The 71,543-nt window shown below is 45.0% G+C and overlaps 1 protein-coding gene across 1 annotated transcript; it reads left to right on the forward strand.

Annotated features, from left to right (window-relative positions):
* The first annotated feature begins 24,532 nt into the window (after positions 1-24,532).
* Positions 24,533-42,512, forward strand: CXCL12 (C-X-C motif chemokine ligand 12). The gene is made up of 5 exons (XM_054637593.2): positions 24,533-24,771; positions 29,641-29,758; positions 33,124-33,210; positions 36,631-36,728; positions 38,522-42,512. The coding sequence occupies exons 1-5, from the start codon at positions 24,711-24,713 to the stop codon at positions 38,551-38,553; spliced, it is 396 nt and encodes a 131-aa protein (XP_054493568.1). The 5' UTR covers positions 24,533-24,710; the 3' UTR covers positions 38,554-42,512.
* Positions 42,513-71,543: the final 29,031 nt, after the last annotated feature.

Here is a 71,543-nt window from a genome sequence, read left to right on the forward strand (position 1 = left end):
TTTATCTGGTTTAGTTTTATGTGTTTGAAGCAGGGAGATTATTCCTCTGAGTAATATCAGCAAATTCCTTCTGACAGCCATGATGTCTTATTAATTTCCTTTCTTTATCCTTTCTTATTCATTTTTCTGGCACCTCAGTGAATTTGCCTGTCCTCCATGGTACTTGCACAAGGGCATTCAATATCTGCAAATGGCTCCACACCTTCCTGAGATCACTTTGTCAAGCTAAGCAGCTGCAGCCTCAATCAATCTTGCAGCTCCACCACAACCACCCCTGAAGGATTACAAGATGAGTGGCTTTACTAGTTAACATCTTTTACTTCCTACAGTTCTGAATTGCTTTTAATGAAGTTTGGGTCCATCCTTGAGAGGAAAGCATTGGTCAAGTGTGCTGAGCTGTGTGTGGCCATGCACTGTCCCTGCTCCACAGCTGTGGACAGCCTGCACACACAGAGGCTTTAGGGAGCTGTGCTCAGCTCTGGGCTGGCAGGGTGAGGGTGTGTGCTGCGTCTCCAGATGATACAGCCCACGTCTCCCATCCTTGGCAAGAGTGCAAGACAGTGACTTTAAACCACATTTGTGCCTTCCCAGCCTCAGACTGTTCCAGGAGCTGGAGAAGACTGTGCTACAGCCCAGGCCAAAGGCGAGGCAGCCTGGCTGAACACATCTTCCAGACTTGCACGTAGCTCAGAATCATCTCGGCATTGTACACAGAAGTTGCACGCCAGAATTTATCTGTCATCCCCAGCCTGAAACCCTCTGTGGCAGATCCTGGGGGCAGCAGGTGCCCTGGGACCACAGGACTCCCCCACTGGGATGGTTATTGGCCCAGTCATACTGCTGGGATCCTCTGTAGGGTGTGGAGGTCCTCACAGGAAGAAAGATCTCAGAGTTATTCCTGCTTTGGGTAGATACTCTAAAATATCAGTATAAAACTCACCATACTGTAACCTGGCTAAACTGGTATTAATTAATATGATCTTCCCTAATATTCCCTCTCCCCCAGTAGCAGGCTTGCTGCTTTATTCCACTGAACTCCCCTTAGACCTTTTGATTAGGACAAAAGGCTACAAACATTGTAAAGCCATGGCTGGCCGAGGACATTTAAGGAGATATTGCTGCCCAGCACGCATTTCTAATATCACCAAACTCATCTGAGAAGTCTGTTGCAGGAGCAAGGAGTTTTGGGGCTTAGCCTGATTGTATAAGCAAGAACACAGTAGAAATGTGTGTCTGTTTGGACTTTCTGGGTTAGAAAGAGGCTGTTTTCTTGGGACCAGCTGAGGGGACAGTAATGCAGCCCATAAAGCAGAGGATGTGGGAAGCTGTAAGAATTTGAGCATGTTTTATGCTTTCTTTTCCCTCAGCAAGCAAAGGCAGGGGATCAGTAGGATGAAGGGTGAGGAGTTCCCTCAGCTGTTAATTTGTGAACAGAATGAAGACATTTGGTGGTAAATTGATAGGTAAAAGCACCCTCATATTTTTGGTAGGTTTGAGGAATGGACTAATCAGGAAAGAAATTCCTAATTAACAAACAAAATCCTGCATGTATGGGCAGTTTCAGCCAGTGGAACTGGTAAACTGTAATTTTATGTCTTGGCATGTTTTTCAGCTTTTGACTGAGACAGCCACACATTTACATATTGATTAATGTTCTCTGCCTATGGACTGAGTGCCTGGTGGCTCTTCCCCATCAGTTCAGAAGCCAGTAAACTGCCTGTGCCTGTGATCTAACATCAGAAATAAAATGGTATCACATTCTCACTGCACATTTGCAGGAAAGAAACTGGCTACATTACATGGACCTGTGGGATCAGACTCCTTGGAATATGAGATGTGTGTGGGTGAACTTGGCCAGTGAGGCAGCCAAGAAGACAATTTACTAGCCCACCCCTGAAGAACATGATGGGACTCCAGAGGATGGAATCAGGGGCCCATACATATACTTAGAGAAGTTATTAACTTTTTGGGGGTATTTTGGTGCTAGAATTTTAAGCCTCATATCAATTATCCTTCAGCAAAGAGCATTTTACTGTGGAAAAACAATTACATGCATAGTGGGAGCTCTCCTGACTCTAAACTGAGGCAGCAAGAGTGTTAAAATTTTAATGAAGACCTTTGTTTCATGCAGGGTTTCTCAGGTGTTGAGTTAAACCTCTACTAATAAAAAGCAAACAAAACCAAACACAAAGTAAAACTGCATGCCAAAACCTAAGTCCACCCTAATTTCAGAAAGAGACTGACAGGGCCAAGAGACAATCTAAGTCAAGTGACTTTGAGTCTATTTGTTTTCAGTGGAGTTTAGGAAGTGTTGGCTGTCCACAATACCTCAGTACCACTGAGGGCCTAGGACTGTAGCATTTACCAAAGTGTGTGTTAGGCCTTACAGGGTCTAGTGGAGACTTTAAACCTCTGGGCTGGTGTGCTCTGCTTGCCTGATCTTGAAATTCTTGTCCAAAATTCATATTTCTGGTGTACCATCCCAGTAATTTTGTAGAAAAGAGGTATTTTCCCTTTGGCTCCAGTGAAGTGTATATGACATTCCTTACACAGAAACAAAGTGGAGAAATAACTCTAAGTCAAAAAATATTTCAGGTCTATTGTATCCATAATAAGGAACAGGGAAAAAATAGTTATTATATAGTTAATTTGTTTGTTTGTTTTTCCTCAGTAATTTGTAAGCAACAGGCTTCATTAGCATGCTATAAAACATTAGCTGCTTCTGATAAGAGTCTGAAGAAAAGATTCAGAACTCTGAAAGCTGGGGCACTTTTGTCATATACTCTGGGTCATTGGTTCATTGAAGTGCCAAGGGAAAGAGCAGTGATTTTAAAGGGTAATGCAGAAATAACTCATGGAAATAAGTGCTGAACTCACTTCACTGGGATTCAGACATTTCCATTTCCATTTCCGTTTCCTCCCTAATCCTAAATGATGATTCATGTAAAAGTGAGTCTAGAGCTGATGGTGGTATTTGTCAAACATATCTCTGCAGTCTCTCCAGCCACTGTGGGCTCAATATTTTTAAGTTTTGCCATATCCAAAGAGGATTGGGCAATTAAATTAATTACACACCTCTGGGAAGTAATCTATACCTTGAGGCTTTTGAGGAAGGGAAAATTCCACAGTTGCACCTGGTCAAATGGTTACACATGAAGGAAATGACCCCTTGACCCTTTTAGGTGCTCTGAACATAAAACTTGTTTAACCCTCTCTTACCTGCAGAGCTATAAACAGTATTACTGCTCACAAATCTATGCAGACCCACTCCCCCCAAAAAGGGCAGCATTTGACTGACCTTAAGCAGCAGGGACTCTTCTGGGTGGCATGAGAAAGAGCTGCAGAAATTAAAATTGACCTTATCTTGGCTGTACTGTAAAGTTAGAAAGTGCTTACTCTGTTTGTGGGTACAGGACTTAGCAGGACCATTTTGGAAGTATTTGGGGTGAATACAATGCAACCAGTGCAGAATCTGCAATGCTCCAGCCATGCCCTTTGTCATGAGGAGAGGGGCTGTCTTACTACTTTTTTCCTGTATGTTGTTGCATAATTGTCAGGGTTTTTTATCTTTATGTGACTGAAGGCAGCAAACCAAATGATTGTTCCATTCTGAACAATTTCATCAATAGTTTATGGCAGCACTATCACTATCTCAAAGCATTTGCATGAAAAAGCATTGTCACACTTTGTTTATTGAGAAGATTTGCAATGGTAAAGGAAGGTCCCAGAGGGAGCTCAGATTTGTGTGTGTCACACCTTCCTTCTGGTACCTGATTGTGTATGACATGGGAGAGGGTTCCTCTGCACTCTTCCATCATTACTTCCACTTTGATTCCTTTGTATTACCTCTGAATTTAATCTGAATTATCTGTGAAGTTAAGGGTAAGAGTGGTATCATTCATGGCTCAGTGTAATTCATCACCTGAGTGTGAGAGAAGTAGGGAGTAAAACTAAAAAATAAGTGAAGCATGCAAAAGATACCTGTCAGAGACAAGTTTTCTATCTGAAATAATGCTTTGCTTTGCTCTAGATATATAATGAGTGGTTTCCATATGTGCCTAGGGCTGTAGATCGGTGATAAGAAAATCATAAGGAGTCAGTCTTATACTAGTTTGTACATCAGTCTTTGAATTTGTCCTACAGGAGGCATAGGAACTCTAATTACTGATTACTAAAAAGAAAAAAAAAAGTAAATAAAAAGCCCATGTTCTCCCAGCCAGCCCAAACATATACCTCAGAATAAATATGACTAATGAGGTATGAAAGGGCAGCAGTCAGGAGAGAAGCTGTGTCAGCCCATCCCAGCCCGTCCGCAGGCTGGGCACTCGCACATCGGGGTTACAGGGCTGCAGTTTCCCGTGGGATGTGCCCTGCTCTCAGGCTGCAGGGGAACAGCCTGCCCTCTGGCACCAGCAGTCTTGCATGCTAGATGAAGGCCCTGTCACTTTTTCCATTATTTCTATTTCAGGGCACATTCTGTCTGCTGAGATGACTTGTCCAGGCACAGGCGATCTTGAGCCAAAGGCAAAACGTCCTGTCCGGGGGAATCTTTCATGGAACAGATTTTTTTAAAAATCAGTATCCATTCCCACTGCAAGGCTTTCCCCCTATAACCTGCAGTGACATCAGCTGCAGCACCTGAGAAGAGCACTGGATTATAGGAAGTGCATCAAAGGTGAGGGGGAGCAAAGTGGCCTTTTTTGTACATGGCAAGGCTTGCAGAGCAGATGGGACCTGCTGGGAGCTTCAGGCTTTAGCAGATAATTACCAAATCTCCCTGGTGCTCTCTTCTAGCTGGGTATGAGATTACTGGCTGAATTTGGAGTGGTCACTGTGTAATGGGCATGATGAGCAAAGCTGGAGCTGAGCACCAGGCCAGTGTGACTGGGCTGATCCTTACCAAGTACAGAGTTCCCAATGCTCCAAAGATGTATAGCCACTTCTTCCCTGGACAGCCTGTTCCAATGCTTTACAGCCCCTTTGGTGAAGAAAATGTCTCATATCCAGTCCAAACCTCCCTGGCATAACTGGAAACCATATCTTTTTGGGGATGATACACCTTGATCATAATCAAAGATGATTTTGTTATAGAGCGTTATAAAGTTATAGCTTGTTTCATACATACCTTTCAACTGCATCAGAGACATGAACTTGAGGGAAGATGTGAAGATTGTGAAAGGGGTAGAGATTGTTGCATCTCAGGTGAGAACCAGCCATTTTACCTGTCTCAAGACTGAACAGTGTCAAATCGTTTTACAAATCCTTGTGTGCCTTAGCACATCCACATTGTATGAGAGTGGGAATGAATACAAGCAATTAGCCAGAGAAATCAAGAGCTATGCAAAGAAATGAGCACCTTTATGGGATGGGAACATCTTGGGTGCCTTCATGGATCTCCTGTTGGACAAACATCCCTCCTTCATTCCTAGGGTCAGCTGGGGTCACTGCCAGTCCTGCTTCAGCTGATGTGCACTGTCAGGCAGCAGAGAAATGATGTGAATTAAATGGCTTGTCATCTAGTAACAGAGTGGAGAAAATGGGCTTTGCACAGCTCTCATTTGTTCAGCATTTCTATAGTCCAATATTGCAGACTTGGAGGGGTTTGGAAAGGTTTGAGAGGTGCTTTCCCAGAATTAATTCCTCACTCAGTGGGAGGGAGGAAGATTGAACTCTATCTTGTGTTTGCTATTATTAAACATCTCTTTCCTTTGATATGCAGTTTCAGTTCAGAGGTGATGAGGGGGTATCTTTTGTGTGATAACAAAAAAGGGCCCAAAAGAGAGAGAAGAAAAAAATCTGAAGACTGGCATTTTCTGCTTAAGTGAGCCCAAAGCATCTCAGCTTCCATAATCCCCTCTCTTAGTGCAAGGGGAAAAAAAAACAAGCAGCAGAATATTACATACCTGAAACCTATGCCAGGTTCTGCTGTCACAAAAGCAAAATTTAAAAGTGAACACTCACATTTCCACCAGGAGACACTAGCTGTGGCAGAGACAGGCAGCCAGGCTTCTTCACAGCCCCAGTTCCAGTATCATGTTATTTTGCTGAGCAGGGATCTTTCCCAGCTTGGAGCACAGACAGGCCAGCTGGCTGGGCTACCACTGTGAGTGAATGCATTTGGAAATGGCTGTGCTATCTCAACGCCTTACGGACACATCAAAGTGTGCTACGAGCACAGCTGGGGTTTGTCTCCCTGCCTGCTGCCAGGAGAAGTTCCAGCTTCTTCTCCTCACTCTCTTCATCCATATATTCTCAGTCCTTCCTCCACCCTTCAAAAACAAGCTAAATGGTGTATTATTAATGATCTTTGGTTTAATAGCCATGCTATTACAGAAAATCTGAAAAGGGATAATTCCACATGCCAATAATCTGTCCACTGATTCTTCTCTTTTAGTGTCAGATAAGCATGCAAACTATTACTATTCTGGTTAAATTCAGTTCTCAGGCAAATAAGAGGCCCTGACTAGAGCTGAGGGATTGTGCTGGCAAGCAAAATGAGAAAGGACGAGGCATTTCAATCCCAAACTTCATACTTAGCAAGTGATATCACCTTGGGCTGCTGGCTGTGTTAAGATTGGTTCAGCAGCCAGGCCTGGGGAGGAACAGGGTAGCTGAGCATCGGGGGATTCTGCTCTGGAGCAGGCATGGAAATTTCCAGGTCCCCTGTAAAATCTGTTAGCACTACATTGCAGAAGATTTCCTGTAATCTTTGTGACACAGTTTGTGCTTCAGGCTCTGGAGAATCTTTTTGTCCAAAATGCTTCCCTTGGTGGATTTCCAGTGATGCAGCTGGGAGGCAAACCTGGTCCATCTCACTGGTAACAAAGATAATTGCAGTCTCTGTTAATTCATGTTTCCTGTGTTAATGATTTCTTTCCGACAAAGTGCTCTGAGAATTTTTTCTTGTAGCATAAAGAGAGAAAAAAATCACTCCCCCCACTGCCTGGAATCTGTTGCCAGTTTCTGCTGAGACAGAGTGAAGATGGAAGCAGAAGGTTTTTGTCATTCTGAATTTCTTGGACAGTGTTTTTTTAGTTTTGTTTTGCTGTTCTCAGTATTGTTGTAGGATACCTTTTACCCATTTGGAATTCAAGTATCCCTGTTTCCTATGCTGGTGATCCTGCTGCCTCCAGCTGGGATTCTGCAACACAAACTATTTACAGAATTAAATACTGGAACCAGGAGTCTTTAATTGCCTGCAGATGCATCTTCACCCTCTCAGCAGCACTAGACAGATGCCTGAGCTATGGAAGCTGGTGCAAACTCTAAATTGATCTTAAGTGCCTACACAGACCTCCCTGACACTGATTTTGTCTGGTTCTAAAGTAGTGAGAATGGTTCTCTGCCCTCAGACACTGCCTGTCTGACCAGTCATGGAGAGCTGTGCAGACAAGCCCTGGAACAGAGCACGTGTCTTGGGAATTGGAGGGGGAACATCTCCAACCCCCAGCACACACAGCTGTTTGACACTCATGAGGAGCTTTTGCCATCCATGACCATGGACCATTCTGACCCAAATCAGGTTGTCAGTTTGATTATAATCACAGCCATTAAGGGAAGTGTTCATAAATTTCCTATTCTTGTAACCAAGGCTGGCACTGATGTACAAGCCCCAGAGCTTTGAAGTCAGGGCTGCCTTCAGAGCACTCTGAGAGTAGATAAAGAGATGTCAGCACTGGATATGCTGTAGTAACATTGCTTTGGGTTGCTCAGAAACATCATAAAGTTCATATTCCACAATCATTAGCCTCAGCAGTGCCCATCTGTTAAGCACTGGTAACAATTGAAGTGTTTCATAGCAGATGTTCTCCCTGAACAAGTGCCTGCACAGACTTTGCTGATTTCCTGGATCACAACTGTTTATCCCAAATAATTCTGCAAATAATTGTCAGAGGTCAGTTCATAGTGAATGTCCTGTTTTCTGGGTTTACACTGGTAAGAGCAGTGCAGAACTGCACCAACTGCACTTTAGCCCTGCTCTCAAATATTGGGACAAATCAAGAAGGGAATCAGTGGAGTGTAAAACAGATGGAAGTGAGATCAAAATAAATCCTTCCACTTTTACCTCATAACACTTCAAATCACAGATGGGAGCACTGAGATGCAGACAAAATATGACAGGAGGTTACTTGAACATCTGGAGTCTAAACAAATGATTCTTTATACAAAATAACATTTAGCAAAAAATGCCTAGAAAATGTGAAAACTGGACCCAATCCTGGTCCCATGGAAGCCCCTGCCAACACTCTTGTTCACGTCAGCAATTCTGCTCTGATGACATTACAGATGTCATGTCTGAGTTACATCCGATGGCAAATGGAATTTTAAAAGCTTTCCCCAAACCTTTCTGGTAGAATTGTCTTTGCCAAAAAAAACTTTGCAAGGATATTTAAGGCAGGAGCCAAATGTCCAGTATTTGGATTCTCTCTTCAAAGCCACAAATATCTATGTGGTGTTCAACTTGCCATGAGAGCCACTTAGAAACAGGCGCTTAATTCTGCTTTGTACCTTTGGAAATGTCCTATCTGATTTAGGTTTTGACATAACTGTAAAAGGGCCATAGCAGTTTAAGGTAACACTGTTGTCCAAGCATTTGTCATTGAATCTCTTTCAGTGAGGAGGGTTTCTCTCACAATTATCCAGCTGTGAAACAGAGCTGGATGAGCACTTACCATGACTGAGCTGCAACACCAAGCTGCTGCTCAGGCAGGGCATAAGCTGATCTGGTAGGCTTATGCACTGGAGTTGATGAATAGCATTGCATGAGCTGTTTGAGACTCAAATAAAGGAGAATGTCACAGAATCAAGGCTTCTGAATGTTCTGAATGTTAGAATCTCTGCATGTGACATTTCTATTCTTACCCAGATAAGAACATCTACATTGAGAACCAGCTTTCTTTGGGAAGCTGGTCTATTCAGTTTAGTTGGGAAAAGATGAGAATAGGATGAGAACAGAAGTTGGTTTGTATAAATTTTTAGGAAAGGATGTTGTAATAAAAAAATACTTGGATAACACAGGAGGAATCTGGAATTCTTGATAGATGATTAGAGCGGACAAGCTCTGGGTATACCAGTGTGTGTTTATGGTTTGTGTAATGAAGGACAAATAGGCAGCCCTGCCTCTATCCAACTGGAAATCTGTGTGTGATTAAGGAAGGGAGATGTGCTCCCTTCACTACCATTAAGTAGAGTTCTCCCTTATATCACTGTCATGGGCCAGGATCTGATTTAAACCACGTGCTGCAGCCAGTAACCTCAGATAAATCAGCACTTTGTGTCTTTCTAAGGTATTGTCTGTCATTGCAAGGACATTTAACAAACTGCCTGTGTGGGAATTGCTTGTTTAATCTAAAGCAGAAATACAGACATCTTTGGGGTGGGAAGGCAGGAGTGAGACCAACAGGACTCATAACAAATATGTGAAAAGTATTAGAGTAGCCAAGACCTTCCACTGCAGGTGATGGTCTGCATGCACATGTAGGGGAGAAGCCCTCTGTGTGAATGTCTGATGTACAGTGCAGGTGTACACGGCCAGACCACATCAGCTGGGCTCAGTGCTTTCTGCAGGGTGAGGGTGACAGAGCTTCCTAAAGGTTTACACCACCGTGTGGCACCTTGCTGACCCAGCTGGAAACTGGAGCCTAACCAGAGCTACCTCAGCTCTGGGGATGGCCACACTGCTCTTTTGGGTGCTCCTGGTATTTTAGTAAGACTGTGCTGATCTTGTAGATCTTTCAGGCTTGGGTGGTTGTTTGGTCTTTTGGTGGGATTGGCTGGGGGATTATATACTTAAAATTCACAGATGTCTTCTTCATTTTGCTGCAGATTTAGATAAGAAATTTTATGAGATACAGATTTCAGACAACTTTAGATGAACATTATTCCAAGCTGCGATCTCAGTCAACTCCTGAGAAGGGCAGGGATGGAGCATCATGGGATGTTAGAATGATTTTGTTTGAAAGGGACCTTTAAAGGTCCTAGTCCAAACTCCCTGAAATAAGCAGGGACACCTTCAATTAGATCAGGTTGCTCGGAATCCTATCCAACCTGACCCTGAATGTTTCCATCAAGGGAGGGGTCATCTACCACTTCTCAGTAGAGTGAGAGTGTATCTATGTATGTATAGAAGATTAGTGTAGAGTGAGAGTGTATATATGTATGTATAGAAGATTAGTGTGGACAGCCGGGATTTTTTTTTGTCTATTGCCTCTTCAAATGTAAAATCCTCAGCTGTGATCCAAGGGGAGTAGGTGCTTTGTGTTCAGGTGCAGACACGTGCCTGCTCCTTAGACAGCTCCTTGGTTATTCATTCAGATACAACTGTGTCTGTATTTTGCATTTTGGCTGCTGAATATTTTAAGCAAGCAAACTGAAGCGTGCCAAAGCCAGAGAGGGCGTCACTGGAACAGACATGTGATGTGCAGCGTGTGTCTCTTGTTAAATGCTGTTAATTGCCTTGGCTGGGCAGCCTGCTGTTCCCTGGTAGGTCTCTGCTGGGATCCCAGCCTTTGCTCCTCTTCGGCAATGGAAACATTTCTCCCTTATTTATTTTTGCGTGAGAAAACATGTTTCCATTCTGAGCCTCTGGATACCACTGGAGTGCCCCCCTGACCTCTCCTCGTGGGCCCAGCCCCTGTAAATGACCAGACGAAGGAATGTGGATGAAGGAAGTGCTATAAAGTAGAAATATTGCTGGCTCGTAAATTCCCTCCAGCACAGCAAGTTTTCAAAATAAACAGAGCTACAGTCGCATAGGACAGCATAACTCAGTGGTGCAAAATTCATCACTGGCTTTTGCAAAGGAGGGCAGCCTGACACCAAAATTAAACTCCTCCAAGAGTGCTCTCTGCCCTGGCAACAGACTGCATTACATTTCCATACAGACTTCACCTGGCTTTGTTCTCCACGTTATTCCCCTCTTCAAAACTTGTACCAGGCTGAATCCAGGGTGGGAAGCTGAACTACAGTTCTTACTCTGGTCCCTGGGATTTGGTGGCCTTCATATCCTCTGGGTGGCTTTTATAAAAAATCTCAAGTTTTGGTATTCCTGTGCTCCTCCAGCAGCATGGATGTATCCACATCTGCAGGGGCTGTGAGCCCAGCCATGAGCAGTGCCTGCTCAGGATTGCCGAGGTGTGCTTGGTGCCTCCCTGCTGCTGGGTCTGCCCAGCTGCAGGTCACTCTTGCTTCTGCTCCAGTGACACTTCTGTGGCTGGCTGTGAGGGCTCAAGACCCCTTACTCCTGAAAACAAATGGTCCAGGTGATTTCCAGGTGTTTGGAGAAGCAGCTTATGCACTGCACAGATTGTGCACATTAAGTGCAATATTCTGGTGTTTGCTATGCCATGAAAAGGAAGGTTTCTCCTCAGGCTGGGAGATTTTTGAAGAGAAAGGAGCTTTCTCCTAACCCACTCTGAGAAATAGTGCACAAATGGCCATCTGACAGCTTCCCAGAACCCATACCATGTCAAGAAGTGGGGTCAAACTCAAAATTCCTCAAAACAAAATGTTAATTTTGGAACATAAGTAGGAGCACATATCTCAGCTTCAGACACCAATCCACTCAGAAGCCCATCTTAGGGTTCAAAGCAGTGGAGTCAACATGACTGGCAAGCAGAGACAGACTTACTTTTCAACAATTTTTTGGCTTGACATTGGAGATTTTCAGAAGTTGAATTTAAGGGACTTTTGGTGAGCTTGTACTGTTTGTTGAAATATATTCCATTTTGACACAAAACATACTGCCTTTTCACTGAGACCCAGTATCCTCCTGCTCTTCTCCCCTGACTCTGCTCTTCTTATCTAAAAGAATTTGGTTTGTTTATTTAGTGAAAAATTGAATGTTTCCAAGGACACCGAGACTTTTTTCTCTTCACCAAGAGCTCAAATATCTACTGAAAAAGCTTTGATGAGAAATTTTCAATCAGATTCAATGAAAAAAGAGATGGAGGAGGAAATGATGACTTTTTTTTTTTCCTTTTAAAGCGCACAAGAGAGTTCCTTAAGTTCAGTTGTGGGAATAAAGAAGAAAGTGACTGCCTTTGATCTGAAGGGAATCCTATAGTTTTCCTGAATTTTGCCAGCTGCTCCAATTCTGCTCTTCCACTCAGACAAAACCCTACATTATGATTGAGCCTGAAACCAGTGTAAACAATTGTCTGCCCTTTTACCCCTGCTGTTAGAAGATGGAGTACCAGTGGAGCTGAGAATTTACTCAATACATCTAAATGAAGTGTAACCTTCCAGAGTTAGATGGCACCAGCTAGATAACCCTGTTCAAGTGGAAATAGATGAAGGATGACATTGAAGATTGCATGATGGGGCTGTAGCTGATAGTCCTGCTTGAGACTTCTGTGCTAACTGCACTGGACATGTAAACACCAAAGGTTTGTCATCACCAGATCTAGAAAAACTCCCCAAAACACTACCTAAAAGTTTTGTGTGTAAGTGAGGGAGAAGGGATTCATCATGCCATAGACTGTATCATGCAAGAACAAGTTATTGAGAAATGGATGAAGAATAAATTGAGGCTGCAATTAAGAGAAAGTCCTCAATATTTCAAATATTTTCAATATTTGAAAGAATCTGTCAGCAGACTAGATTAAAGGAGTGTGGAATAAGAGGGTTATTTGTGTGATTATGGGATCTGGACTCAGACCAGATCTTTCCTTGGAGTCCACAAACCTTGATGTACTTTTGACCTACACAGTTTTACACCTTTTAGAAATTAAATGTTTTCTATGAAAGTGAGAGAGAGGACCTAGTATTGGCCACACAGGAATGCTGGAAGAGCAGTCTGATACATCCCATGGAGTAAAGCACACAGACAGCAGATATTTCTAAGCCCTCCTTCCTGAGGATGAGATGTCTTGGGCAGTATCTTTAAAAGGTGCACATGCCCAAGGACAGTGCTAGTGCTTACACATCTCTAAGGGCTGTGTGGGACCCAGGTACTTCCAGGGAAGTGGAGCATATGGGAAGAGAGGGATGAGAAAAAGGAGAGGCAAAGCAGGACAATGATGAGGGAAAAGAAAGGGAGAAGTAGGGAGCTGGAGGAAAAAAAATTAGAAAAATGTGGAAATGAACTAAGAGTAAATGTGTAAGGTGAGCAAAGGGAAGGATGAAAGGGTGGCAGAAATAAAAAAATAGGGAGATTAGATGGGCCAGCTGCAGAGCATGCCATAGGCAACCTCTGGGCTTGCAGACAGTGGAAATTATGGAAGCTGGCTCCTCTGACTCAGGTTCTAGTGCAAGTACCAGGTAGCTCTTGCTCACCTGTCTGTGCCTATGCCTCACAGCAGTGTTCTGGGTGCTCTGGGTTATTGTCCCTGGTGAGCATGATCGTCTCTCTTCCAGCCTCATGGCCCTAGCAGAGTAAATGTTTGGGAAATTCCTATTCCTCTTGTTTTGTAGCATCTGGAGTTAGGGCTGAATAAAGCCCTTCAGGCTGGGAGGTTTTGGAAGGAAGCCCCACGCTCCCTGGGCCCTTTGCCAGTGAGTTAATCCTTTCTGTATTGACCCTTCTAGAAGCAGCAGTCCCAGGCCACCAAGGATCTGATAGCCTTGAGCTCCCCATGCCTGGAACCACGCTCGCTGCTTTTTAGTGCTGATCTCTTCCCAGCAACTTTCCCCCAAGGACCCAGGAGGCAAAGCAGGGGCAGTACAGATCAGCCCCATCAGTCCTCATTCTCTCAGTCCGTGCTGTGGTGCAGCTGTCCCTGTGTCAGTCAGACAGAAATGCTGTGCCACGTGCTTCAGCCACGTTTGCTTCAGCTGCCACTGCCTTGCACGGACGTGCCAGGAGCTCCACGCTTCCCTACAGATACACCAGGATCTCTCCCAGGGCCCTTGGCTGTAAGCTGCATGGTCACTGCAGTATCCCTGACCCCTTTCTCCATGTGTGGGACTGGATCAGGCTGGGTTTGGGCCGAGCTGAAGGCACAGAGCAGTAAATGGTGCTGAGAGCAGTAAGTGGTGCTGCCTGAGCTCATGTTCAGGGGGTGTGTTCATGGGGTTACAGGCAGAACCAGCCTGCCAGGGCAAATCACTCCAGTGTGCAAGAGCTGAGCTGTGTGGATGTTTGTCTTGTGTCCCATGAGGGACTTGGGGTCAGTTCCATGGCTTGGATAGGTAAATGATCAATTATCTCTGGCAACATCTGAAAATCTCTCAGCTTTCACAAGGAGCCATTGCAGCTGAGGATCACTGCAGCTATGGCAGTAATCTGCACCTCTTGAGAGCCTGGGCTTAGCCTTGCCTTTAGTACAGTCTTCTGAGTAATCCCAAATTCCATAAATAGCTCTTAATGCCATAGTGTTCCTTGAGCAGCTGTTTTCCAAAGGCTGGATATTCACACCAGCCAGCAGGACCTGGCAGCACTCATCTGCAGCAGGAAAGATTTGGCCTTCCAGACACTGCTGCACCCCGAATGAAAGGACACTCTTGCAGTCAATATTCAGAATAACACTCTGCCTTGGTTCTTCCATTCTTAAAATAGGAATAAAACACCATTATAGATGGAATCCTCTGTGTTGGATTTGGATACCTAGATGTAGGCTTCTGATGCTGTTTGGAACAGCTCACATGTGCAGTGTGCCTGTCAGGTGATAAGATGCTTGAGACCCAGGTATTTCTGAGATGGCAGCTGGAGGCCAGGAGGGACCCCACAGACCCACAATGAACATTGCACAGCAATGTCTACACAGAGATGTATTTCATACAGCCACCCAGCTGCTTTCTCCTTCACCTGTGTTACAGACAGCTCTCAGGCAGGCTCACTCTCCTGGCACGTGTTGGGAGGAGTGCAGAGCAGCGTCTGCCACCTGGGTTTTTCTTCCACAAATAAAAGCTAAGCCCAAGGGTTTTTATGACCTTTAAACAACTTACACTTGCTCCTGCATCACAGCTGCAGGCAGTCCACCTGGTCAGGGTGTTTGCTTGGGAGGAAAAAGCCACGTTCTGTGGGAGATCTGAAAAGCTTTTGTTTCCACATCAGATCTCCTGTTTGAGAGTGCATGCAGCACCTCCAAGAAATGTAAAAGGGAAAACTACAGCCCCCACGGAACCAATGAGGCTGTAAATCCAGAGAAAATCTTCTTGTGTCACTTACGAGCCAGCACATCAGATACTGGCCTCTTGTGCAGAGTGGCTTGGTCCAGGCACATTCCTTCTCCTCATTTCCTCAGTTACCAGAGAAGGGGATGTTTGCTGTGGTGTTGTTCTGGGAAAAGGGATTGCAAAAAAACAGGATTTATATCCTTAGATGGGCACACTGCACAAATTAATTTTGTTCTTTTTCACAAGAAAAGCTAGTTGCCTATAATTTGCTAACTGGACATGGGGAGAAAGACCATTGTAACCTCACAGATGTAGCATTCTAGGACTGATCTTTCAAGCCTAAAGTCTCTCTTTGTTCTGAGTTCCCTTTCTGGTGCCTGCTGCCTTAGTAGCTCTACCATTTGGGCTTTTCCAATGAGGTTATTGATAGGTACTTTATTGCACAGGGATATTGCCATGAGCTCCTGCTGGGCAAGGAAGGACAGTACTATTCTTGTTTCCAGGTGTTCTTGACTTTATCTTCAGGGCAGACATTTATAATTCTATAAATTCCAACTGCAGTTTTTCAGATATTGCAGGAGCTAAAAAAGCTGTTTATAATCAGGATGGGGTCGGGGAGGAAGTTGGATTTTGTTTTTTCAGGGAGAACAGTGCAAAATTTTTCAAAAACCAGAGTCAATATCCACAGCTCTTTCTTTCTACTGAAGTTTCTGATTCCCTGCTAAAATCAAATGATGCGAAACCTGCTTGAAACTGCTGAAATCAGTGGGATGTTAGGAGCTCCACATCCTCCTTGGAGCTGAGCCCAGGCTCCGGGCCATGTGCTGGGAGGGCTTGCTGCAGGGAGCTTCAGCCATGCTTGCCCTCCACTCCTGAGCATCTGCTCTTGAGCATGGCTGGAGAGAGGATTCTGAGCTACACAGACCTTTGATCTGAAATAATGTGGCCTTTGTAGTGCTCTCATGCATCTTCCTCTGCATCTGCAACTGGCCCTGGGGCTGGCAGCTGGGTGTGCTCTGTCAGTGAGGTCTCCCTGCTCTGTAACACACCCAGCCCAGGTCCCACACCAGGCTCAGGTCTCACACCAGAGCTGCCCCAGTGAGGTCTCCCTGCTCCTGTTACCCACCCAGCCCAGGTCCCACACCAGTCCTGCCCAGTGAGGTCTCTCTGCTCCTGTTACCCACCCAGCTCAGGTCCCACAGCAGTCCCCAAACACCACTGAAGGAGCTGCAGCAGGGCAGGGTGATAGCACCAGGCAGATTTGAGTTGGGCACTTGACTGCACGTGGGGAATGTCCAGCTGTGAAGCTCTAACAGATGTTGACACCTCTGTGCTGTGTTTGCTCTACAAAATGGGAGTGGGGCCAAGGATCAGTCCCTCCACCTGGGATACACTGTCAGAGCTTTGTGTACATGCTAAATTAACACACACCAAAAAAAGTTGTAGTAAACTGTGCTGGGGAATTGATTGTATGCATGTGTGAAGGGGGTGACTATGCCAAGTTTAAACACCTACTTTATTCCCTTGTGGGAGCCTGACTTTCTTAGAGCTTAGCTTAATGTGTATGTCATGTTCTTAGGGCTTAGCTTAATGGACATGTCACAAAACAAGAAGGTGGTGCAGGAGTTTAAATACACATACACACGTTTTGAGTAGTTCTTTTTCCTGAAAATGTGAGCAGTCACTGCAGATTAGAAGAAACGCAAAACTGTCTAACAAATTTTCTTCTAAACTGCCTGGTTTAGATCTCAGTATTTTTTATGGAATGAAGCAAATCCTGAAGAACCAATTCCTGCAGCCATATAGTTATGAATGTACTGATTTTTCTGAGGTGAGTAATTTTGAGCAACTCCTAAAAATGAGATTACAAACCCTACACAGATGCTTTTTTCAAATGTTTGCTGTTTGCACATTTGTGTTCCAGTCTGGTCAATTAAAATCATGGCTAAACTTGTTGACATGAAATTCAGTCTGTATGAATCCCTTACCTATATGGTCTTTGCCAGGTTGAAAATGGCATGTAAACTGCCTTTAGTGAGCTAACAAAGCCACAAAGGCTTAAAAGTATAAAACCACCTACACAGCAGCAGTGTCTAGGTGGTTTTATACTTTAAATCTCAGTGCCTTTTTTATACTATAAATCTCAGTGAACTGAGATACAACAAGAGCAACATTTTTAGGACTCATGATATAGGACAATGAAATAAGAGGGACATTTATAATTTGTTGTGTGGGTCAAAGAGGAAATGGAAACCATCTCCAGAGAGGAATATTCTAAAGTAGTAAATTAGCATAAACAGATTTTTTATGCTCCAGAAGGGAGGATTTAAAAGTAGAGACATTAGGAAGGAAAGACTTCTGATGGAAAGTCATATTGGACTATAGAAAGACCTCCTGAGGGAAGAAATAGAAGCTGAATCTCTAAAAACTTTTAAGCACCAATTGAACACAATGGCCATAAATCTTCAATCAGAAACAACCCTGCACTGTGAGAAAAGAGGGTTAGATGGCTTTACTGTACTTCTCCATGTCTGGTAACTGAACAGCTCTGATGCTCTTTGAGGAAGGTTGAAGTTTTATAAGCAGCCTGGGATCCATTATGTTGAATGATACTCTAGGAGTACCAACTGGTCTTACTCCCTCTGTGTTTTGGTATGAATGGTGATAATCTCCTGAAACATGAATTCAAACCCAAAATGCTGAAGCAGAAAGAGGAAGAGTAGCTACAGCCACAAGACCAGAGCTGCTCAAAGGAGGAGAAATGACCAGCTGATATTTCTGCTAACATGCTGGGGGAGTCATGGCAGGTCACAGGTGTGTCCTTCAGGGCCTCATCTCTGGCCGAGTGTTTCCCTCTAAGTGAGCAAAGGTTTAGGAGCTGGCTTTGAAAACCTCAGTCATGCAGTCAGCTATTGGTTGTAAGTTCCAGGACAGTTCTGAGTAAAACACCACTCCAGCAAGTGAGCAAATCATTGCATTTGCTGTGTCCCAATCTCCACACCCCAGTTAGGCCTGGACCTGTAAGACACATGTTCTTGTCATGAGAGTGACATGTATCTTAAGTGATGTTAATGATTGTTTATTGCAAATGAAACATTTTTGCCATCTGGCAACTTTGCACGATGAATGTCAGAACAGTTCCAGCCAATGAAATGTTTCCACCACCATAAACAATCCCTTTGCTGGATCTTGCTTCAATGTGAGAATAATAAAGCTGCCCATAGCCCGGAAACAAATCTCTAAACCAGATTTATCTGCCTCATCAGCAGGCAGGTATTTCCTGAATATGCTGCCCAGCCCCTAATGCCTGGCTCTGGGCACACAGCACACTATGGGCACATAGCACATAGCCTTTCCCTCACTCATCCTTTTCTCCTTGCTCATTTTTTATCCTACCTATTACTCTGGGCTTTTATGTGATGTGGCTCTGTGGTTATTCTTATATTTTATGTGATGTAACTCTGTGGTTCCTCTTTCCCAAGATGACTATATTCAGAGTTTTAATTGCCTCTAGGACTTTTGCAAAGCAACACTAAAATAATGGATTTTTTTTTAGTTATAAAAAGGCATGTATAAAAATTCCAATTTTCTGATTTTTCCTGAATATTTGCAGAAAGGAAGACGTTAAGAAAAAGGGGGGAAAGAGGGGGAAAGAAGAAAACTGGAAAGAAAAAGAAGGGGGAAAAAATAAGAATAATAAAAATATAAAGAAAAAGAAAGGGAACAAGAAGCAGACTTTTAAAAGCAGCGGAGGCGCGGTGGATGAGAGGCTTGGCCCGAGCGCTCTCCAGCACTAGAGGGCTCCCCAGGACACCCAACGGGAGCCGGCGGCGCTGCCCGGCTGCGCACCCGGCGGGGCTCGCGCCTCCGCAGCGCTGTAACCGGGATCTGCTTTTCTTCCTGAAGCCCTATCTCTGTCTGATTTCCATGGCAGAGTTGTCTCTGAATGTGTGAAGGAGATTGTTTTAGGATAAAAAAAAAAATCATAAAATTAACTCCAGAAGGGCACATAATCCTCTTGCCAAATAGCAATTTAGTTCTTAGGGCAAGACTACAGCTAGACTAAAAAAAACCCTTAAAATGAAATAAAATGACTGCTTTGCTCCGTAGATCTGTTCTTATTCTCACCTCACAAGTTGTTAATATAGACAAAACCCTGGTCTTTGTTGAGGAAGAATGCAGCTGGGAAGTTTGTTTCAGAGTCTGAAAATCCCCAAAGTCTATAGGTATTTGGTTTATGGTGTTTTGTTCATGCCTATCTTAGATTAAAAGCAAATAATAACAGAAGGAAAAAAAAATCCCAAGAGGCATGTGACTCATATTCGATTAGTCAAATGAAAGCCTGAAAGAAATGAGATGGGTGTTGTAAGGACCCCTGACCATTCTGACCTGGACACTGGGCTAAATCTTTTCCCTGCAGACTCTTAAACCGTTTCACTTCCAATGCTCTGCTTGTCTGTGCATCACTTTCCCATGGAGAGAGAATAAAGGCAGAGCTGAGCTCGGCCCTGGCCAGACCTCCCAGGTACCTCCTCTGGCTGGGAATAGAGGGCCTTTACTGCTGGGGTCCAGGTTCCTTGCAGTGGCCTGCAAGCTCAGTGAACCTGAACAGTCCAAGCGAAACCCAAGCAAAGCCACACAGTTTGAAACACTCCTGGAATAAAAGCCCCTCCGTGGTGTCAGCTTGGTGCTCAGAGGGAGAGGCAGAGCACGGCAAACTTGGCTCTGCTTTACCCCAAGCTTCAGGAAACTCCTTGCAGCGAGGCCAAGAGCTATGTTCATAACAAAACTTAAACCCAAGCAAAATTTATCACGTTTTGAGTTTCTTCGTGAAAGGTTAGACCAAGTTGGGATGCACTCTGCTGGGATAAAAGAAGAGATGGAGTCTGCCCTTAAGGGCTGATTTCATATCCACTGAAATCACATGCAAAACTCCCAGGGAAGCAAGCTTAAACTTTTAAATACTGCTACAAAAGCAGCTACCACAGTTCTCTGTCGTTCTAGTTAACCATCTATAAACAGTTACTCACTTGACCTCTATTTGATCTCTCCCTCTGCCCTCCAAGGAATCTTTCAGGGCCAACATACATTATGGATATGTCTGTGTACATGAATGTTGGAGGCTATTTTACTACTATGAGAACAGATCTCTTGCAATTCTATCTGAAATCTGGTTGTTTGGGGAAATTGTTTTTTCTTTCTACAGACAAATCCAGCAAATGACTTCTCTTGGTTTATACTGGTCTGCTGAAAATACTTAATTGCTATAAGTCCTGTTTGCCACAGGACCTTTGTAAAGGATGATTTTGGAATCCTGCCATGGTAATAAGAAAGGAAAATAATTGTAGCACTTGAAATGGGAAGGTCAAAGACAGGAGTCAAGAAAGATCTTCAAGCCACACTAGAGCTGTCCTTTTCTAGCTGCTGCTTGAATGTGCAGCAAGATGACAAAGTCTTCAAGCTTTCACCTGATTAATAGTCTTGGGGGAAAAACATTCTCTAGGAACGCTGCAAGAGTAAGACTGCTATTTAAAAAAAAGAATTCTCAAGCAAAACAAAAATGACAGTAAGATGGAAGTAAGTTAAGGTCATGTAGTAACTAGAGGAAGAATTTTATATGGATGCATTTAGTTTGGTTGGGTTGGGTTTTTTTCTTTTATTTTTTTTTTAATATGATAAAGAATTTCAGAGTTAAGTTATGAAGTAGTATAGATACATAAAAATATTGAAGCACTTAAAGTCTCCAAGTATTCTTAACTGTGCACACTAAGGATAGAATGCAGTAGCTAATATAAATTTTAACATTTTAACATCTTTCATTTCCTTCCTGTCACAGTATCATACAATAAGGAAATAAGATGTATAAGCATGCTTTTAAAAATATAATCTTAAAAAAACCAAATCTGCATCTAGAGATGATACTAAACTGCTGTAGTCATTATTGTGTGGGCTAGTAGATGCCCAAACAAAGAGATAAGGTTGATTTTGTATCTTTATTGTGCAATCCAACAACCTAATTAAATACTGATTTCTAAATGTAATTTCCCTTAACTCTAGAACCCAAGGTAATGTATTGTAATGTATTTTACTTGAAATTGTTGAGATGCACTGTTTACTTTAATTCCACTTAAATATAGATCCTATGGCCATCCAAAAAAATCAGTGCATTTAGTTACAGATAATAAGTCCAGGAAACTTTAAGGAGGATCTCAGTGAAATTGCATTAGTGAGAACAAGGTGAAAACAAGGTTACTGTTTTCCAACCTGAGGACATTCAATTTAATTCTTGACTCACACAAAATTTTCTTAGTTGTGCTGGCCAGAAATGGCTTGTTCTAGACATAATCTATGGGAGTTTAAAACAGCTTCAGATAATAATGATTTCATTGCTGTGTTATGCCATTCTAAAATTCTAAGTAACAGAAATGTTGCCATCTCCTCATTTAAGAGGAAATGTAATTTGATACAAACACACTAAAAATTTGGAATATTTTATTATTAAAAAAGGCTGTTTCAAGCTGTGTTGAAGTCAACAGTAGGTCTATTTAAGGTTTCTGAATTCATCCTTTCTTTGTTGGCATTCAGATAAAAGATTGAATTTACTGGCTATTAAGGAGTTCTGGCTGCAGCTGTTTGGGGGGAGAAGGGGGAGAGGGAGATATTCAGCCACCCAGATCATCAAGGGGTGTACGCTGGATTTTTTGAGCATTCAGATAAACACTGGTCAATTCTGTGGGAGTTAACATTAAGTTGAAACGAACTTTTCAAGGAATTTAATACTTGGCAAGTCATTTGATTTTCCTTTTAAATGTTTAATTCGTTCAGATCTTCCTGAGTTCCTAGTTCTAGTTTGGGGCGGGGGTGAACCACGAGACCCCCATTGAGAGGGAGTTTTGATGTTTTGTTTTGTTACTTTATGCTGTTTAAACCTTAAGCTCATAAGTTCTTGTATCGTAGGCAGCACTTTCTGCTTGACGAGGAGAAAAACCAAAAATCGTCGCTCATGAAAACCGCTCGGAGTTCATTCAGAAGAGCTCGATTGTTGCCTGGAGACCTCTTCTTCACCCAGGAGGAGCGGGGTGACGGCGTGAAGCCCGAAGGCAGCGCCGGTGCGGGGCTGGGGCGGTGCGGGCTCCGTCCCTCGCTGTCCCCGCGTCCCGCTCTGCGGGCTCGGCTGCGCCCGATCCAGCAGCTCCGCTCTGCGCCCCGATCCAGCAGCTCCGCTCTGCGCCCCGACCCAGCACCTCCGCTCTGCTCGGGGACAGCGCCGGGCTGTGCCTCAACCCAGCACCTCCGCTCCGCCCGGGGACACGGCCGGGCTGCTCCTGTGCTGCTCCGGGACGGCGCTGCCGAAGCAGCCCCGCAGCCGCCTCGGTGTCCGCTCCCGGCCGGCGGGGAGCGCAGCGGGCTGGGCACACGGGACACACGGCGGGGCGGCCTCTCCGCCAGGCTCCCGGGGACTTTACCCAGGACCCGGAGCCCCTTCCTGCCCCGCCGGGATCCCCTGCCGGGCTGGCTGGGGGAGTCGGGAGGCTGTGGAGGGATCGTGCCGGGTGCGGTGTCCTGGTCCTCCTGTCCCACTCTCCTCGGGAGACTTCATCTCCCATGCAGAAGCGCCTGGGGCGGAGGGGAGGACAGACGAGGCGCAGGGGGACCGAGGCATCCTCCCGCCTTGTTGCTGGTTCACTCAGCTATCCCGAGGTGTAGAGGGAGCCCCTTCACCTGCGTGCTGTGACTCTTCGACTCAGCACGGAAGGTCTGTCCAGGCATTTCCTAGAACCCAACAAGTTTTCACCTTCAGTTACAACACGCCTGCATGTCTCGGGATGCCGAGGGCGAGACTGCTACAAAGATTTGGCTCTGATTTCATTCCACATTAATCCAGTCTCTTTGATTAGATCCTTGAGATGTTTCTCTCTGTGGCAATAGCAACAGCAAAGACACGCTGTTGCTTTAAGTGTTATTACTCCAAGTAATTGTGACTCTCAGTGTGGTGTGGACGTAACAGTGTCTCTGCTAAGTGCAGTGTGGATGTCCTCGTGTGCCAGTGGAAGCACTTGTGGGGACAGCAGCACTCCTAGCAGTGTTTGCAATTACGATGAGCTTCTCCCATCCCTGCAGAGTGTCACAACTGTCACGGCAGCAGCAGCCAGGCTCACAGCACTGGTCACAGTTATTGGTCCTTTCAGTGCATCAAGTTCGTGCACTACTGTGCTTCCTCACCTAAAAGAAAGGAGGGGGTCTGGGAGCAAAATGAGGCTAAACAAATTCAGTGCTCTTTGGTAAGAAGGCGCTAAGAAATATAAATAACTAGATTTAGGGAATGGATGTGTGTCTTTGTCAGGTAGGGATACTGTTCATCACCAAGCATCACTGCAAGCATTTCTCCTGCCCTTTAGAAACACAATCTTTTCTCAGTGAAACTGCCACAGGTAGCAAGATGTGAGATTTGGACTCCTGTGTCCAACCTCGTGGTCTGTGGCTGAGAGAATCAGCAGTTACCCAGGGTACAAAACAGCCATGCTGGTGCTTTTGGTGGAATCATGACCCTGTCCTTTGAACACCTCCACACAAGGATTAGCTGTACCCCCTCGACCCTGCACTGGCCCAGCTGAAGATGCCTGTAATAAATGCAGACAAGAGGAGTCCAAATTCAGTCAAAGCTTCGATGTTTATTTTAAGTTTTTAATGGCAACAAACAGGTCCCTGTGGGCGTGGGCTGCAGACAGCAAGGACATACTTAAGTCATTTACACTTGACAATACTGTAATAGCTGAGGGCAAGTGACACCCCTGGGCCTCTGAGCTCTTCAGGGCTACCAGGGCTTTCGGCAGAGGTGCCAGGGAGTCCAGTGGCATCTGCAATACAAAGGAAGTGGAATGTTGGCAGCAAGTGTACTACTGGGTTGATTTAATACAGGGAAGAGGTGGTGTTTAGGGCCAAACTCGAAGAGACAAAAAATGAAAGCCTCTCTCTCCTCTCTGCCTCCCACTCTGCCTTTTCTCTCGTCAAATGACCGCATAAACTTCTGCGAAGATTCTTCGTACCAGGCGCTGTACGCGGTGCCCATGGCGCCAGTATCAATCTAAATTCGCTCCCACGAGAGTGAAGGGGAAGTTTTCTCCTCTCCCCGGTGTGAACACTTAAGGGATGCGTGTGTGAACACTTGAGGGATGCGTGTGTGAACACTTGAGGGATGCGTCCCATACCCCTATCCCGGTTCCAGCAGCTCTGCTTCAGGAGCCGCCGTGCCAGGGTGGCCCAGTGTGGTGAGGAAACAACTTTCTTCCCCCTGGGGCTGGGGCTGGATGGGGTGGCGGTGACAGCGGTCACGGCCGCAGCCCCGAGCCGCCGGTGCCGCGGGGAGCGCGAAGCTGGGGGGACAGGGGCTGTGCCTGGGGAGAGGTTGACGGAGCGAAGCGAGGAGCCCTCGCTCTTTTGGTTTCTTTCCAAACATTTTTAGCAGAGGAAGGATGTAATAACATGCCACGGGCAATAAATCACAGTTAGCTACTCCCCCTGGCTCTCCTCCCCCCGCCCCCGGCCCCTCTATAGCGGGAGGGGCGGAGGGGCTGCCAGCAGAGCGCCGCGGCCGCCGGGACGAGCAGAGCAGAGCAGCGCCGCGCCTGCCCGCCTCCTCCAGCCGCCCCAGCATGGACCTCCGCGCCCTGGCGCTGCTCGCCTTCGCCCTGGCCGTCATCTCCCTCTCGGAGGGTAAGTGGGCTGCGGGGCCGCGCCGCTCCTGCCGGGAGCCCGGCCGGGAGCGCTGGTCCCGCGGAAACCCCCGCTCTTCCCCCTCTCCTCGCAGCTGCACCGCTCCCCCGGCTCGGGCTCCGGCCGCGGCTCAGATGTGTCTGGTGAGCCAAAGCGATGGCTGTGCAAAGCTGGAAGCAGGCGGGCTCCCATTCCTCCCTCTCCTCCATCCCTCCCTGGCTTTTTTCAAAAAGCTGGCCAAAGCGGTCCTCTGCCAAACTCGCCCCAGATTGAAGTCGTCTGGGGGAAGACTTTCAACAGCGCTCCGTCTGCAGGGAGGTGGTTTGGCTGCTAAATATGCATATCGACTTTCCCTCTAACAAAAAAACCCCAACCCTAAAAGTTACCAGGAATTAGAAACAGGCGGTTGTTCGGTACCTCTTCTGTCCGCTATCGTGGTCTATCTTCCCTCAATCAGGGCAGAGCTGAGCCGAAGTGGTCACTCGGCAGGAATTTACCGCACGGGGATGTTTTGGGGTGCAGGGAGCTGCCGTGACAGGGGTTCCGCGGGCTGGCGGCGTGGGGCGCGCAGCCACATCCGACCCGCAGCGCCGAGTCGCAGCCCGCCCGCCCCACGCCGGTCCCCGCGTGTCGCGCCCGCAGCCCGGTGGCAGCTCCAGCTGCCCGGCTTACTCTGCCAGCTGAGCTCCGTGGGAGCCTCCGGAGACAGCGGACACCCGCGCTCCTTGCCCCTCGTGTCTCGGGGAGTCCTGGGCTCCGGGCGGGACAAGGGCTCTGCCCGCCACATCTGAGCATCCTCCGGACGCTTCTCCTGCGGCTGGCAGAGATTTGCCATCTCTTGTCCCCTCGTCGAATGTCCTCTGGCTGGGTTTTCACACCTCCGCTCCCATTCTGTTCTCCTGTTCTGACCAACGAAACTTGGGTGTTCCCCACCCAGGGAGGTGGAGGATGCCCTCCGGTGCCCTCCTTGTTTAGCTTGAGAGAGTTAGTTTTCCCCGAAAATTTCCCTGTGCCTTTCCGCACAACAGCCCCGTCCCGCTGGAGCACGGAGCCCACCTGCCCCGGAGAGGCCCCAATGTCCAGGGCAGGTGGGCTCCAGCCCCCGCCGCGTTCGCCGCATCCACCGCCCCGGAGCTGCGGGATGGGAAGCGACAGCGGCAGGGAGCGAAGGCAGGGCCGGAGGACCACGAGTGGCAGTGCCAGCTCCAGCTCCCAGCGTCACCAGCTGCCGAGCGGGCAGGTACCTGAGCGGGACAGGGGCTCTCATCCCCCTTACCGCCGCTGGCAGCCGTTGCTCAGGGCTGGGAGGCCGGCAGAGCTGCCCAGCTGCAGCCCGGCTCGCCCCCAGCGCGGCTGCTCTCCTTCGCTGGCAGCGGGACACGCGTGTGTGTCGGGACACGCGTGTGTGTCGGGATAGTCGGGATAAGCGTGTGGAGACCTGGCCACCTGAGGGAGGAAATGGCTCCCAAGGGCTGGAGAGAAACTAGTGTAAGCAAAGTGACCCCGCCGTCTGGCGGTGTTTAGAGTGGAGGTTTTTGCCTACTTTGCGTGTCATGAAGTGCTCTCAGCCCTGATCCAGATGAGGGCTCGCAGGGCTGCCTTGTGCTGGGGAGCAGGTGAGCTCTGAATTCTTCTTAGTTACCTGGTAAAGCTGTGTATCTGTCTATCCCAGCCTCGCTTTCCAGGGAAATGGAGCTGTTCTACACTTAAAAAGTTATCAGCCATCTCCTGATAATGACAAATGCACCTTAGGCTGAACAGAAGTAAAATTATTTCCTCGAATGTTTTGTCTGTTTATGTCCATTCTGCTTTCTTGGATATAGACTCCCTCTCTATTCAAGCATCCAGAGCTTCCTAGCTCACACAGCATGTTACTGATAACTGCAGCAGAACTGGCAACTGACTTCTTCCCTTACTGTCCCGTTTCAGTGTGGGTAAGGAGAAGCAGATCCCTGTGGGATGAAGTAGGTACTGTCCAGCTCTGACAAGTGGCCACTCTGTGAGAGCACTTTGTGTGTGCTTTGTCTCTCGAGAATCTGTCAGCAAAAGTAGGTGTTCAGAGCCAACAAAACTCAGCTTGAGTTGGAAAACAATAAAAGTGTTTATTCTTTAAAAAATTCCAAAACACAAACTTCTAGTCGAGACCAAAAGAGATGTTTTCTTTTTGTTTGGTTGAAGGAATGACACTGAGATGTCAAACTAGCATCTGGCTGTTCTGTAACTTTTGACTCTATTCGTCCATTTGAACCAAATGTGCCAGACACAGAAAGGTCTCAAAAGTTTTGTGTGCCATCAGTTACATGTTTTCATGTAATAAGACAATTAACAGATTATACTAATTTGCTGTACTGAGAGAATGGCTTCAGCTTGTACTCAGTGTTTGGTAGCTGTCAGAGAACTCACAGTACAAATTGGTTGATAAATTAATCAGCTTAATCAGCTCTAATGTACATGCAACAATATGTTTCAAATTTTGAAAAGAGATAAGGAATGTGTTTGTCAGCCTCAGAGTAAGACCAGAAATATTCTCATCCTGTATTACAGCCTCCAAATGGCCCCTTCCCTCTCCTACTTTTGGAAGATAGGGGTTCATGTGTTGGAAGATGCCACATGCACCAGTTTTCCCTGGTTTTGAGCCTTATTGGTGGCAGGGTGAGACAGGAGTCGCTGATTCCCTGTTGGGGATACAGAGAGCTGACCCAGTGGGTGCCACTCCCTGGTGCTCAGCGCCTGCTCCTGGTCACCAAGAGAGGCACACAGAAATAAATACCAAAGGGATTCTTGTGCTGGGAGGGGGTTTGCCATTTCACTGCACACTGGGGTAAGAGCACACTGATACTGGGGCTTCCCCTCTTCCTTGCGATGCTGGATGCCTTTTCTTGGGCAGGAAAAAACTTTGGGACTTATGTTTAGTCATGGTTAAACTGTCTCTGCTCCTTATTTATGGTATGGGATTGAAAATCCCACCTCGAGTCTGAGGGAGGACAGGATTGCATTATCAAATCGTGGATCTGAACAGTTCATCTCTTGCACGTTGTTTAAATTAAAGCTGGCTTAATCTTGGTTGGGACAAGCTTGCAGAGACACTATCACTGCAGCTGTGCTGAGAGTTGTGTGACTGTATTCAGTTTCAGCCTCCCTTTCCAATACAAATCCACAGATGTGTAGCTGTCAGGCACAGATTTGCAGTGGGAAATCCTAGTGCCTTCCTCACTCCTTTCCACATCAGCACTAGGCAGTCTAATCCATGTTCTCAGGGCTCACTCTGTAGCCCTCCTTCCTCCTCCCGCTGCAGATTATTAACTCACAGGTGGAACCACTGTTTGCAGTGGCAGAAAACTGATAGAAAAGTCCTTCAATTTTTTCAATTTATAGTCCAGATTCTAGTGTGATTCAGGAGAAGCTCAACTCCCACTGATTAATTCCTCTCCTGTGGGATCTGATTCTGCCTCATCTCTTGGTAGAGACACCGGGAAAAAACGGGCTTCCCTCCTCAGGACGGGCCAATTTCACCCTGTTGTCTGTGGTTATATGTGCTAGAGACAGGCATCGATTAATGTGCAATATATGTAGATCTGCTGCTCTTGAAAATCTGTCTCTTTTCTCACCTTCCTAGACAGCTGTTTAGGAATTCCAAGCCCTTCCCGGCTCTTTATCTCCCCATTTGCCTTGAAAGGGAACTGGGTTTGGATGCTGCAAGTATTCCTGTGTGGCTAAACAAACAGGATGGCAGATTGCCATATGGGATCTCAAGCCCTGCCAGATCTAGATCAGACCATCTACAGCATGAGCCAGATTTTAAGGGTTAGGTGTATGAATTTAATTCCTCCCAGAGGCTGAAAACTGCTCCACTGGGAAATTCTTTAAAATCTTAGGCATCTCTTAGACTTCCAGGCAAGGCTTCTGTGCTGGTATTTTATTGTGCATGGAGCTTTCAAACTTACAGTCCGGGTGAAGACCTTAGGTGCACTTGATTGCCAGTAATTAAGTTGTCCCATAGAGAAATGGGGCAGCGGAGGCTGTGGTGGGCGCCAGGCTGCTTTTCTCAGTCCTGCATGCATATACATGGCAGATTTTTAGCCTAAGGGGTTAAACTTAATTCTGTCCCTAGTGATGCCAGTGACAGAACTCTCATCCAGCCTGGTGGCCCCTGAATAGTGTATTGAGGACGCCCTGGCTGATAACTGTCTCCTCGATTGCCCTACTTAGCCGCAGGCTAGAAATTCAAAAGACTCCGAGTGTCTTATGTGAAACCGCTGGGATCTCGCATCTCTGAGCCGCACCTCCTTGTGCGGGTACCTCTGCTGGGAGCCAGGGCTGGCTGCGGTGGGGAAAGGTCAGCTGGGCCCTGGGAACGCCTGCAAAACCAGAGCTTTTCTGTAGCCACTAAGTCCCCTGTGAAAAGCCTGCACCTGAGCCAAGCCGGTTTGATCTGAACTCCCTGGAATTCATCTCTTTCTTCTGGCTACCTTCTAATTTGGCCTCGGGTCAAAATCGTTTGAGTAGAACAACACGGAGGACAAGTGCCCCCTCTTTTGGCCTTTATCTTGTCTAATTACGGGGAGCATCCCTGTACAATGGCGCGGCTCCTTATTCTAATCTCTTCCATTTTACTTATCTCCATCTTCTCTCCCTCTTCTTTTGTCTTCCAAAATCCCACGCACCCTTGTTGAAAGGCCGGGCGCTGAGCTGAATGGATTGTGCTCTGAGCTGTGGGCAAATGCTCTCCCAAACTACAGCTTTTCTGCTGCTTTTTTTCCCCACCTGCACATTTGGAGGGCATTTCTTTCTGTGAGCCCTGAGCCGTGTATCTGTGCTGCTGACCGGGAGCCAGAGGTAACGTGTCCTTTCCCTCCCTTTGTCCCGCAGAGAAACCCGTCAGCCTGACTTACCGATGTCCCTGTCGATTCTACGAGAGCAACGTGGCAAGAGCCAATATTAAGCACCTCAAAATCCTCTCCACACCCAACTGCTCGCTTCAGATTGTGTAAGTCTCTCGCTCTTTTCAGCTGGGTGCAAATCTGGGGTGTCAAAAAGAAGGGTCACAGAGCTGGTGCCTGCTCTGGTGGTTGAATTTCAGTCTGCTTCATGCCATGATTCCCAATTCATCTCTTCAACCCTGTGTCAGAGACATTGGACCCTGCTTTACCCCACGTAAAGGAGCCCAGCTGTTGTTTCCCAGCTGTGCTCTCTGTGATCTCCCTATCACCGTGTGATCCCGTGTGCTGTTCCCCCCGTGGGTATGTGAGCAGGAATGTCACACAGGCTGTGCACTGCCTTGGATGTGGAGCTTCACACCTTGGGTGAAACCTTCAGAGTGATCTGAGTCTTCTAATGGGTCACTTCTCCATGGAGTGGAGCTAAACAAGCGAAAGGAATTCCTGTGTTTCGTGTATCCTCTGCAGGAGGTACAGACCCTGGAAATGTGATGGCTTAATCTAGGGACGCTTGCCAGGCAGGGACTGACTCAGTAAATTGCAGCAGAACAGAAAAATGGGCTCCCAATGGAAAATAGCCTCTTTTTTTTTTTTGCTGGAAAAGCAATCCTTGTTTTCAGAAAACATTGGGATTTTGTTTGTAGATCTTTGTAGATTTGTGTGTGTATTTTTTAGGAAGGTCTTTTTTGTTCACTTCTTCATGGGTGACCCCCTCTCAAAATTCAAAACCTTCTGAAGAAAAAAAAACCCTAGCATTCTTCTTTTCATTGCAAGGGAACCTTACTACTCTCAACTTCTGTTAACCCCTCTATAAAAGGGTGTCAGGGACTAGGTTTGGTTTCTGTGCAGTGATCCCATTACTGGTTCTGTCTTTGACCCATATGTTGATCCCTTTCTCTTGTAACTCAAATGCTGTAAAAATCAATTTTTGTCATTCAAAACCTTTGCACTCAGAAAACTGATGTGGTTTCATGAGATTGCTCAGGAATGTATGTGAGCGTGTATCCATTCATGAACCAATTTTTATTAGTATGGGGTTTTTTCTGTCTTGAAGCACTCTGTGTATATCACACACATTTTATCATGTGCTTCTGCCTTAGGATTTGGTGGAGGACAGTGAGAAAAATGTAAGCCTCAGCTGAGAAATAATTTCCTTTCAGAAAAATGGTAAAACCAGCTGTGACTAACTCCGATCTCTACCTATAAACAATTTTGGCAGCAAGCATGCACTAGTGCATGGATTTGTGCTCTGGGACTGTCAGTGATGTCATAAGAATCCCAGTGCTAAGGCTTTTTAAATGATTTGGAATTATCTGGAGTAGTTTCAAGAAAATGTCAGCATTTAAGACAGGATAGAGTATATATTTATCTCTTAACATAGGATTATAGTAATTAGAGATAAATAAGAGCATGAAATGCAAAACCAGAAACATCTCACATTCTTGCCTTTTCCTGACCCAAATGTGTTTGTGTGGGGTACACACAGAACATATGAATGTATAGTTGACCCTGTTTTTGTTACTTTGACAAGTAAGGTACTTGATACATCCCTCCAAATACCCTTGAAACATAACTTTAAACTAGGCCTTCATCAAAACAGGAGATGAAATAAGTTAAAACCAACACATGAATTTCTCATCTTGATTAATTTTAAGCAGTAAACAACAAAGGTGTAAATAAATTAAATTTTCAGGAATAGAGAACTAAGTGAAATATACAGTTGCTAGGAGATATTTTGTGGGTTTATCGTTTGGGATTTTTTTGTTTTGGTTTAGGTTTTTAGTTTTGTTTTTGTTTGCTTGTTTGTTTGTTTTTTCACAAGTATATTTTCCTTTCTGGTTAAGGGGAGTTGTACTTGAACAAAAAGCCTAAGATCAGGCTTTTGTCTTTCACTCTATTGGAAATTATCTCTCCAAATCCAGTGAACTCCTCTGCCAATGTCTACTTCTACAAATTTCCTTGCTACACTAATTTCCTTGCTTTTCAGTACAGGGAAATGAGCATTTTTAGCAAGTAGACACCTAAACCAGTCCAGGTTAAACACTCCTTACAATTTCCTGTGTCTCTTCCTTGCACATGGAACAGGGACTCACAGGCTTAGAAATGAGTGTCTGAAGAAATGAGTGTGTCAGTATGAGGTGAGAGGAATTGTGTTGAATGTGGCTGGAGACTGGTTACGTGTGCTTCTGCTTCTGTACCCTGTGAGGTCAGCATAAGAATTCCCAGGCATTGCTAACATCAGCAAATCCATTCTTACACACTGTTGGTATCACTTAACTGGAAATGCTCCAGCTTGGCACTGCTGTAAGGGAAATATGAATCAGGCCCATTCATCTCTGTGCTGGAGCAGGGTTTGCAAGACTGATCCTTGATGTGTTTATGTTACAACTGTGTCTTTGCATAACTTCAGACCAAGGAGCCTTTTTGACCTTTTATTTCTTACACCATCGTTTTATATTCTGCAGATTTCATTTTATAAAGGGAGGAACATTATGGCTTCCGTCCAGCAAATGTTTAAACAAGTACTGAACTTATTCATACGGGCACTTCCATAAAGTTGCTGTTCTCTGCACTTTCCCAAGGCAGGCAGGCTGTTAAGAGGGAAATTTTGGAGCAGCTGGGGCAGAGGCAGGGTGCTGCAGGGAATGTGGGAGATAACAGCTCTTTCGAGGTCCTGAGATCCCTGGAGGGTGAAACCTGTTTCTGAATGAAAGATTCAGAGACCCCAAGTGTCAAACGCACAGAGAATTCAAATCAGCTAAAAAATTTGTTGTGGGAAGCGCAGCTTGGACATCCAGGAGAAACCCCTCAGGAGGTTTCTGCCTTGGGTTCCAATGCTGAGTGAATGCATGAGGAGAAACTTGCCTCTGGCACTATGGCACTTTCAGTTGTCTTCCTCCCTGCAACCTGTTAATTCAGTCTTGAATAAAACAAAAAGCTAACAAGTGACCACACCCTTTCTTTCAGAACATCCATGAGGTGTCTGTCCTCAAAAGATGTGAAACTTCAGTTTTGGGTTGAATTTAAAAGCTGTTCTTAATCAATTACTTGCAAAAATTACCTAAATTTACCATGTCATTATTTCCAAATGAAATTTTTCTGTTGATGACAGTGAGCTCTCGTTCACGGTCCAGGTGTGAATTGGAAGTCTTAGATTCAAATTTTGTGTCTGTTCCGCTCTCACATGATTCCCAGTAGAGACCACCAGAGCCTGTCAAAGCAGACAGATGGTTTCCAAGCCAGGGATATTTATAATAGGTGAGGGAGGTCAAGGATGGAAGAAATAACTCATCCTCTTCATGGGTTAACCAAAAGCAGCACGGGCACCCAAGGAAAATAAGGCACAGTGTGGTGGGGTTGGTATGGGCTAAGGAATTTGCACACCAGACTCACTCTGACTTTTCTCCTTTGGCAGTGCAAGGCTCAAGAGCAACAGCAAGCAAGTGTGCATTGATCCCAAGTTAAAGTGGATCCAGGAATATCTGGAGAAAGCTTTAAACAAGTAAGGCAAGAGACAAATGGACTTAACAGCTAACATCCTGAATTATTAAAGGGTAGAACATTAAGGGCTGGCTTTTACCATGTGGACAAAGTACTTGTGGAATCAGATATTGTTTCAAAGAAGGGTTTGGAGTTGACATAATTTGTATTAAAACAACAGTTTCTAATATATCTTAGATGTTTAACTATGAATTTTGCCAGGGTTTGAGGCAAAAATTGTGCTAATGAGTATGTTCTGGGGTCCCAAACTCATCCTCTTCAAAAAAAGAAAAAAAAAAGCTGTTCTCCCAAGGAAAATTCTTCCTTTAATGTCCTTTCTTCCCCAGCCAAACTACAATTTCTTCAGAATCTATATCATTCCGGTGTCTTTGGAGCCCCTTCTCCATGTTACACTGGGTGTCTGCTTGCACAGGCAGCTGAGGCCTTGGGATTCTTGGTGCTAAAAATTGTTTCTCTGCTGCCCACTGTGGAATGCTGTTAATGCTGGCCAAGGCACGATGGGCTACTATGAATAAGTCTTTCCCACAATACCAGGGGAAAGCCAGCCAAACTTGGCAAATTCAGACTTTTTAAATCTGTTTTTATTCCTCTTGGAAATGGTTGATCATGCCTACTTTGAGGTGGACTGAGCCCATCTCTGTTCAATGTTATGTTGACAAGAGTAGCACTGAGCACATTTTTGTGCTGAGCTGCAGGGGAGGGCTCCAGCCCTCCAGCACTGAGAGATGGTACAAACCAAAGGATGGTACAAAGCATTCCCTTGCTTGCCCAGAGCCCTGGGCTGAGGCTGATCCAGCAGCAACATTTTGGCCAGCTAGCCTACCTGTGCACTCAGTATCCCTGCCACCCTTGCCATCACATTCCCACCCCACCGTAACTGCGCTGTAACCCTGCTGAACCTTGTCCCTCCTGCATCTCTAGGGTGAAGGCAGGGCTGGAATCCAATCATTTGCCAAAACAATGTATTATTGGGGAAGGTGTGACCCCAGGGCAGATGAGGGGCACAGGTACCTGAATCCACTATTTCCTTTGTAAATGCCTCTGCCAAACAAAGGTCAGAGTTAAAAAAAGAAAAAAAAATATTTGTCCCCCTGTGTTTTTACAATAAGCAAGGGAGAAAATGCCACCAGAAGCAGAGAGATTCCTCCATGTGTCCCTTTTTGGGACTGCACTGGGGCCAAGAGTGAGGAAGAAGAAGGAAGGAAGCCAGCTAACTAAGTCAGTGTGATTCCAGCCCTGACAGCTCCTCCCATCTCATCTGATGCTCAGTGCCTTCTTTGCTGCCAGCACTCAGCCCTTTTGTCCTCTGGACAAATTCTCTGCAGTGGTAATCCAGGTTAATGCTGCCAGAATGGCTTTGGGTTTAGGCACAACTGAACCTAAGAGCAGGATGTGGCCCATGCTGAATATCCTAGGGACCTGAGCCAGTTGGTTTTACAAACTGGGAAAACCTGCTCAAGTTTCTGTTTGCTATCATCCCCAACCTGAGACTTAGGAGGCGTTTTAGAAATCTGCAAGGTTGGGCAAATATGATTATGTGCCTGTCTGACTTAGGGGAGCAGCTCAGCTGGAACCTGTTCTGCTCTCACTCCCACTAGTGAAGATCTGAGACCAGCTCTGCTGAAACCAGTGAGTCTGCCTGATCTCCAGCCAGATTCTGGGTTCTGTTTACCAAATGCTAATACAGAAGCGATTCTGCCAATTTGGTGGATTCATCCTGGTTTACATTGAGTAACAAGAGAGAATTTGGTCCCAGCTTTGTGAAGTAAGATGACAGAAAGCATATATCTCCATCACCTAATCCTGTAATCATGGCATTGTGTTCATTTTCCAACTAGTAATGATAGCACCAGTGGCATTTTCATGCTTCACAGACAGTCAGGGCTCTGTCTGTAGCATTTTCACAAGGCATGTTTTTGATATATTTTAGTGCACAGCTTTGACTTCTTCAATGAAATGTACTTTGGAATATATTTATAGCGCATCAAACAATTCATATATTTGAATTGGAGCCATATGAATGTTGGTAGTTTAAAACACCGATATCCCTCTAAACTACTAACAGCTTGTAAAATGAATCTATATAGATCTATAAATGTTAATGTAGCTATCAGTTTCAATCAGCCATATATTATATTTTTTCACTTGTACCGAAATTGTATGAAATGTGACATTACCCTATATGCACTAGCAATAAAATGGCTAATTGTTTCATGTTATGAAAACCCAATTGTACATGGGAATTTATTTTTCTGGAATAAAATCAATACGTTTTGTAGAAAGGGCTCTTGTAATTGCTTAAGTAGAATCCAAACCATGAAGACATCTTAATCTATACCAGTACTTCAATATGAAAATATCTTCAGTGTTATAATCTGCAGCTAAGGGCAGGGAAAAATTCTTAAAATAGTAGTCCAATACAGTTTAATATGAAACCAGAAATGGTTTTTACTAGGGAATTATTTTGCTCACTAATTCTGCTTAGCATTTATTATTGCTTTATATTCATCACATCTCCATGTAATATACACATGAGACATCAGTCAAACACATTCAGGCTGTCAGGAATCCAAATTCCTTAACTGGCTTTAAAAATCATTGTGCAGCTGCTGTGTCCAACATCATCCAACATTCATCCACTGTCATGTTAATACAGTCCCACTTCAGAGCTCCCCTTGCTTCAAGATGCCGGAGTCCATTAAGCTCAGTGGCCACTGCAGGAGAGATTTGATGGATCTGGAGAAGATAACAAAGTCACATGGGAAAAATCTTTCCATTAAGCCAGCTGGGAGAAAGGAAAAGAAACTCTGAATGTGTAGGGGCTGGCTGTGTTGCTGCTGCCTTCCAAAGCCTGGTGTGGCAGCTCCTCCTAATTTCTAACCTAATTTGTAAGTAACAGTTGAAATACAAGGTGCCAGAAGAACAACTTCCCAGTATTCCACCAAACATGTACTGGGTCAAGGCCCCACACAAAGGGGGACAATGTGGGTGATTATTTTTACAGCCTTGTTTTAAGGCACCAAGTGCCTTAAACCCCCTCAGAGTAGCCACTGGTTCTTGCTGATGTCAGCAGGAATACTGGGTGGGAAGCCAGAAATCTAGCTCCCCCTCTGCTTCCTCTGTACCTCAGGGGGAACTTTTTGGATGGTGAGGCTCCTGACTGAGAAGTTCTGGAAGGCATTTGAGGAGGCTTTGGCATTTTGGGTAAAGGGGTTGTTCTGGCCTCAGGGTTTGCAAATGTTCTTCCACCAGGACACTTCTACTTGTCCGGCGTTTCTCTCAGACAGAGGTTATATGAAAGGGGATTTGACATTGCACCCTGCCAGCAAGATATGAAGGGACCATAAGATAAATGTGAATGAGGCCTTTGTATATGGATAATTTATGGCAGTCTTTTTTTTGTATTTTTCTTTTAATTTAGACCACGTCATCGCACTCATAAAAAAAAGCAACAGAAGAAACGGGGCCCACTCTGCCCTTCCCGTGCAACACCACTAAAGTCTCCAGGGAGAAAGAATGGTAGGAGGCATTAGTTTCTGAGCTGGGACACCTCAGGTTGAAGTCCCTGCTCTTCCACTGACCATGTTATGGGGCCTTGGGCAAATATATTAGCCTATCCAGACCTCCATTTCCCCCATATTTGTTGAGGATAACACATCTCCCCTTCCAGCAAAAGAGTATTATAGAGATGAAACTCTCAAAACAGGTGGAAAGCTTAGCTACAACAGATGTGGGATGATTTTCCCATTTTATAAATGGGAATTATAAAATTTGCAAAATTTTACAAATGGGAAAATGGACACACAAAGAGACCAAAATAAACTTGAAGCAAGTCAAAAACAGGGTGAAGGTTTGGGAGCCCTATTTACTTCAGTTCCAATATCAAACTGACAGAGTTAAACTATAACAGCTGTGAATTTGCCACTGGTGTTTTTTAATGAGAAATGCAGCACCACGTGGTGACAGCATGATGTGGTGCATGGGTCACTGGTTGATGCCCTTCCTATGGGAGATGCTAGGCAAGTCCCAGAGAATGGTGTTATACATGCCAGTGCTCTGGATGTCCCAGGTTTTTGTTCCTCACAGGGGTGGTTTGTCCTGCATTTCTGCACCAAGAGATATAGGGTTACTGCTGTGGGATGTTGGAAAAGATATCTCTCGAGGAGAAGTTTTCCTCATGGTTTAGTCATTGTCTTTGTGCCTAGATGAGTTTTCTGAGACTGCCTTTACTGGGAGTCACAGTCTCTAGCTGTGGTCACAGAGCCCTAGCTGTCCAGCAGGCATTGCAAGAGGTGTTTGTCAAGACGAGCTGAGACATCAGTATTTGAATAGCTGGTGTTTACCCTCTGACACTTGTCACTCAGTGACCTCATCTAGGTTGCAAAAGGCCACCAGCCTGGAGCAGGAATAGGAGTCACTTCAGACAAAACCTGGAGGCCACCAGCACAAAGTGGCTCCTTGTTCTGGGTGAACCACACACACGAGACACTTGCACTTTGCTGTGATGCCTAACCCACACTCTCCTGGGTACCATGCTCACACTGAGCATGGCACACTCCATTTGTCTGCACCCCACCTGGGCTCAGCCCTCCAGGCCTCACAGGCTCACTGTGCAGTGCCTGCCTGCCTGTCACCTCACCTCACTGGGCAGCTGCTCACCACAAGCTCTGGTGTGGTCCCCAGCTGCTCACACCAGGTGAGGTCCCAGGGCAGGGAGGCTCAGGGGTGCTCCTGGCTGGCAGAACACTGGCTGCCTCTACTCTCCAGCCACCCCACGGTGGAAGCCAAACAAGAGCAGAGCATGGGCTGCCCTCTACGTTCCTCCATCCTCACGGAGACCTGGCACTCTCTGGAGCTGCAGTCCATGATCTCCATCAGAGTTGTGGGATAGGAGCAAATAGAGGAGGCATTCCCAGTGCCACTTGCTCTGCTACTGGGGCTGCTCACAAATGATTAATCTCTCCTTTTCCTGCTGTATTTTTTGCCGAGTTTCTTTGCCCACCAACAATTCTTTGCTCTGGCTTTCAAGTCCAGAATAAGCTTTCTAGCCAGCCTTCCTACTGTATTAGTTCTGAACACCTTACTAACTGTGATGAGCACAACCTGCCCAAAATAACACCCATTGCTGGGTTTGCCCTGCTGGGTCCCAGTAGCTCCTTGTGGAGAACTCCCAAAATGTCCAGCAATTACTGGTTGAGGGGCTGCCTTTGGGTTAGTCCAGACACAGATTTGCTGTTTGACTAGGCCTGATAGCAAAGCTTTTGCAACTGAAATAAACCTTAATAGTGTTTCACTTTCTTCTTCATCAACAGGAGGTTCAAGATGTAAGAGGCAAGCATTGTAAGCCGTCTACAGGATTTCTTACTGTAGGACCCAGAGAGCAGATAACCAGTATTAGGGAATGAATACATTTCACTGCTAACATGCAGCACAAAAGCAACGCTTCACGCATTTCCAAAGGTTTTTCTCTTGGTTCTTTTTGGTGGGGTTTTTTTTTGTTTGGTGTTTTTTTTTCCCCTTGCACAAATTGGCTTGCTTTCATAGTGCTATTTTTATATAGTAAGATGTAACTATTTGAGAAAAATATGAATTTATACAGGTTGGTTTATTACCTAGCACTGGGGGCAGATACCAATTTAAACTAACCCTGTTATTATATGATATTTTATTTCCTTTGTTGTGTAGAGGTCCTGCTTTATTTAACTTTCTTTTGGTTCATGCAAGTCTCCTGGAGTTTTAAACCTAGAAGGACATGAACTGTACAGTGCAATGATGTTGTGTAAGTGGTGGTGGAACTCCTTGCCTCCAGAAGTCATAGAGGCCAAGAGCATAGGAAGGCTCAAAAACATCAGACTGATGACAATAGACAACATTACCCTGAGTGGCATTTACAGATATTTTGGGTGAGTGATTAAACTCACAGCTACAGGGCTAAAGCCCTTCTCTGAAGATCAGAACCCTTGCTGACAGCTGTGAGCAGCTGGATCAATGCACATCTGGTATTGCAAGGTGCTAATACTTGGTTTGTAGTAGTTCTGTGTGTTAGGAGCCACAACACAGTTCTGATGTCATCTGGCATTTCCTATGTTCCTGTGTTTTTGATGATAAATTTAGCAAAAAAAGGAATAGGTTATTAAAGCTCTGACCACAGGATCATGTTGCAAGCTGCTGGAGGAGTCAGATACGCTGCCATGCACCAGGGATCTCCCAGCCATCCACAGGAGGTGACTTCAGCTTGCCTGTCTGGCTTTGTGCTGAAGTAGGCTGAGATTTATTCACCCTTCACCAACCATGAACAGTTGTACCTGCCTGAGGGCAGGCACATCCCTGATTGCTCTGGAGATACCCAGAAGAGGATTTCTGGCCACACCTTGGAGAAGAGATGCCTGGGGCAGGAGCGGGTCTGTGCAGTTTGTGGAAGGAGAGGTGTTTCACAGGTGTGGAAACGAAGGCCAGCACTCCCAGTTCACCATCTATCAGGGGTTTGCTGGTGAGCAGGATAGCCTCTGGAATTCCCTTTGCAAAGCACAGCCTGGGACAGGCACCACTCCTTGCTCCGATCCCCTAAGCCAGAAGTTTCTTCCTCCTTATTCCTTCCTGTATACACAATATCTGCTACATGGTATGGAAAGACATCTGCAGCACTGCAATAATCATGTCATGCTGTGCACTGAGATCTGGGGGGAAGCACATTTGTGCAGCACAATGCTTGTGTTTGTGTGTATCTGTGTTTGTATTGTCAACAAAAAATGTTGTAAGAGTGTCTTTTTTAAGCTGGTTGATCCAAAAGAAATCTTCCCTCTTCCCTGCAGCCTGTGTCAGGAGCACTGAGAGGAATGTTTCACACTCCCTTTTGTGGTAGGCAACTTTAGTGCCACAGAGGCACTTTGGCTATCCAGGGACTCCATTATTTCCATGTGGATTCAGGTGAAAATCTTGTCTTTTCCTTTCTGCAAAACAGGGCTATTGCAGAGAGGCCTTCAGCTGGGAACACCTCACCTCATTTGCTTTAAAGCAGAAACAAACTGCTGTGCCTAAAATATTTGTGTTTGTGATTTTGACATTCCTTTTGTTATCATTACCAGCCTGGTGCTTTAAGTATATTGTGTCTGTGTTTTGAAAGGTCTGGTACCACTGTACTTGATGAGATTGAAGTTTTGATTTAATATTAGTAGGATCAGATCCTCTCCTGGAAAGAGAAAGAAAGAAAGAAATTAATTTTATTCAGGGTTTTTTCTATGTTCTCTGGACTGTATTCGATATCCTAGGCTCCATTCCCTGTCCCACACATGCACCTGCATTTGCCAGTGGTTTGCTAGAGGTGGACATGTGAGTGCCCAAGCCAAGAATAACTGCAGAAAAAGTCACCCAGGAAAGTTCATCCTTCACACATAACTCCTGTCAAAGGACAGCCTGAGTTCTGATTGATCCCCATTGCAGTAAATGGAGAATTAAATAATCCTCTGATTTTGATTCAGCAGCATGCCCTGCTCATTATGCTCATAGGGATTATGACCATTTTGTTTCCAGGGGGAACTGTGACATTCTGGTGAGAAGGTGGGTGAGAAGGTGGGCTAGGCAGATGGGACTGCACAGCCTTGCCAGGGCTCTGCTGCAGTCCTGATTACAGGGAGTGCATCTGGGGTCAGCACCAGCAGGGACAGGTCCCTGGGAACGTGCCAACCCCACGTTACTGCTGTGACAGGAGCAGAGATGGGCAGTGCTGGAGCACCCCAGCCAAACCCAGGCTCTGGATGGTATAGCCAGGTGGTGGAGGTACTGCAGGAAAGGGGGGCTCCTGTCAGCTTCTCCTCTAGGGGCTGCAGGGCTAGACCCTGCTAAAGCAAGGGCATTTGTTCCTGGCAGAAAGGCATGAGGAGGAAATTCACTCCATGGAGGGCAAGGGACCTTGTGCAGCAGGTGTTTGTGTGGTGCTTGGGGGCTGTCTGCCCCAGCCTCACACACAGAGACTGGGCCCTGACACCCCTGTGCTGCTGATGCTTCACTGCTCCTGTGTCTGAGCCCACTCAGGGCACGGGGCTGCTCTCAGGGGCCAGCAGCTGACCCTCCTCACCCGGGTAAGGTTGAGCACAGCATGAATGCAGGGCCAACACAGACCTGGCCAGAGACTTAAGTGAGAACCTTTTAAAAGCTTTCTCTTGCTTTGGACCAAATTCAGCCTTGAGTGGGAAGCTTTGCTGTTAGCCTGACTCTGTTTGCATCATGCACTGAGGAGAGCAGCCTTGCTCTTGGCACCAGAGGGATCAGTCTCTGGGCTGCCCCAGTGCACCACATGTTTGTCCTGTCCATGCCACGACCAGAGCAGGCTGAGGAGCAGCACTGGCAGCATCTCACTTGGGGAGAGCACTTGGTGTTCCCTCCTGCCTTAAACTGTTGACCAAAGACAGGGTCAGGGAAAGGAAGCCTGAGGAGATGGGAGTGAGGTAGGGACCACATGTGAGCAGGAGGGACAAGAGGTAACACTGAACCATGCTGAAAAAGCAGCTTCCATGAATGTGAAATCATCATGTGGGTATTTTCAATGTGCAGCTGTCAAATCCCAGTTTTAAGAGTAGATGGTATTTATTGCTGTGTCAATTTTTTATTTATACTAGCTTTATACTTTTATATATGTATATCTTATCTGAATTCTGCCTGAGGAAGAATGAAATGAAGGGTGACTTTGATGTGTTTTTGATTAGGGTGTTTGAGCAAAGGTGACTGTTTATTTTGCAATGAAAGCTTTTTTCAAAGTTAAATATACACATTTTGTCAAAAATGCAGTTCCTATAGGAGTTTTTGTTGCCAATTTCCCTTTATTAGCCTCTAAAAGGTCCTTTTCTCTGGCAACTTGTTTTGAGTGATGTGATTTATAGCAGTCAAGGTTTTTTGCAAACTCATCACCTAAAATTAGATTTTTTTTTTCTTAACATCCCACCAAGAAAATTGCTGTCTGAAAACACAAAACTTTGGTTGCCACAGAGAAGAAAAGATGTACCATGACAAAAGGGCTGCATGAACCTCCCATCTTTCATTCCTTAAGAACTCTGTGTTGTCAGAATGTGGTAAATACTGTACTTTATATTTTTATTAAGTAAAAAGAAGTATCTTCCCAAATAATGTGAAAAGGGTTTTGTATTTGTGTTCCTGTAAGGCAGCTTTTATGGAGGAGTTATATTATGCTTTTGAAATTACTCCTTTCATAGAAAATTTTGAAAATAAACACTTTTATATTGTTGTAATTTCTCACATAAATGTGTATGCACTTAAAATTTTCTTAATAAAAATATATGTCTGAACAAAGTTTTTGCTTGATTCTATTTTTTTTTTCTCCTCACAAATGAACAGCTACAATCTTCACTCAGAAAAACATTCAGATGTGGTTTGTGTCCAGTTTCAAGGATGCCTCCATATAGCCCCAATGCCCAGACTCTCTGCAGGGAACCTGAGGTGAAGGGCCCATGGGTCTGGCAGGGAGCAGCAGCTTAGCAGATTGAAATGTGCTTCAAAAGGAAACCCTTAACCATTTGCTCCCAGAACAGAAACCTAAACTTCCTTTTTTTTTTTAATTTTTTACTCGTTTCTTCCCCAAACTTGTCTCCTGCAGCAGTTTAGCTTCAATGGAACTGAGAGCTGTGAGCTGGTTTTGTTCCAGCAACAGAGATGCCATCATCATCATCTGTGCTGAGGGGAGAGATGAAAGTTTTTCTGAAAAGCATGAGGGGTAACAGGGAATGCATTGGACAAGAGGAGATGTGAACAACGCTGTCCTTGGGGCTGTTTTTCCCAGAGCACAGCAGGGTCAGTATTCAATTTGGAGAGGGAAAAAAAATTAGAGGCTTGTAGAACTGACCTGAGGACCTGCAGGTACAATCCTAACTTGGATGAAGTTGTAGGGAAAGTGCTGTGGGTTTCAAAACTATGGGTTGAAAACTGGTCTTTGTTCAGTGCATCTCCCCATCTGCAAGTTCTCATGGCAAGGGGAAGCTGTTTCCTGAGGTCACCCTGTCCCTCCACACTGCCCTGCTCACACCTACTGCAACACAGGTGAATCCCAGCACTGTGTACAGTTCTGGCTGCAGCAAAGCTCAGGGATAGCTTAGTATAACAGTAGAACAGTGCTTGAGCTGTTTTGAGCTTCTTGCTTCATAAATATTTCTTGTTCAAATTGATGCAAGGCAAAAGGCATGCAAAAAAGGGAAAGAGAAAACTCAGATGACTGATGACCCCCTTGCAAATCCATCAATTATTTACTAAGATATTTATGAAAAACTAGTAAGTAATTGTGAGTGCAGATGGTCAGTGAGAGATTCCCAGGCCACTGCAAAATGCTTTGGGAGTAATTAGCTACAAAATTCCACAATAATATAAAGCATAGGCCCCGTGTTCTGTGGAGCACTTTGCTGTGCCTTTCATCAGGTCTTTTCTCTCAAATGTGAAAGTTTTGGTTCTTGCTCCCTCAGCAAATGGGGATGTGTCTGTGAACTGCCTAGGAATTGGAGGTGAGCCCACCTTGTTAGCACATCTGGCTCTCTTCACAGGCAGCTTTCCAATATTAGCAAGCTGAAGGAAATCAGCTGCATTCATGGCCTCAGCCATCCTGACACTCATTATGGGCTGGATTGATTAGGTCCTGGCATGCTATAGGTCAGGGGACAGCATGGTAAATGCTTCTGCTTCCTAGGACCACTGAGGATGTTACCACTGAGGGTGTTACCTTGGATGCTACATGATAAGGGTCACCCCTAGCTTCTAGTGAGCATTTCCCTGTTTTATAAAGCTACTTGCTCTCAAGCTGTCCCAAGGGTCTTTCAGACAAAACAAATATGTAGCATTGAGACTAGCAAAGGCAAAATGAAAAAAAAAAAACCCAAAAACAGAACCCCCAAGATCTAGAAGCTGAAGCCAGAGAAATTCAAACTGAAAACAGATTTTTAAGTGTGGAATTGATTAGCCTTTGGAACACATTCCCCAAGAGAGGGGGAAGGAAAGCCCTGATCCTTCCTATGCCTTCCTAGCAGGGCTGAAGGCCATTGTAGTGTTAGCCATACATACCTTGCTGGGCTCTCAGGGGACAGGGAGTGAGGATCTCTTGCCCCTGTTACCAGTAGGGTCAGACAGGAGGAGCTGAAGATCCCTCTGGCCTCAGAAATCCGTATGCAGAAAACCCCAGTTCCAGGGGAGCATTCCTCAGCCTGTGTTATTAACAACACCTGCATATCATCAGCCATCCCAGCTCCTTGGATGGCTCCAGCTGTTACACAGGAGACAGATCTGGGGTAAGAGGCTTCTATTTCTGGTCATGAAGGTTGCCCTCCAGCTGCAGGGGAAGAGGCATGGCAGTGAGAAAAGTCTGCAGCCCTGTCCTGGGTCCTGCATCCACCAGATATGGGAGGAGAGGTTTGCTCACATAGGTGCCTCTGGATCACAGTGCTTACACTGGTGATCTTCCTTGTAGGAATTCCCTGAGTTTCTGTCTTTGTCCTTTCTGCCTCTTGCCCTTATTTGTCCTTTGTTCTCTCCTCTGGCTCTTCTGGGGACCTTCTCTTTTCTCTCAAACCCAGTTTTCCCAGCTGAAGGGAAAAACCTTGGTGATTTAAAGCCATTCTCAGCACCTTCCTCCTGGTTTCTCATCACTGCATTTCACATCTCTCATGTGCTCCCTGGCTAGGGCCAGCCATCCATTTCTAGTCTCTGAAAGAGGAGGAAGGACATTTCCATTCTGTCCTTTGCAGCCACTGTATCAGAGCAGGATCCAGGGTCCTCTGGGATCCTTTTGGAGAGGAGCTGCATGACTGCTGTTGCAGAGCTGTGTGTCTTTTATGCTCTTGGGCTCGTTCCCAGCTGTGAAGTCCAATCTGTCTTCCCTGCCTGCACCAGCAACACCCTTTGGCTCCTCAGCACGTCCTGAGCTCACATGGTTCCCAGGTCCTGCTTCCACAGCCAGCCATTCCTCACAGTAGCTGCCAAAGAAAAATGGTGACCTGTGACTGCTGCCAAGGAAAAATGACCTGTGACTGCTGCCTCTGCACTGCCCGCACAGCGAGAGCCAAACCTGGGCACAGTGGCCTTGTGAGCTGGCAGAACCCACGTGCTGTCTCAGGCTTTCAGCAGACCCAACCAGACCACCATGGCTGGAACAGAAGGTGAAGTCTAGCCCAGTCTGCTGAGAGGTGGAAGAGCACAACCCAAGAACAGAAGGACAGAGTTTTAAAATGCTGCTGTAGCTCACTGAAATCTCCAGAATGTGTGTGATTCTTCCACTCCAAAGATCCACAATCAGTTCCAGCTGCCGAGCGTGCTGCGTGATTTATTGCCGTGCCTGCAAGATTTTGGCTGTGGTGAAACATGTTTGTACGTTGCCTATAAAACAGCAAATCTGAAGAAAGGACTTTCTGGATGTGGTTCAGAGTGTGTAACAAAACCCAGATCGCCAGGTCCTTCCACACGGTACCACAGCAATGCAAACAGCCAGTACAGGTTTAATATCTGGCACACTCTATCTATTTTGCCTCTGAGCACCAGAGAGAGAGACTTAAAACACTGCAGACTGTACTAGTCCTACACAAAGGGTAGAGTACTTAAGGAGGCAAATGCCAAGCCCCATTACATAGCCTAGTGCATCTTTTCTAAATTAAAGCCTTTCCACAAGGCAGAGCACTAGCAAAATAGTTCTGCACAAAATATGTGGAAAAGGAGAAAAAAGAGAGGAAATACGTCTTTCTTTCAAAAAATAAATACTATGAATGCAAATAGAAATCCAACTGTCTGTGCCATATCTACAGCCACAAAAGCAGCTGGCTGACTACCATTCATGCTAAGTGTCCATATTCAAAATTAAGGTCCTTGTTGTAGTTCTCAGTGCTTTCTGCAGCCTGGTTGTTCCAACAATTCTCCTACTGGCATTATTGCTTGTTAAGCAGTCTACCACAACCCAGTTGCTGAGGGATTGGTACCATCCTCCCCACCCCTGGGACCTCCAGAGCAGACATCTGGTTTGCTAACAATGGGGGAGGGAGATTCCAAGGGCATTTCCAGAATATATGTGTTGTACAAGCCTGCAAATTCCTACTCTTGCATGTCATCTCCCAGTCTCATTTTCTTTCATCATTATTTTAATTCAGACAAGATCCTATTATGCAGGATTTGCACAAACACAGAAGGATAAAGACAGTCCCTACCTGATAGATTTCATGGTCGAAGATCTGCTCTGCCAGGCTCTTTATCAAGCATATATGTTGCAAAAAATGCAAGGCTCTATCTCTTCCTTGGGTGTTGGAGAAGAATCACACCAGACGTGGGATGGCTTGTCAAGCAAGTAAAGAACTACAGATCATCTAATTTCACATTCCCCTCTGTCAACATATGCAAGATTTGGTTAACAGGAAGTTTTTCAGTTCCTTGGAGGGGTGGAGTGTTGTAAAAAGATAATGGAGAAGTGACAAGGAGAAACAAAGCTTCCCAGTCATTCAGTTCCTTGAGATAAAGCCTGGAGAGGGATGCTCTGCAGGCAGAGATGAGGAGGTCTGAGCTGTGCAGCTCACTCCACAGAGCCCCCACGTGCCTTTGCTCTGCAGGCAGGAGATGAGGAGGTCTGAGCTGTGTAGCTCACTCCACAGAGCCCCCACGTGCTTTGCTCCCGTGTGTGCCTTAGCAGCGCTCAGCCTGGCTATGGCTGCTTTGGGCACCCAGCCATCCTGGCTCCTCCCCTCCTCTCCTTTCTTGCCCTCCCTCCTTCCTCATCTCTAACTCCTCTAAGATTTCTCTTTCCTGCTGCCATGTTATTTGTTGCTGACTTGGGACATTCTTTATGGCCTTTCATCAGGCTTCCCATCGCTCACACACTCCGTGTTGGTTTGGCCTGCTCTGCCTTTTGTCTGTGCAAAAACAAAAGCTTTATCTGTTGCCCAGAGACCATGGTGACTTCAGGGCTTTCCCGGTGCCAGCACCTAATTGCAAACAAATGGAAGTCCCCAGCTACACGGCCAGCAATACTGGGTCTTGGGTGGGAGGGCCTGATTCTGCTCACTCTGCACTGTGGGACTGGTGAAAGGCTCATGATTTACAGCAGTGTATCTCACATTGCCATCTGGCCTTCAGCAATCTAGCTGGCTTGGCAGAGAAGGCATAAAAGCCACACAATGCTCGTGACATGGATATCTCTCATGTCTGGTTTTCCTTAATGTCAATGTGTAAGGGGGAGTTGACTGCAATGAACAACCTGTGTACTCAGAAAGTCCTCACAGAGCACAGAAGTAAATGGCACAACATTTCCACTCTACTTGCACCTCTCTTTGAAACCCTCAAAGGGATCACCCCTCCATGGTGATGAATGCCAGAGAGAGGCATATGGAGCAGGGCACCTGGGAGTGTGTGGCTCTCATGGCAGCATGTGCTGCCCAGTGCCCAGAGCTGCTTCAAAACTAGATTTTCATCCAGAAGAAAGAGGGAGACATTCCCAACAATCTCACTTTTGTTAGTATTCCAAAGCAGGACAGAAAAAGTCAAAATATCATGTTTGCTAGTGGAATGGACAGTTTGGAAAGGATTCTCTCAGGAAATGACAAAGTAATTTGTTCTGCTCAAATCAACAGAGAGCTGGCTTTGTCTACATGTCACAGTGACTGATAGGAGTTGAAGTTCTAGCAATCCACCCAACTCTGGCTTCCCCAGGCTAGCCTAGATCTCCTACACTACTACACCTCTTCATGGCCCATCTATGACTTATTGGAACATGTCAGCCAAAGGTGTTTCAAGGGGTTTATAATTTCTTCACGGCACCAAGCTCATAAAAGATACTGAGAGCATGAAGCAGAGTCTGGGAGTAGGTCAATTTAATCCGATCTCTTTCTATTATGATTTGATGCCCAGCAGAGAGTATACAAATTTCTGCAAACTTTCATTGAAAAACTTCAATTTCATGAAAATTATTTTAAATTGCATGAATGCTCCAGCAGAAAATTTTCAATCACTTCTAAGTTTTCTGAAGAGTTATCAATTATCTGCTGCTTATTGTTTTGTTTGTGCTCTTCAGCATATTTCACTCAGCTGGGGAATCATTCACTGGTATTGATCAGCAGATAAACAAAGCCAAATCTTGCCAGCATTATTTCTTCCTCCTGCTCTCAAATGCCTTCTTTCCCTTGGAGGGCATCCCAACTTTCATGTCCACATGAACAGATCACTCGTGGGGCCTGTCCCCTCCTCTACCTGTGCCCCACAGCACCTGCATGGGCTTTTTTGGGGGTCTGCACAGGCTCACCCTGAGCAGCAATCCCACCACCCCATGCGAGGGCAGGTAGCAGAGAGAGCAAAGGAAGGATTGCTCTTGCCTGCTGTCTCACAAACAGATCTGGACACAATTTTTTTTTGTCAATTTGATTTTCTTGGAATCCAAACATTCAATGGGAACATTGCCATGTTGGTTAAACTTCAGTGGGAAAGTCCAAGTGCTCTGAGGTAACTTTTTCATTTTCTCTCAATAGTTCTCAATTGTTTCATTTTCATAATATTGAAACCTGTAGTTCTGATGAGGTAGAATTTCTTGTTTTGACTTCACTATTTCAAATATGATCTAATAATATAACAGAGCAATGCAACATCAAAAGTAGATGTTTTTATCTTTTAGAAATTAAATATATTCCCAAATTAAATATTTTTTGTGGAAATAGTCTTCCTGCAATAAGTTATGATGACTGACTTCCCCTGAGTCAATTAGTAATGGAAACAAATGGCAAAACATCAGCAGTACTCAGGAAAAATTATTTCTTTTTTTGATCACTTCTAGCAGCCGTGGCTTGGGAGAGAGGAACTTTACAGGAACAGAAGACCAGTTTTTCCCTGCAGCCATAGCAAAGCTCTGAGGGATCCCTGCAGTGCTGCTGGAATCTGTCCCTAGCAGCAGGGAGCCTTAGTGGTTAGAAGGTGAAGGTATGAGAGTGCTCCAAAACGATGCTCTGGCAGCATCAGTGCCTGGAAACCATGGAAAGCAATATGTGCAGCAGCCAACCTGGATGAGGCTTGCATGTACATTCCCCTTCAGGGGCTGTTCTGTGATGGGTTTGAATTAGACTGAAGTTATGAATCCATAAATGTGGTATTTTTTGTCATAATGCCTGTTTTGTATTAAACTTCTGCAGCCTTTTGTTTCCCTTGCCTCCTCCCTCCAGACCCTCTTTTCTCTCTGTGTGTCTCTTTCTCACCATTTTGGCAGCAGTGCACTGCCTTGACAGCATCAGAAAAAAGGTAGGAGAGTCAGGAGAATAGGGGAAGGATGAGATGTTCTTCTACCTTCATAATATTTGGGGTCTCAGTGGTGAGTGAACTGAAAGAGTGGAGAGATTTAACCAGAGGAAAAAGGCAAAACCTAAGATTACAAATCTTGTCCATCTTAGAGATAAGGAAGAATATCTACAGGCAAAAAATAGCGGAGACCTCTTCAGATTTCCAGTGGGGAAGGAGCCCATGTTCAGGTGTGCACTGTGCATCCATGACCTCTAGACCTTACTGGTCTGTAAAGTCAGGACCCAGACAGCACAGGACACGTTCTGTGCAGGATGGGCATATGGGTCACTCATGGGGGGCTTTTCCCATTTCATTGCATGCTGAATTAATAGTTTTTAACGCAATTTTATTCCAAACTGAGAAAAGTATTTTTCTTTTATTTTTACCTGTCTCTTGGATTTGATGTATCTGTGAAACTGCTTTGAAAGCATTATATCTGTATAAGAAATCTTACACAGGATCTAATTCTTGGGGTTTTCTAACACAGAGAGTTTATCTCTAGCAAACTGTATGAGTTTTCTCATCTTACACACCAGGCTCTGTAAAAGCAAAATGAGATCCAAGTGCCTGCTAGTCTTTTTGTCTATCTAGAAAAAAAGGCTTAAAAAAACTCCTAAATAGTTTCAGGTATATGGATTTAATGACATGGAGAACAAAGCCTGTGGACTTATTTTGGATTATACTCTATAACCAAGACTAGAACTTTGCCAAGTATCCTCCCCCTGGAATTTTCATCACTTTGTTTTACTTGTTACTTAGGACTTGTGGATCCTAACTCTTTGAACACTTGCCTTCAGAGGAATGAAATTAGATTATTAGTAGCTTTCATCCTGCAGTCCCAGTTGTTCAGACTTTGGCAAATGTCCTTCCACAGAGGAGCAACCTTTGTGACCTGCAGGGTAAAATGCAGGGAAGGCTGATGAGACAAAGCCCACACTAATTCACCACGATGAGTAACTAAACAAACCATTACAAATGAAAGGTTTGCTGTTTCTGAGCCCAGAGTTGTGCCTGATCTCCAGGGTGGATGGGTGTCATCACCTTCTCCACAGGCCCAGAGATCAGTGCTCAGCTCTGGATCATTCTCAGCAGATTGTGCAGCAAAATATCCCAGAGCATGAATGATTCTGAGGGAGGAGGTTGTGTGGCTTTGGTGTTTGTTTTTTCTGCTGTTCTGTTTGTTTGTTTGTTTGTTTTGGATCTTTATTTATTTATAAGGGAGAGTTGTGCAATAAAACAGAGGCATTTCTAGGTAGGTGCTGGTGGGCTGCAGTTAGGGAAGAGTTTCACTTCATAGAGGATGGGATTTGCTTAGGTGGATGCCACAAACCAGCAGGGATGTGTAAGAACAGTTTGCTCCCACCCTGCCTCTTTCAGGGGCTGCATCTTTAGCAGGCTGTCAGATCAGGTCCTAAATGTCTCTCTGCATTGTTTCATCATTTCTAATGAACCTTAGGTGCTCTGCTCACCCAAGTTTCTAGGGAAGATGGGATCTGCTTTTCTAACACATTCTCCAAACTTGCATAAGCAAATCACTTTAAAGAATTATTTGAGGAAGTAATTTAGGAACACTCCTACAGGAATGAAGTGCTTCTACAGAATTTCCTACAGAATTGAAATGCTGTACTCCACAGTGCTGCAGGGCAGTGGAAGCCTGTGCTCCCTCAGAGATGTTTTCTCCTGGAAGCTGTCCCAGAGCAGGTAGGAGCATCCAGGGTTGTCTGGCAAAGGTTTCTTCCAATTCTTCACAGTTCTGCAGGCATAAATCACCCAAGGGCCCTTTGGTAGAGTCCAAACCACTCTGCTTCAGAGAGGTCAGTTTGCAGCCACCATCTGAGTGACATCTCCCATGGCAGACTCACCCAGCAGCTCCTTCTGGACCTCCCCTGCCACTGGGAGGTGATGCTTGCAAACCTGGGATGCTGCAGGAGAGGCAGGCAGCTCAGATGGTTGGAAGGCAGGGTGAGCTGATCAGACTCCTTGCTTTGCTGAGTCACCACACAAATATTAAGCTCTTAAAATCTCCTTTACGTATTTCCAGTGGGCTGGAACACCACATGTCCTTCCCTTTGAAGAACTACCCAAATGCTCATGTTATAAAGAGGCTGTTAAGTATGATAGGAAACAGGAACTAACACAGCACAAACCATCAGCTGGGGACAGCCCATTTCCTATTCACTGAAATCCAGGGAATATTTACTATGGCTTCTTTCCCCCCCCCAAAGAAGAAGAAGAAAAAGAACAACATTGCAATAGCATGCCTGGTTGTTCTAAAATTTATTTGCTATGTCACCTGCAAGTGCTGCCATGCCAGAAAGGGTGCAGACACAAACCAGTGGGGAAATGAAAGGCAGAGGATTGGGTCCTGGGGACAAAAATAGAGACCAGCCCTTCTCTTTGTTTTCACAAGTGCAAGTGTCCCTTCAGGGTGCCTGAATTAACACTGCAGAGGAAAGAACACAGTGGCCCAAGGAGAGCAGCAGTGTAGATATGAGAAATAGACTTGCATCCAGCTTCTGGGTGCTGCTGGTTGTCCCTGGTCATGCCCAGGTCTCTGTTCCCACTTCAGCACAGACCCAGGTGTCTTGGTTTCTTGAAACAAGCATCTCCCTCCAAACACCCAAGGTGGGGTGAAGAGACACCCAGAACTCTCCTTCTGTCTCTCCTCCTGCACAGCCACAGCCCATGGCAGCCCTTGGCAAATGCAGAGCAGGGCAGCAATCAGCAGGTGCTGCACCACGAGTGGGAGATGATGAGACAGGGCAGGGACAAAGAGCTGAGCAGGCTGCAAGTGGCACAGGAACTGATTTTTCATTTGGCACATTGGTTTTCAAGCCACCCTGTAGCTTCAGTTCAGTTTCCTCTGGACTCAGCCAACTATAATGAACATTAAGAAAACAAACCAAATAAAGAAGCCACTCTGAGTTTACTGCTCTGAAATTTGCATACATATATATTAATTTTAGCAGGGCTGCTGCACAATTCAACACTCTCTGCCCATTCAGTTGTAAAGAAACAGGAAACTATAATTCATTCATTTTATTTATAATTTCACTTTTCTAAGTGAAATGTATGTATAAAAGTCATAGGTGCATTGATACCTACATAAATGTGCTTGTATCGTATATTTGGATGTATATATGAAATATAATCCATTTTACCTGTGTATAAAGATGTGTGTAAAAGCCAGACAGCAACCTTAACAGGCCAATAAAATCACACCCCAGGTGTTCCAGCTAGAAAGCATAGGGAATTTTATCAAATCTTTTCTTGAGCTTGGCATGTAAATCACCCATTACCCGGTGCTACCCATAATATTAATCAAGAAACCACACTGCAGAGAAATTCGAGATAGTTTAGCCCTTGTAAGGGACACATGAGAAGTGTATGAGCCCTTCCAGTGGGAGCACAGGGGACACTGCAAACACCCAGGCAGAACTATGCTAGAGGTCTGCTGGAAATTTAAGGGTTTTCTCATTGGAAAATTGAAGCTGTGTGAAGATCAAAGCCTTTTCAGGAAACAGATTGATTCTGGCAGCATCTTCCCTTTGGGAAAAGTGAAGTGAAATGGTTTGCTTGGAATTGTCAGTCGTGTCTCACTCATGCCAGTCATTCAGTGTCTCACGTAGTTTTCCTTCTTGAGAGACATTGCATCAAGGCTGTGGTCAGAAATTGCACTGCAGACTGGGATGGGGAGACTACCTGGGACTGGATTCAGTACAGCAGGACTGGGGAGCTGCAAAAAACCACCAGGTTTTGCTGCAGAACAGGCAGAGAGCATCATGTCAGCCAACAGCAAACAGCTCCCCATTGCTGAAAAGGGCTTCATAATTGATTTCTCACTCTCCATCACTGTTTTTCCTCACAGTGATGCATGAAACTGTAGAAAATACCAGAGTTGCCTGAGGGAGACTGCATTTCTCAGTTAGGCTCTAGCTGATAAGGCATTTGAAGAATTATGTTATCCACATATTTTTTTAAAAGCTCACTTAGCTTAGAAGTAAACAGATGATGTAGGAGGTCATTATTTCACAAACCCATATACACAACTGCTAGCAAATTGACTAATTATGCTCTAAGGTAGTTTACATGTGCATACGGAGCAAGCACCATCTACTAGCCCTGTGTGGGCAGAGAACTACTGAGTTATTGCAATATTTTGGCTAGGCTGCACTCAGCTGTTGTTTCCCAGGTTAATCTAATCATCCTCAAGAAGTTCACACAGAAGAATTGCATTCAGGCACAACCTAGTACAGCCAGGCCAAAGAGATGTTCTCAGACTATATTCTAATAATTTCCAGTTCTGCTCTGCCCTGCACATGTGCTAAGCATCAATCCTTCTCAGCTTTTTCTACCATTCCTTTATCCTTCCTCCATTACAGGTTAGACAAAATAGCTGTAAAGGTCCTTACTGTCCCCAGCATTGCCCTTCCATTTTGGACTGTAGACTGGCAGGCAGAGAAGGGAAGAGAGGAGCTGTAGAGAGAGGTGCAGCATGTGACACTCACTTGCAAACCTGCTCTTGGGCAGATGCTGCCAGCTGGGCTGGGGCCAGCGGGGTGAGGTGTGACTGCCAGGGCTCTGCTGTGTCACTCCCAGACACTGGCTGCAATTTCTTCTCCTCTGGGGTAAGTATGTGTTGGCAACAGCCACTCCACATCTGTCCCCCACTGCTGCAGGGTGTCAGTTGTCCTTTTTTCAATGAACACTACCAAAGCACAGGGGATTGAAATTATCTGCACGTTTGGCTGGATCCAAGTTTCAGATAAAAAAAACAAAGCAGATTTCAAAAGTACTTCAGCACTTCAAGTTGCCATTTTAAAATTAAAATATTTTCATTTTTCCTTCTAAGGGAGCCTTGTGTAAAATACTTTCTTTTTTCCTTCTAAAGGAGCCTTGTGAAAAAGGTAATTGAAACAGTAAGATAATTTGAGAAAAAACAAATGGTTCTGTGATGATTATTTTTTTTACTGTTCTATTACAGTTCAGTTCAGTCCAAATCAATTATCTCATCCCTTCTCTAAGTTTCCTAAATCAGCTGCCAAAGCCTCAGTCTCTTTCCAGTTACTTTCCATCCATACTCTCAGTCAATATCCTCTTCCTGTTCTCACCACTTACTGTTTATTGAGACTGGATCACTTTGCTCCTCCTGTGATCTATGTGTCCTTCACCCCCAGCCTCCTCAGTTTCCTCAAATGGTTGTTCCTGAGGCTGAAGGGTTTTTAGTATCCCTGCCCTAATTTGAATATCAGGCTAGGGCAGAGTGTGTCTTCAGGAAAGGCCATTCACAGGAGGTCCTTTCACTTGTGAGGAGGATAATGGCCAAAGTTCCAGCTGCTGTGGCCTGGAACAGCCCCAATACCTTCACGTGGGTCTGAGGTGTTTTACATGCCTCTGAAGGGGTGGTTCATCCAGAAAGAACACAAGATACTCTACAGGGGGAGAGGTGAGCATTGCCTGGCCTGTGGCTGATGTGTAGCCAGCTTTGTTCTGTCTATCACTTTTATTAGACTTGCTTTCCTCACAGGCAAACCTCTTGCAGGCCTTGTTTGGGTAATCTGCTCTTCATCACCCTGCGTATTTCAATCCACATATTTACACGGCTGAGACTGTGTGAGAAACTAGATCCACTCACCCCACATCTGTACTCCCACTCTGGAAAGCTTTTCACTGCTGGGCTGTCAGGATTCATTACAAACCTGAGGAACAAATACCCTCGTATGAATGCCTCCAGGCCCAGAGATGATGTACGAGCTGTGATAGGCCCTCTGCTTCCCCTGATGCTCAGAAACACAACTCCTCTCTGGAAGGAGGATGCTTATTGCTCAAACACATCTGCACCAGGGTTCAGAGGGTGCTAAAGCCCTGAGCCTGCCCTTGCTGTGAGGCACCTGAGGCCTGTGCAACCCAGGACACTCCAGCATGGGTATAACCAGTGCTCTGTTAGGGAGGAATGGGGCAAGTGGGACACTGCAGCAGGAACTCCTGGCCTGGCCTGGCCTGATGGATGGCATCTTGCTCTGCAGGGTGACCCTGTGGGCTGGGGACTGTGCTCCCCTGCCAGCTGCTGCACTCTGCTGAGAGTCTATGGGCACGTGTGATGGTGGCACCTGCAGTGCCAGCTGCTGTCCAGCACACACTCACTCCACAGCTCCTGCTGCCATCAGGATGCCTCCCAGGGCTTCCTGAAGGCCTTCTCCTTAACCCCAGGGTAAAATATGCATGACAGCATGTCCTCACCTCACAAAGGTATTAGGAGAATAAAGGTCTTAATTTAAGAATCATAGAGTATCAGAGTGTTTCAAACAGATGCAACTTCTGTTGAGACCCAGCTAAACAAGACATGAAAATTATGTGTGTCTTTTAAATACACAAAACAAATCCTTAATATTTTACTTTTGTTCTTCTGTTAATTTTTGATGGGTAAAATCTATCTCAACAATTTTTTTCTTCCGATAACTGTGTTTAAAAAAGAAGCAGTTGGAAAATGTAAATAGCAGCGAGAGGAAATCCTTCTTGATTACTCCTCAGTGTCCACTTCAGCATGAAGAAATTGTGGAAAGGAATTTTCAAAGCAAGTAGTATTTTTAATAGAATTTAAATAATTACCTTCTTGGGAGAAGGGCAAAAATCCATAAAAGCAAGAAATAAACATCTATCAAAGTGCTTCATCAGAAGATGAGTGCAGGAACTCCTCAGGGATCCCAGGGCTGTGGGGGCTGCATGGTCTCCCTCAGACTTGGTGGCCTGGGGGCTCCCTGGCAGGCCCTGGGGTGGGACAGCTCTGGCTGGGTGGCTGCACAGGCATCCAAACACGAGCTCTCAACTGTCCTGAGCCCCAGAGCCAGCATACCTCTGCCCTGAGCCCTCCCTCCTCCTCACCTGACAGGGAAGGGAAGGGAAGGGAAGGGAAGGGAAGGGAAGGGAAGGGAAGGGAAGGGAAGGGAAGGGAAGGGAAGGGAAGGGAAGGGAAGGGAAGGGAAGGGAAGGGAAGGGAAGGGAAGGGAAGGGAAGGGAAGGGAAGGGAAGGGAAGGGAAGGGAAGGGAAGGGGGCTTAGGAATGACTGGTAAGGGCTCATGTACAGTGACTCTTGGTTTCCCACCAGCACATGAAATCCAAGCCCTCCCTTTCTGTGGCTGCCCTTTGAGGAGTTTCTGTGGGTTATGTCAGCTCGTGGGTGACATAATGTCACATTCAGAATTAATGAGGCCAGGGAGGCCAGGAGAATGTCATTAGACTGAATGCAAATGCAGTGCTCAGAGCTGGCCCAGACCTTTGCCCCAGCACCAAATGAATTCAAGGCTAAAACTTGGAGCAAATAGCCCAGGGCATGACCCAGTTATGGTTCACACTAAATCCAGGCCTTGAACTTGTTATTTTTTACTTTTGATTTTCATGCACTACTTATTTTCTGTCCGAATGCCAGATATGAAAGAAGAAATGCAGAAATCCTGCAAAGGAGGTCATTCTTCAGCTCCCACCAGTTAGATCAGAAGGCAAAACAGCTAAAAAGTCTAGATGTATTTGAAAAATTTCCAGCATTCATTTGCTGAGTCTTCAAATCTGGGTCAATTCCCAGTGATCATCCAATCTGCTAGGTCTTTCATGCAAATTGGTCTCAGCAAGGTCTACTCCATCACAAAAAAAGACACCCTATCCCTAGGGCTGAAACAAAGGAGAATGGAAATAAATATTCACAGAGAACCTGTGCACATGGTCTTTAAGTAGCTTATTGCCTCTGAAATGAATTCAGAGCAGCCATAGCCTCCAGCCAGGCCACAGGTTCTTGTGTTGGGTAGGTGGGCAGAAGACACATTTAACCTTTATTCTGAAATGTTGCAAAAGCTAAAAAAAATAAGTCAAAGAGAAGAAATACTGAAAAACAAAGATTAAAGGGGAAGACATTCCAATGCAGTTTTTCTAGACATGAAAGTTCCTGGTGACAAACTTTGGCCAAAGGCTTCACTTTCAAAATGTCTGTTTAAAAAAAAAAAAAGCCATATCTTCTGTGACTTTTTATTTGCTATAAAAGCACCAGGGTTAAGCTTACTTTTCATTTCTAGTTGGTGATGTAATTTGATTTCTTTCTTTTCCCCTTCCTAGGCAACCTGAGTACTTTCTACGATGAAATTTTTGTCTTTTCCTTCCCAGTATAATTTCTTTCCTTCCCCACTTAGGGAGGTCCATTGCTGACCCAGAGATGGCCATATGTTCCCAGAGCATCCACAACTCCTACTGACTTTAGCATCCTCACTGGAACTAAACTGCAAAATTCACAATTAAAATGAGGCTCAGATTACAGCTCTGCTGTTTGGAAGCTGGGCTGACTTTTAAAAGTGCACAAAATGAGGACTGGGCCACAGTGCTCCCAGCTGGCAGATACCAGGCTGTAATAGCTTTGCCTAGCACTGCCCTCCATAAAGAAATCCTGTGTCCAGAGACCTGTTAAGTGAATAACTCACTGCACTATGAAGCAGGGTCTCTCTGTAAGCCCTGCATAAAGCTTGCATCTGCACATATCTTTCTCTTTCTTGGGTTGGTTTTACTCCTGATGGCTTATTGCCAGTGCAGGGTTTGCTAGGGAAATGCACATGGGAGTAGTTTTGAAAGCCTAAAAATCAATCATGAATTTAAGCTTCCCCCATGGCCTCACTCTTTCTGTAGGAATAACACCCCTTCACCACCTTCCCTTCTCCTCAGTTTGCATTGCTCTGGTAAGTTATTTATCAATAAAAATTCCACAGCCAACACATAATTGGATTTCTGTAAGAGCTTTCAAAACTGAGCTGCACTGAGTTGCAAGAGGCAGACAATTAACTTGACAGAGGAGTTAGCACTTCAGCCGTGCATCTGTTTTCACTGCCTGCTTCTTTCAGAGCTATCATTTTCTCATTTTATTCTGGTTGTGGAAGGAGCAGGTGAAAACAAGCCAATTTCTTTAGCAGCCAGCTCTGGTGGTTGGCTGATACTCATTGGAGGACCAGTCAAGTAAAATGCTGGAAACCTCTTCTGGCAATGGGGTTTCAAACTGGTCATTAATGGGAAGGGGGTCAGGTAAGAGAAGAGCATATAAGAGACTGCAGACTTATTTAAGGGTACCCCTCAGCTGGAAAATCCAGTGTTTGGATTTTCTGGGCTATCCAGTGTCTGGATATCTGGGCTTTACCCCCAGCAATAACACCTATCTGGACCAGAGCAGCTTCCTTCTGATGAATGGTGTGAAACACAAATTCAGAGCACTACATCCTCCATCTGCCACCAGAGAGTTTTCCATAGCAAAGGACAGACATCCAAACTGCTCAAACCAGCTAGGCAGAGAAAGCAGTTCAGCAAAGCAGCATTTATGAGTCCTTCCCAGGTTGCTTTCTACTCCTTTCCTTTGCTTCATTTTTCCAAGCCTTTGTATTAGAGGGGCAGAGGAGGCTGCACTCTTCCCTGAGAGAGGTAAGTGATGCAGATGGAGATGGGGATGCAGATGGAGATGCAGATACTGATGCAGATGCAGATAGATGGCACCAGGAGTCTGACTGCTGTCCCCTCCCTCAGTGCCTCTCACAGTGTTGTCATGCCTCCCATAGGGCTGTGCATAGCCCAGGGGCAGGGGTTACCAAGCAGATGGATTTTCAGCTGTAAGGAGCACAGGCAGTCCAGGCTGGTGCATGGCTGGTGAATGGCCAGTGTCGCTGGCAGCACTTCTCATCAGCATTGCAGCTGGCTGTGTAACCAGACTTTAATGTCACCCTTGCACAGTGTTCAGCAAAAGACCAAGGTCCTGCACTGCTAAGCTGGGCAATGAGCTTCCTGACTTCATTACATGTTTGCAAAAGCAGAAGCAAAGCTGGGAGTTAGTTTGTGCTGCTGGGTAAATCCCTCTGGGCTCACAAGGTGATCTCTCCCTTTACCCACAAGTGCAGTTCTCTCACCCAAGGCAGTTCCTGCCCTGCTGGGACTGGGCTGGGCTCCATTCCAGAGAAGCCCAGCAATGTCTCCATTCTCTTGCAGTTTGTTTCACCTCTGCCCCACCATGGCTGTCAGCTGCTCCCCTCTCCAGCACCTTTTCCAATAGTTGTTCTTTGTCAATCCAGGAATGAAGATAACAGAAGTCTTCCTTTACTGAGGGCTCTTCCTAAATCCTGCAGGCATTTACTTCCCTCTGCCTGTCAGAGGCCATGCTCCCAGATCTCTTTTCCATCTTGCTCATAGCAAGGCCATTTGTGAAGCCCTGGCAAGGGCTGGGTCTGAGTTTGATTTCCTAGCTGGCAGCACAAGGAGTGCACTGCCTTGGGGCTGCAGGGTTGTGCAGGCATTTCTGATGAAGGTAGCAAAGTTACAGATTAGATTCAGGTCTAAACCAAACTTTCAACTCCAAACGGTTCTGAAACGAAGCTCAGGACTGAACTGGGCTTAAAGCTTGGTTTGGTTCCTACTGTGAAAAGGAGCCAGAGCTCAGCACCATGAGCACCTGTGGAGCTGGGCTGCCTTGAACCCCTTAAATGAAACACAGGCTGCATTTTTCAGCTTTCCTGTCTGAGGTCTTAGAGCTTGAGGTGGACGGTCTGCAAGCCACTGTCTTGGCCTGGGCCACCCACCTCTGTGTCCTTCTGCTATCAGTGACCAAGGGGAAGGCCAGTTCTGCTGCAGGAAACCTAATTGCTTTACAATTTGCTTCCTGTTTGAACAAAACCAGCAGGCCAAATTACTAAACCATTTTAAAGAGAAAGAATTGAATTAAGGATATGGAAACAACATTTTTGAGGCATTCGATTTAAAAAAAAAACAAAACAAAACTGATGAGAGCAGCTTTTTCCATCTCAAATGAATGTTTTGAAACAAAATAACTTTATTTTGGTCCAAAGCTCAAGTGGAGGCAAGTTTTCTTTTTGCTTCATTTCATCTCCCTGGAATATTGAAAAACATCTGTCACAATGAGCAGGTCCCTTTTTTCCTCCCCACAAATATTATTTTCACTTGAAACCACATCTTCTGATAGAAAAACTTCTCAGGCAAAAAAGCAGTCTTTGTGAGAGTGGACACGGAGCTGTCTGAAAATGAGCTATAACTCAGTGCAGTGCCTCCATTCATGGAGAACTTCTGCAGCCATTTGAGCTCCCCTCAGTACACAGGCTGGTAAAGAGAACATAAAGAGGGGCCTCCTGCCCCCTCCTGCCCCAGCAGATGGAAATAATCTGCGCTGTTTACGGATCATTTTACAACCTGGGGAAATCAAGCAGGTGGTGACACTGTTACCTTTAGCCAGACTTTAAAGCAGTTGTGGTCCCCACGGTGCCCAAGGGCAGCTTTCCCCCGGCAGAGGCAGACAAAGGTAGCAGTGAGTGGGTGGTGATGCAGACGTGTCCTGCAGCCCCCTGTGTCCTGCAGGGACCCCTGCTCCCCTCTGTCCTGCCGGGAGGAGCCGGCTGCCCACAGCAGGAGCACCCCTGCCCCAGTGTGTGCCCTGCCGCCTTCCAGGGGCTGGGAACAGCCTTCACTGCCTTTACACCATCCACAGCAAAACCTGGAGCCAAGGCCAGAACACAAAGGCTGCTCCCAGTCTCTAAGTACATCTCTTTTTTGCCTGATTTCAGCATGGCGACTTGCAGTCTGGAATTGTTATTTTTCTTACTATAAGATTCTGCTTGGACATAAGACTATTCCTTCCCTTGCAAATTATTTTATTTTACTTATATATATGTTTCTGGTAGGTCAGAAGGCACGAGTTAAGCTATACAGTGATTTTCAAGTGAGACCACTCAGCTTTGGCAGGGTCTGTGCTCCCCACCCCTGGTCCCTGTGTTTGATGAGGTTCAGGTCAGGGATGACAGAGAGGATGTATAGATGAAGTGATCTGGGGCCTGCTTATTCCTTTACTAAATGATCAGAAAAGATTTCAAAGGTCCCTCATCTCTGCCTTGCCTTTGTTTCTGAAATGTCCCTTGAGATCTGGAGAGAGAAGTCAAATGTGTTTCATAAAAATACTACTTGGCTTTGTGAAAAAAATATTGTAATCTTCTTCTTTTCTTCTGTTTTCCAAGAAGGTTCATAGAAAGGGAAAGAAAAAGGTGATTGGCTTTTTAAAAAGTGTTTTAAATAAAAGTTTCAGGTTTGTATTTCAGTTTTCAAAAAAACCCCTATATCTGAAGCAGAAAAATAAAAAAAAGAAAGAAATATAGGGGAGGGAGGACATAGGGGAGAAGAAAAGTCACATTTGTCCCTGTCCAAAGTGAAGATCTACTTTGAACAGCAAACATCAAGCAATCAATCCATCTGCCTGTCATTCCCTTCCCAAACACATTAAAAAATGAAACCTTTGTTGGCACAGGATTTGTCTACACACATAATGCTGCTTTAAGGGAACATGGAAATGGTACATATCTCACACAACTGCTGAATATTGTTTTCCTTGTAGAAATGAACCTTCAAGCTGGATTGCTCATTCCAGGAGCCATCTGGGGACATGTAGTGCCAAAGTAAGACATCTTCATTTTGATATAATCTCATTCACATTGAAGGTTGCACATCTCATCCATAAGTAAAAACCCCACATACCATGACCAAAGCTGTTGTGGGGTTACAGAGCTGGCCTTAAAATGAGTTACCCTTGCTACAGAAAAAGTGACCCCTTGGTGAGGGCCCAGTTTCCAAGCTCCCCTCCAAGCCCTTGAAACCATTTCTGAATGCAGCAAGGCTACCAAAGAAGAAAGTACTCTTTTAGTTTATGATTCTATCAGTACCAGGGTGCTTGCTGCACGGGCCTCGTACTCCTATCTCACACAGCTCCAACAGAAAAGCATTAGGCCAAAGAGTATTTCCTTGTAGTGAAAGGAAAGCTGTCAGGCTGTCAGGCTGAGAGTACCAACACAGTGCCAAGAATGGGCTGCTTGATGTGCACAGCCTGCAGGACTGCTCCTTTCAGCACTGCTGATAGGATGGACAATAATCGACTCAATAGCATGGAGCAATCGCATCTATCACTGGGGACACTGTCCCAAAAGGAAGCTCTGGAATCACAAGTGTGATTAGAGGCAGGAAGAGAGATTACAGCCTAGGAAATCATGTTGAGCAAGAAGACACTGAAATCAGTGGGACTTGTTTCACAGCAGAGATAAAAAAATAGGAATGTTATAGAAGTAGACAGGACTGTGAGAGCTGTATGGAAGCCAGATCATCACAGAGCTTCTGTTGCTGTGTCTCTTAACACAGGAACATCCTGGATGTGCACAAATACACTGTGGAATTGAGTCAGAACATTTGATTGTATCTAGAGGAATGGCTTCTCCACATGTTGCATTCGATGCCTGGAGATAGAGAGGTTCAGAGTAAAATAGGATGCTCCTCAAAGCTATGGGAATATTCACTATTATATTAATGCATTTTCATAAACAAGAGTTTGGGGACAGTTATAATGTTGGCAGACAACTGCTAATAAAGTAAATTAGTAAGCAGGTTCCCCAGCGGGCAGTTTCCCTCTTCCTTAGGAGCACCTGGTTCTGAATATAACCAGAGTTGGGATATTGATGCAGATGTCCCAGGCAATTTGGCAAGCCTCAGGTTTTCCCCTTCTGAAATTACTCCTTTAAGTCAACTAAGGTTCAAAATGCTCAGTTTTCTGTCTTCTCTCCTCTGAATTTTCTCAATATCTACTGCTGATTTCCTTACACAGGGCTGGTGCTAGCACGGCAGGGTCCTCTAATCTTCATCCATGCTCCTGTGAACTGCAAAGTCTGAGCTTAGGGAGAGTATTTTTATACAGATTTTTGTTTCTAACCAGGCTTCATTTGCGGCATTTCCAGACCAGTCACAAACCTCTGGAGGAAGTTTGGGCTTGAGAGATTTGCAGCTTCATTTTGCTCACTGTAGAAGTTGGAATAACTTGGATAAACACTGGCTAATCAGTACAACTCCTTGTGCTTATCTGCCACAAACCCAGGCTGCCTACTCACTACTATTTCTCCAGCACTAGTTTTCACCAGACATAATCACAAACATTCCTATTTCCTGATAACATGCAGAGGAGCAAAGCTGATTCAGAAAAGTTTTTTCATGCAGAAGAGCACAGGCAGCTGGGGCTGCTGCTTGTGCCCACAGCTGATGTTTCAAAGGGCTTGCCAGAGTCAGCTTGAATTCCAGCCCAGCTGAGAGATAGGGAGTGAGGAAGCATGACTTCTGAAGAGCAGAGATAGCCTGGAATAAGCACTTGTAAGCCACTGAAGTAGGTCTCTTGAATTTCTCTTCCTAACGGCACTCTGAAGGGTGTGCATGAGATGGTGACACAAGAGAAATGAAGAGCTGGCTGAAGGAATTGCTGAACAGATGCTGGATTGTAGTGGATTTTTGGTGAGCCTGGTAAACTCAGCAAATTTTAGGTTTGTAGAGGGAAGGGAATTATTTTAGGAGTTTTCTTCTGCTGAGGGGAAGATCCCTGATCTCTGGTGGGCTTTCCCCACACCAGCCATGGATCCAGGTCTCTGCTGACATGGCTGGGTGAGCACTCTCACCTCTCCTCTCCCCTCCTCCTTCCTTCCCTGTCTCTACCTTGAGTTGCCTTGCAGTGCTGTCAGCCCATCCTCCCTGCACTCTGGCTGGGGAATCCTGGGCTCCTGCAGGCACAAGGCAGAAATAATCCCAGATGAGCAAAGTGCAAGGTTGGCACTCCCAGGATGCTGCTCAGGCTGGCTTGGACCAGACCTGCCAGCTCCACATCAGATGGACACCCTTGGACATGGAGAACACTGGAGAATAAATCCTAGAGTGCAGGAGATAAGATTGCATGTTCACATACTTTAATTTACATCCATTTCCAGTTCTCCTAGCTTTTTGAAGACATTTCTGTTTATTTCTTTTCTCATGTTACCAGTGACATTAATAGTTTAGCAGCAGCTGCTGCCAAAAGAATGATCCAGTTTATAGGCCCAGTGAAGAATGACCTTTTACATTATTGGAGATAAATAAATCTTTGTTCCCCAAGCAGAAGAAATTATTTCATTCAGTAAAGTAACTAAGCAAAGAAATGTCTTCTCTCAAAAGTGTTCAAGAAGTGCCAGTAATGCAGAATGCAATCACCACAACAGATTTATTTAGCCCTTTTCCCTCCATCACTTGTCATATACTTTTAAAAGTAAAATGACTCCCAAAGGGACCAATTCACAAGACATTTATACAAAAGTTATGTCCAGCCAAAGCAGATGGAATGCAGATAGTGCAGGATATGACAGGGAAGCAGATGTTTGCTAATAATTCCTGCATCATTTCTGGTCACTAGCCAGTTGTATTGGGATTACCCAGTCCCCACACACAAGCAGCATGGCTTTGCATTCTGCAGACACACTTGGTAATCCAGATGCCTGCTTGAGAGAAAACTTAGGAATCTCAGCACTGGTATTTTTATGATACCTTGCTGTTGCACCTCATTTAATTGTTAAAAAAGGGGAATGAGTATTGGAACTTAAATCACACTTCTCACAGCTATCTCCAGCCCTGGTATGGCTGCTCTGGAGCCCTCTCCATCTCCAGGAGAGGTGAGCAGCCCTGCAGAGCTGTGTGTGGTTTCTAGCTGGCTGCTGTCCATTGTATCTCAATCCTGCCCTGGGATAATATAATTTTTGCATGCTCACTGGCATTTCTAAGTCACTCTTTGAATTCTATTAAATTGTTTGGGGTTTTTTTGTCCCTGAAAACTGAATTCTTCTGAACTGAAAACTTCTATCTGAATTCTGAAAAAAAAAAAAAAATCACTTTTATCTTCATTTAGACAGTGGATAAGATCCAAATGGTTTCTAAAGGAGCAAGATTTATTACAGACAGACCTGCTGTGAAATCTCCCTGTTCATTTACATCCATACATACAGATGTGGAGACAGACACGCAGAGATGCCCATGTACATCATCCATCTCTGCATCTATATACCTTCACACATAATGCACTGCAAAGATATGCAGAGACAGCTCCAAGATGCTTTAGCCCATGCTGTCATGGAATCAAACCACAATGACATTTCCTGACTTAAGGCAAAGCTGCTTTCATTCAAGATGTTCTGTGAATTAGAAACCCCATTCTCTGTGACCTGCATTTTACTGTATGAAGGTTCCTGTTTATTTGCAGTAAAGTGGCACCTGAAGTGGGCCATAAACAGATTTATGTTTTTTCACAAGCTCCTGGGCAGGTTTGTGCCTCCTGGGCTTAAGGCCTTGTGTTGTGCCAGTCCCTCACGTAGCTGGTCCCAACTGTGCCTGCAGGTTTTACACTCAAACCTCAAGGCTGCAGGGCTGGTACAGGTTTAGGGCTGTAACCAGTTTAGGCACATCTGAGAACAGTCCTAAGTTCGTTATAGTACACTCCATGCACATACATCCCTGTGTGTAGGCACAAATATTGTGTATACTGGTCTATATAGGTACAATCTTTCCTTTTCAGCAACCAGCAGATAAAGTTCTGCCTCTAAAATAAATCCAGAAGCTTTTATAAAACTTCATGGGTGAAGGACTATGATTTTAGTGTAGACAAGGACCAGTCTGGGCAGTATCACTGAAAGGGTTTGCTGTATTAAGGGTATTAGATGCTATAATTAGATGCTATAGATGCCCTGTGAATGCTTTCATACTGAGATAACCGAGTGCAATTATTTTCTTCTTTGTCTTTTTTGTCTTCAGCAGCAAGGAAAGGGCCTAAGTAATGAACATGATTTGTAGGAGACCTTTCACTGTCTCCAGGTAGATGAGAATTACAGGGCAAACAGAGGTGATAGAGAGTCCATCAGCCAGTTTGGGAACAGGGAGATATTGGGCTGCTTGGGAAAAAGCAGCAAGGCAAAATTCTGATGCTCGGGAGGTGAGAAATGTTATTACTGCTGATAGATGAACACCTCAGACCAGCTGGACATAGTCTGTGAGACCTCAGCTTAGGGCTTCATAGGTCAGAGAGTTTCCATCCCTTGGCTGGATTTGTGAAGGACTTGGCTTTCAGTCTGACGTGGTCAACACGTGATCCTTTCCATTGTCTTTCTGGGAAGCAGTGGCACTGGCATGCTCCACTGCCTTGGCCAGCCTTGGTAGGAAACACTCCCAGAGCAAAAGGTGTTTAACTGCTCTCACATACTCCAGGAGGAGAGTTGAGATGCCTCTTGGCAGGGGCTGAGTGTGCCTGGAGGTAGATGCAGAATTAGGTTTTGTTATGCCTTGTGTCAGGCCCCTCCTGGTGTCCGGACAGCTTTGCTCTTCAGATCCCCTCAGCCAAGCCCTGCTCATGAGGGTGCAATTTACAGCAGAATTTGTGTGGGTGGGTCAGCTCACAGCACAGTGATGCTAACCCCAGAACAGAGCCAACAGCTTTGCTTTCCCAAGGATGATTAAAAGATAAAACAAATTCTAGCTAAAAATATTTTTCAATATGAAATCTGGAAGTTGTGAGGAACATGGAATTGCAATTACAATTCTGTCCTGCTCTCAGACACACCATAAAAAGAAAGTCACCAGGATCCTTCTATTGATGACAGCAGACATGGCTATTGCTCTAGGTGTGGCAGCTGCAAGAAGATCATTAAAGGAGGAACTTCTTTACAGAAATTCATTTTTCCAATCTGGAAAGTATTGCTTGTCTTGAGAGCAGGACCAATGAGGAGGCATAAACTCTGCAAGGGCAATAGACCTAGCTTGAAAAATTCCTATCCACACCTGACCTTTCTGCTTTCACCTCTGAGAGAGCATTTCCAGGGAATAAATAACCCGGTCAGTTGTGGATCCATTGGGCAAACACAGCCATTTCATAGTCTTCTTGTGAGCTTCAGACATCCACAACAGATGAAAAGCATCTGAGTCAGGGGTTACAGTGGGTGCCGCAGAGGTCAAATGCAAAAGTCTCCTGAGTGCTGCCTGTGACTTTAATTCAGCAAAACATTGAAGCACGTGCTTGGCCTGAAGTTGTAACACAAGCAGTAGTGACTTGTCTACTTAAAGCTGGGCATGTGGTGAAGTACTTTGCTGGCTCCAGGCCAGCACGTACAGCACAGGCTGCTAGAGCTGTAATCAGCACTGGGGGCTGAAAGCACACACTGAGGAGTGAAGGCATCCCCCCAGCCCTGAGCTGAGCTCTGCAGGCAGCCTTTATGGCACAGGCTGTCTCAATAACCTCTGGAAGGAGGCAGCAGAGTGACTGCCCAGGTTTAGCCAGGCAGTGCCTCCTGGCACAAGGATGTAACCCCCTGTGCACCTTACACAGCTTGGTACCCCTACCATCAAGGTGGCTGGGCCCCCCTGCCCCTCTGAGCTGTGACACAGGTGAGCACAGAATGGAGAGAGAACTTGTGAGCTGCCAAAACAAGGAATACAACACCTAAGCTTTGGGTCACAGCCTGCAAAGCAGCTGCAAAGGCAGGGCCACCTGTGCACTGCCTGGGCTGCTTGGAAAGGGACCAGAGCTTCGCCCTGCCGTGTTTAGCAAAAAGGGTTTTGCTTTTCTTTGCAAATGTGCAAATTGCAGCAAAAACAGCGACTCACAACAGCACTGGAGTTTCTTCCCTCCTGCCAGAAATAGAACTTGACACTTTGAGCAATGCTAAAGGCTCAGGGCAGGCAGGGCTGCAGTAACTGCAGCACTGTGGGTTGTTGTGCTGTCTCCAGGCAGTCCTCTGAGGTGAGGATGTGCTTGAGGCTGCACTCAGAGTGGTGCATCCCTGGAGGCTTTGCTGTGTCAGAGCCCATCCAGCAGCAGTGCAAAACACAGAGCTTAGCTCTGGGTATCCTGATTTTCACCTGTGCTAAGTGTCAATCCCACGCTGAAATCATGGCAAACAGTCACACCAGGATTTTTTAATGATGAATTTAAGGTGGGTTTAAATTGCTCTACCAGATCAAGTGGCAGAAAAAAATATCTTTTGTTAATAAAGAAAATGAGATGCATTTTGTCCATTTAAACAGGTATGAGATTAGAGAAACATGCACTACATTAGAAGAGGTTTTCTTTGAGGAAAATACCTAATGCTCGTGGAGAAAAAAATAGCTTAAGGAAGTAACTTCTAGTATTACACGTGTCACTTGTGTATTCTTGGTGAATTGGTGCCAAAAGCTAGATTTCATTCCTTAGAAACCATATACTCCTCGATCTGAGGCTGTGACTGAGCTAGGATCTGGCTTTTGTGTCTTGTGGGAAACTCAAATGAGATGTCAAAAACATTTCTATTCTAAAATGAAACACATAAAGACAAATTGCTTAAGGACCATGTATGAAAAAGATTCAGAACATTTCGCTTTCGATTTGTAAGCCTTGAAATGCTTTTCTATGTTAAAAATTATTTTAAAAGACATTCTGAATTTTTTTTTTTTCAAAAAGAAACATGAATCTTTCTCTGAACTGAGTTCTTTAAATAGGTTGTGTCAGTACTTTTGAAGCGTATCATTTTGGAGCTTCCCCCTAAAAAAAAATGTAAAAATTGGCTTCTGTAATTTTTCCATTTGGAAGGAACTACCTTTTCTTAGTCAACAATTCTCTCATAAAGAATATGAAATGTCCTCTGAAAAACTGCTTCATGAAAAATGGGTTTATTTCACAGATCACTGGAAAGCAGTCAGCTTTAGCAAGGGCAGTGTGGAGGTTTTTCAATGGCTCAGGAATTCATAATGATTAGACACTTAAGCTAAGATGATTCCCAAAAGGGATTTGGAGTGTGGAGCTCTTGGTAATGTTTGGTCATAAATACAATTCAGATTTTAATACCATGTGTGGTAAGCAATAGACTGCAATGAAATTCAGAAAAACTGCCTTATGTGTCTAAAATAGACCTTTATTGCCAAATGCTATATCTTAAAATGTATTTGAGAGTAGCTGTACCTTGGATTTAGCTGAGTGTACTGGGATACATCTTGCCCAACAATAAAGATATATTGCACCAAGAGATTTGAAACTGGTCCATTTTTTTTGTTTGTATGTGAAATTTCTTTGTGTGGAAAAGCAATATATAAAGCAAAGGTGAAAGAACAGAAAAATGTAAGTTTCCAGGACAAATATTTCATCTAAATTTATTTGATGAATGATATCCAAAAGCAGTCTTTTTTTATATATATATACACACAAATGTATATATATGGCTTTCAGATATAAAGTAGTCTTTGTTAGAAAACTTTCTGACTTTACCCTGATCTTAGGCAGAGGCCTCTTATCTATACAGCATTCAGTAATGGAATAATCTGATTTAAAATGTTTCAGATACAGGTAATTTTATCAAAAGCACTGAGCTATTCCAGGGCACGATTACTATCATACTGCTTAATTATATTTTCTTTCTTTAGAAAAATGCAGCTATCTGAAAGTGTAATGAAGTGATTGCTGTTTGTGTAGCTGTGAAGAAGGGAAGCTCGCTGGCTCATTAGCAAAGCAAATGATTTGCCTTTGGCATTAGTTAACCCTAAGGGCTAAATTCCACTCTCAACTACATCAAGAGGAGAATAACAAGGGATAGACTGAATTTGAAGTGCTGGTAGAGGGAGCAATATTTGGCCCTTTCACTTCAATGGGAAAGCAAATATAATATTCCTACTTTCCATCCATCATGTCAGATAACTAGATGGTTTGATTAGATTACAGAGCCCACACTAACAATGATGTATATTTGGCTGAATTGAAAAATGCCATTAAAGTGGGATTCCTGGAATTTAGCAGGAAAACAAAATATTTCCTCTCTAAACTCATTATACTTACAGAAGAAAATTGGATAAGTAAAGAAAGCTTCAAGAGACCCTCCTGTCTGTGTTTAGAATTAAAAGCATTTAAATATGATGAGGTTTTAAATCTTTTCCTGGATTTGTAAAAACACTTTGGATATTTCTGGCTCTGTAAATCTTTCATTTTCAAAACCAAGATATTTTTAACATCTTCTCATGTAGAGCACAGACAGAGCACAATGCTTATCCTAAATCTGAAAGAAGGAATAGATCTTCAAGCACAAGATTCCTGTTGGGAGAAATTTTTTATTTTATAATGTGTTGATTTCTCAGTCAAAACACTGTATGCACAGCCTTGATTTTGGCACAGCTCAGGGGCAGTGGAGCACTTGGCACTTTTCTCCCTGTTTTTTTTTTCTTGGTCGACAGCTGGAGACTCTAGGATTAGGGGGATGCACCCACAATTTGCCTTCAGGCTAGGGGAAAAAGGCTTCCAAATTTTAGATGGAAAACAAGGAGACAAAGCTGACCTTGGCAGTGGGCAGCTAAAGATCTAAGGATCGGTTTTCACAGCAGCCCAAAGATATGCAAAGGACTTAGCCAGGCTGCATTTGGCTAAAAGCCAGCTCATTCCACAGGGATTGCTGGGAATGCAGAGTCTCTGAAGGGCTGCCTGGGCTAAAACAGGAGGGCGACCATGCTCCTGTCTGGCTTTATTTCTGCAATATTAGGGGTTTATTTCTGTAGAAGGTCTCTGCAGGGGAAACCAGCATGGAGACATTTAGCTGTGAACGCTGGCAAGGAAAATTTGGTTGAGTGTGGAAAGGGACTAAAAAGGAGTAGCTACATGGTGGTGGGAGGAATGTTGGGAGATTTTTAGTCCTCTGTTTTTCAGGTCAGAAAATCACTTCTGTGTCACCTGGGCAGCAGAACATTGGGCCCAGGTTTGTGGTGAGCCATGAAAAACTATCCTGGATTTTTAAAGTTTTCTACAGATCTCTCCTTCTTGAGTTAAGTTTCATTTGTGAATAACCTTGTTATCCCCCTGGGTCGGGGGGTAACACTGGACATTTTCCCTTCCTTCCCTCTTGTCCATACACACACAGCAGGTAGGCAGAAATTTGTCATCCAGTGTGATTTTTAAAGGTATACAGGGAAGGATTCCAACATTATTAAGCTTTCTCACATTAAACAGTCTAATTTATTGTTAATAAGTTGTAGTTTTTTCTTGGACTTGCAATCCTTTTGTATGTTTTGTTTGAATCCCTTTACTGCCAGAGCAGTAAAATTTTGACTGCATCTAAAAGCATTCCTAATAAATAATCTAGAACTCCACTTATTCCCCATTAAAAAGGACTCTGTTTGTAAAATTCTTCTCACATTTAATGGATTTTTCCTTG

The sequence above is a fragment of the Agelaius phoeniceus genome, chromosome 9 (assembly GCF_051311805.1).
Source record: "Agelaius phoeniceus isolate bAgePho1 chromosome 9, bAgePho1.hap1, whole genome shotgun sequence".
NCBI lineage: Eukaryota > Metazoa > Chordata > Aves > Passeriformes > Icteridae > Agelaius > Agelaius phoeniceus.

What these genes read in the sequence shown, in the direction of transcription:
- CXCL12 (XM_054637593.2), top strand. Translation starts at nt 24,711, where the DNA reads ATGGACCTCCGCGCCCTGGCGCTGCTCGCCTTCGCCCTGGCCGTCATC. An exon ending in AACTGCTCGCTTCAGATTGT is followed by an intron (nt 29,759 to 33,123) that starts GTAAGTCTCTCG and finishes CTCCTTTGGCAG; the next exon opens with TGCAAGGCTCAAGAGCAACA. An exon ending in CTGGAGAAAGCTTTAAACAA is followed by an intron (nt 33,211 to 36,630) that starts GTAAGGCAAGAG and finishes CTTTTAATTTAG; the next exon opens with ACCACGTCATCGCACTCATA.